This window comes from Rutidosis leptorrhynchoides, chromosome 11 (genome assembly GCF_046630445.1).
Source record: "Rutidosis leptorrhynchoides isolate AG116_Rl617_1_P2 chromosome 11, CSIRO_AGI_Rlap_v1, whole genome shotgun sequence".
Taxonomy (NCBI): domain Eukaryota; kingdom Viridiplantae; phylum Streptophyta; class Magnoliopsida; order Asterales; family Asteraceae; genus Rutidosis; species Rutidosis leptorrhynchoides.
Window position 1 is genome coordinate 334,655,723 of NC_092343.1, and position 72,089 is coordinate 334,727,811.

Genomic DNA, 72,089 nt, shown 5'->3' on the forward strand with positions numbered 1-72,089 from the left:
AGTTCGACCCCGTTTGCAACATATTAACCGACAATTTCATCTCTGTCATGAAGTTCAATCCATGACACATTTCTCACATCGCGTTGGGGGTGTAAAGGGAATGAGGGGTTTTACCGTCTATGCCCAATATGAGATTTGTTTGGGTTTCCTCCTGGACATGCAGTTGAGGGCGAGTATAACTGTGTAGGAAATGAACGCGTAGGTAGTTAAGTGATCGATGTCGAAGGGTCGACCAAAAATAGCCTAATTACTCTAACTTAGCTAGGGTGAGCACTTGGTAACCATACTTAACATTTAATCACGTCGCATATTCCCTTTATTATGAAATCTTACTACACCGTACCAAGTGTAGTTACGAAACGAAGTACTGTGCAACCGTTGAATACTGGTCGTCCAGTCCGGTTGGGGTTGTCAGGCCCGATAGATCTATCAACATAATAAGCAGATGATTTCCGACTAAATATGATAAGCAAATCTTTTGACATATAGACACGGTCAAAGTCCAGACTCATTAATGTATTCTAACAACTACTAGTCAGACACACTAATGCAAGACCTGGTTCACTAAGACCAACGCTCTGATACCACCTGTAAAGACCTCGACCTTATCCTCCCGGACGAAGTCTTCAACATTTGGTTCCATTGCGATGATCGACTCCAAGTAATGTCCTTAACATGAGCTAATGCACAGCGGAAGACTTAATTCGTACCTGAGAATAAACATGCTTTAAAACGTCAACATAAAGTTGGTGAGATATATAGGTTTGATGATAGCAGCGTTATAACTATGGACCACAAGATTTCATATATAAACATTTTAATAAAAATATTCTAAGTGGTTGAGCACTTGGTAACTATACTTAACATTTAATCACGTCGCATATTCCCTTTATTATGAAATCTTACTACACCGTACCAAGTGTAGTCACAAAACGAAGTACTGTGCAACCGTTGAATACTGGTCGTCCAGTCCGGTTGGGGTTGTCAGGCCCGATAGATCTATCAACAGGATTCGCGTTTACAATACCGCTGTAAATAATAGTTACCAAGCTACAGGGAAGTATGCCAGTGGTACAACTCAACGTAGAATATATTTTTCAGTTACTTGTGTCCATAACGTAAAACATAAAATTCATGTATTCTCATCCCGAAATACTTAGAGTTTAAAAGTGGGACTATATACTCACCTAATGTATTTTGTAGTAAAAATACATATAACACCATTGGTAATTTATAAGGTTGGCCTTCGATTCACGAACCTATATTAAGTTATACCTATTAAAACATATCATCGAAATCGAATAAGTTTATATATTTATATAATTAACATACTTCTTATCTTGATAATCTATTATCTATATTCATTTGTATATTTTTAATACTTAAAAATTATATATATATATTTTTATGTATTCATATAAAAAAATAGGTTAAATCATTTATTTTAAATATCCTGTTTTGATGTTTAAAAACATTATTTTATGTATTATACTTAATATATATTTATTTTCGATATTCAAAATAATTACTTAATATTATTTCAAAAAAAGTAATTTACCAATGTTAAAACATTTTTGTGTTAGTAATAATATTTATAAAACAATGATAAAAATAATAATAGAAATGATACTTTTAATAATAATACTAATAATCATAATAATAATAATAATAGTAATACCTTATATACATTAAAAAGAAGTAAATTGCCCAGAATGGGAATCGAACCCACAATCTCTTGGATACACTCTAACACCCATAACCACCGATCTGTTTCAACACATCTGTTATAACCTCGTTTTTATTTCTTTTAATCTATTCATATTATATCTTCTTCTTCATCATAATTCCAGGGATTAAACTTCAAACTCGAATCCATTTTTGGGTATTTTATTTAATCAGGAGTTAATAACAACAATTAATATCATCATGATCATCGAGATGGCATAAACATACACATCATACAATCATCATTAACCGTTATCATTTGTGGATATTTGAACTCGTTACTAGCATTACTATCGGCTCACTAGAGGAAATGTATATTGGATCTTGGCCCAACAGGAAATGTAAGTTGGCCTTTGGCCCAACAGTGGCCCATTACATAAGGAATACGTAAGCCTTTCAATCTGGTCCCAGGAATTCGAATGGTAGACAAAAAAATAAAGGCCAGCACATTATTCTTCTCCTTTATACGTGGGTCTTACATGTTCCCACTTCTTGATCTATTTCATTAATTTTAACGGAAGAAAACAAAGCTGTCGATTTCTTCTTTTATGTTAAACAACTTGTAATATGAATACCATATCATTGTTAAGTCTTTATTAACAGTCCGTTTAACAACCATCTCAACATGGTGACCACAAATGGATTTAAATGTTCAAGTTGTTCTCGATTAACAGCAATACTTGGTACAAAAATGATCTGTAGTAGTATCGATTAATATGGGTATCGAGTAGGGAGTTATAGGTGGTGGTTTTCGATTATACTATCCAACAGAAAATGAGCTCGAAGTTAGTAGTAGTTTATATGGGTTTTAGATGTTTCACAACAGAAACAGAAAGTTTAAATCAAATGAGAGAGAAAAGAAGATAGTCGACAGTTGTTGGTGATGAAAGTGTTGATGGTGGTTGACGTGGTCTAGTGGTGGAGTATGGTGGTTGTAAGGTAGGAACAACTATGGTTTCAAGGTGATGAGATTGGTGTTGTGGAGGTGATGATTGTTGGCGAACAAGTAGAAGTGATATGATCATAGATTAAAACAAAATAGTGGTGGTGGTGAGTTTACGGTTAGTGGTGATCTAGTGGTGGTGATCGGCGGGCTAGGTGATGGCTAGGGGTTGTCGATAGTTCAAGTGTGGTGATGGTTGATGGTTGAGCATGGTTGCATTGGTAGCCGGTGGTTTTGTTCCTTCATAAAGAGAATATAAAAAAATGAAGATGGTTTTTTCGATAGGATGGGTTTGTAACATACAAGTTTTGATCGAATAATAATCAGGAAAGGGGTGAGGTTTTGTTGATGATTGATTAAGAATTCGATGGCGTGTAACAATGGGGTTGATCGTGGGTGATGATCGAGAGTGGGTTTGTGGTTATGGTGTTTGCAGGGTGTTGGATGTGATGAGCAAGAGAGGTGTTCATGGTGTTTTAACAAGAAGTGAGAGATGAAAGGAGAGATGGTTGTTAATATCTCCTAATATTTCTGTTTTATAATCTAATCATAGCAGTGGGTTTTTATCGAATACAAGTGAATGAAGTGATGTTATATCACGGATTAATTAACGTTTGTTTTGTAGTGATTATAGTCAACAAACAAATCAATCCATAACAGTGTATGAATCACAAAAATATAAAGAGGATAAAGATGGGTAACTAGATTTTGGATATATTTGTATGGAATTTGCTCACGTTCAGATTCTAAGGAAAAAACTCAAGTTCAAACACAGTTTAACAAAGACATAAAAGAGATTACGTATTTATTTATTTTATTTATAATAATCAAGACAGATAACAATAATAATACAGATATTGCAATACGAGAAAAAAAAATTAATGCTAATCCTATAAATGATACTAATAATAATATTAATAAGAATATAACAAATAGTTATTAATGTAATTCATATATATATATATATATATATATATATATATATATATATATATATATATATATATATATATATATATATATATATATATATATATATATATATATATATATATATATATATATATATATATATATATATATATTTACATATTTATTTACACACATATGTTCGTGATCCATCGGCATAGTCAAGGGTAAATGATATAGATTTCAAAACTTTCGAGACTCAACATTACAATTTTGCTTATCGTGTCGGAATCATATAGAGATTAGAGTTTAAATTTGATCGGAAATTTCCGGGTCGTTACAGTACCCACCCGTTAAAAGAATTTCGTCCTCGAAATTTGGTAGATGTTGTCATGGACAACAATAGGAATGTTTTCATGACGGTTATGAGGTGATAATGAAGTTTTATTAATATTGAGTGATGTATATAAAACGACTCGATCATGTGAAGCGCACGAGTGAAGTTATCACAAAAGAGTGATATGAGTAAATATGATATCATTTTAACTGATGACGTGGTTATGATTGATTTCCGGAATTCACGAGATTTAAAGAAAATCTTTCGTAATAAGATTTGGTTCTTCGGCGATTTAGGAAACAGGATCTCCTTTGATTTAATGCGGCAAATCTGTTGTGATTTCTTTGTCGGATACTTATAAAACTACTCCCTACGTTTCCTCTTCCCGTCCTTGAGTCAAGCGAGCAATGATCCGGAATTCGTAGGTATGAAATTTGAAATGAACATAGCTAATGCTCTTAGAAAGAAATGGTAATGGCACGATTTTGATTTGTCAAATTACCAGAATATCCAGAAAGATAGAATTATCAAGATGATATGTTCCTAATATGTTTGGAGAATGTGAGAGCCGTGTAACATGGCACATGATGATGGTACTGTGAATCATCACATTCCATTAGAAACTTAACATGACTTACCGTAATATAATGAAGTTGATCAAGTTTCATTATATTATACTAATTCATGCATCAGTTCCCAACACTACTTCAGAACATTCCTATTTTAAACTCAAAGGTTTCAGAATTTAGAAGCTACTGCAGTTTCTTTTATATTGTAACACAGATATTACAGAGAGATAAATGATCGCAGATAGGAATAGTTGTGAAAATATCTCCAGAAATATGGAGAATATGTATAACAGAAGATATGAAGATATCTTATAATATCTAAGATAAGGTAATGATGAAAAAAATATCATCCGGAAAGGTTTAGAATATCGGGTAGGGCTCTTACTAATGATTTCAGCAGGTTCTGAATCGTTTGGATTCTTTGAGAGCAGATTCAGTTCTTGTGATCTATCCACACTTTCCTTCATACTTTGCTCAATCCGTTTTCCAGTTCCAAATCTCCTCTTTTTCTAAGCTTTACCAACCTACTGTACTTTATTGTAGATTTTTGACTTGTTAAAGCCGTTTACAGTTTTTGCTGCTTCATTGGCATTTCAAGGACTACTTCATAGTTTAGGGTGTTTTTCAGAAACTTCACATTCGGAGTATGAAACTCTTAGGGATAAATGTTATAGGTAGTACTGGGGAAGTGCTACGAGATTTTCAAAATACTAACTGCGGATTCCGCCGAAGAGATAACGAGCTGCTGGTATATCTGCTGATGATGTCATGGGATATAAAAGGTTCTCCAGTAACGATGGCGAAGGACAACGTATTTATATCGAGATTATAATAGGAGTAGTCTTACTGAGAAATCGAAGTGGAGCTGTAACAAAATTGACTACTTTGAAAAGGAATCGTATGATTGTTTTTGCTAATGAATGATAAGGAATTCGACGCAAATACGCTTTAACTATAACTTCGGTTTCAAAAGTTTTCCAGGTACATAACTGTATGTATAAATCTTTCTTCCATAGATGAAGTGCGGTTGGTTCAACTTTTCGATCGAGGTGTTTTCAAGAATCATGAAAAATTTGAACACGCATTGTAATTGTCGAGATACAAATGAGGTTTAAGATGAAATCAAGTGGCAAGCTTGAAGAATTATTTAATTTCATATGTTATAATCAATATTTTAATTCATCTTAATTGTCCAAAGTTAGCAGTCCAATAGTCCGATGGTTCAATGATTCATATATAATTTAGTATATAATATTCGAATTAAATAATACGTATCGTGACCCGTGTACCGGTCTCGGTGTCGATCACAACTCAAAGTATATATATATTTTGGAATCAACTCCGACCCTGTATAGCCAACTCCCACCTTCACATATAGAGTGTCTACGGTTGTTCCGAAATATATATATAGATGGGTCGATATGATAAATCGAAACCTTGCATACGTGTCCCGTTTATTTAAAGTGCGTAAAAGTAAATAACAGAAATTAAATGACGATAAATAAAATTGCGAAGATGTAAATTGCGATAAATTAAATGTTAATCAGTTAGCTGGGAACAGTTAGCCGGAACAGTTAGCGTGAAATCCTATCACAATTCCAATTAATTAATTCGTTTGTTTCTAACACTTTTTATTTTTGTCCAATGTTTTCTTCGTTATGCCACTTGTTGGATTCTGATAGGTCAAAATCCAAATATGAAATTTGAATAGAAATGGTTATTCTGTGGTGAACGGATACGTATATCGGTAGTTGTAAGTAGGATAGAAAATGATCGTTGAATCAGATTCGAAGAATGTACAGTGTAACTTATTAATGTGAAATCTGAATATTTCTCGGGTACTACCCACCCGTTAAAATATTTTCATCATTCACAGTTTGTACGAAAGAATTTTTAATTACAATCTTTATGAAAATATACTTGCATATATATTTTCATCGAATATAATCATGGATTTAATGAGTCGATAAGATATTAAACTCATTTGATTTATAGTTAATACTGGATTACATGATCTCTAAAATATTAGAGATTTCATAATCACCATGTCGAATGAAAATATATGAGGTAGAACGTTACATAAAGCGAAGGTAATCGATGTAAAATGATATATAGAACGAGGATTATATTTGAAGTACAGATGATGATATTGAGGCGCGTGATGTTGATATCCAAGATACAGATCGTGATGTTGAGATTTACAACGTGATTGTGGTTGGGTGTTAAGAGTATTGTCGGCATTGATGATGATGATACAGATTATGCTGCTGGTGCTGCTGCTGATGTTTGTAACCTTCGCACCGTGTTCTCCAAAGTCGTCACACGAGCGCGAAGTTCGTTAATTTCTGCTAGTACACCAGGATGATTGGCGGTTGGGGTGAGCGAATGAACAAGATCCGAAATATGGGATAGGATATAATCGTGACGAGATACTCGAGAAATGAGAGAGAAAATGGTTTCTCGAACAGGTTCGCCGGTAAGTGCTTCAGGTTCGTCGTCAATAGGGCAATTCGGTGGGTGAAAGGGATCACCTTCTTCTTGTCTCCAATAATTTAGCACACTACGAACCCATCCCCAATTCATCCAGAATAGATGATGGGAAATTGGTTGATCCATTCCAGTGACGCTACCTTCGGAGCCCGAATGAAAATCCATATCAGCGTAGCTGTCGGAGTCGGAGGAATTTGAACTGGACGCGGAGTTCATCTTGTATAGTCGGGAAATGAATTTTTGTTTTGGGATAAATTATAGGAGTTGGGTTTGATATTCTTCAATACATAACTTACATATGTATTTAAAATACTCAAAATCCCGTGATTTGCGGAGAATCTTTGAAATTCATCAGGCAATGTCTATAGCAACAGATACGCTAGAATACAAATTTTGTCTATACACTATCGATGCACTAAAGCAGTAAGACGTGTCTAGACTTAAGAATACTAAGCAGACAATTCCTAAGGATAATAAGCAGATGATTTCCGACTAAATATGATAAGCAAATCTTTTGACATATAGACACGGTCAAAGTCCAGACTCATTAATGTATTCTAACAACTACTAGTCAGACACACTAATGCAAGACCTGGTTCACTAAGACCAACGCTCTGATACCACCTGTAAAGACCTCGACCTTATCCTCCCGGACGAAGTCTTCAACATTTGGTTCCATTGCGATGATCGACTCCAAGTAATGTCCTTAACATGAGCTAATGCACAGCGGAAGACTTAATTCGTACCTGAGAATAAACATGCTTTAAAACGTCAACATAAAGTTGGTGAGATATATAGGTTTGATGATAGCAGCGTTATAACTATGGACCACAAGATTTCATATATAAACATTTTAATAAAAATATTCTAAGTGGTTGAGCACTTGGTAACTATACTTAACATTTAATCACGTCGCATATTCCCTTTATTATGAAATCTTACTACACCGTACCAAGTGTAGTCACAAAACGAAGTACTGTGCAACCGTTGAATACTGGTCGTCCAGTCCGGTTGGGGTTGTCAGGCCCGATAGATCTATCAACAGGATTCGCATTTACAATACCGCTGTAAATAATAGTTACCAAGCTACAGGGAAGTATGCCAGTGGTACAACTCAACGTAGAATATATTTTTCAGTTACTTGTGTCCATAACGTAAAACATAAAATTCATGTATTCTCATCCCGAAATACTTAGAGTTTAAAAGTGGGACTATATACTCACCTAATGTATTTTGTAGTAAAAATACATATAACACCATTGGTAATTTATAAGGTTGGCCTTCGATTCACGAACCTATATTAAGTTATACCTATTAAAACATATCATCGAAATCGAATAAGTTTATATATTTATATAATTAACATACTTCTTATCTTGATAATCTATTATCTATATTCATTTGTATATTTTTAATACTTCAAAATTATATATATATATTTTTATGTATTCATATAAAAAAATAGGTTAAATCATTTATTTTAAATATCCTGTTTTGATGTTTAAAAACATTATTTTATGTATTATACTTAATATATATTTATTTTCGATATTCAAAATAATTACTTAATATTATTTCAAAAAAAGTAATTTACCAATGTTAAAACATTTTTGTGTTAGTAATAATATTTATAAAACAATGATAAAAATAATAATAGAAATGATACTTTTAATAATAATACTAATAATCATAATAATAATAATAATAGTAATACCTTATATACATTAAAAAGAAGTAAATTGCCCAGAATGGGAATCGAACCCACAATCTCTTGGATACACTCTAACACCCATAACCACCGATCTGTTTCAACACATCTGTTATAACCTCGTTTTTATTTCTTTTAATCTATTCATATTATATCTTCTTCTTCATCATAATTCCAGGGATTAAACTTCAAACTCGAATCCATTTTTGGGTATTTTATTTAATCAGGAGTTAATAACAACAATTAATATCATCATGATCATCGAGATGGCATAAACATACACATCATACAATCATCATTAACCGTTATCATTTGTGGATATTTGAACTCGTTACTAGCATTACTATCGGCTCACTAGAGGAAATGTATATTGGATCTTGGCCCAACAGGAAATGTAAGTTGGCCTTTGGCCCAACAGTGGCCCATTACATAAGGAATACGTAAGCCTTTCAATCTGGTCCCAGGAATTCGAATGGTAGACAAAAAAATAAAGGCCAGCACATTATTCTTCTCCTTTATACGTGGGTCTTACATGTTCCCACTTCTTGATCTATTTCATTAATTTTAACGGAAGAAAACAAAGCTGTCGATTTCTTCTTTTATGTTAAACAACTTGTAATATGAATACCATATCATTGTTAAGTCTTTATTAACAGTCCGTTTAACAACCATCTCAACATGGTGACCACAAATGGATTTAAATGTTCAAGTTGTTCTCGATTAACAGCAATACTTGGTACAAAAATGATCTGTAGTAGTATCGATTAATATGGGTATCGAGTAGGGAGTTATAGGTGGTGGTTTTCGATTATACTATCCAACAGAAAATGAGCTCGAAGTTAGTAGTAGTTTATATGGGTTTTAGATGTTTCACAACAGAAACAGAAAGTTTAAATCAAATGAGAGAGAAAAGAAGATAGTCGACAGTTGTTGGTGATGAAAGTGTTGATGGTGGTTGACGTGGTCTAGTGGTGGAGTATGGTGGTTGTAAGGTTGGAACAACTATGGTTTCAAGGTGATGAGATTGGTGTTGTGGAGGTGATGATTGTTGGCGAACAAGTAGAAGTGATATGATCATAGATTAAAACAAAATAGTGGTGGTGGTGAGTTTACGGTTAGTGGTGATCTAGTGGTGGTGATCGGCGGGCTAGGTGATGGCTAGGGGTTGTCGATAGTTCAAGTGTGGTGATGGTTGATGGTTGAGCATGGTTGCATTGGTAGCCGGTGGTTTTGTTCCTTCATAAAGAGAATATAAAAAAATGAAGATGGTTTTTTCGATAGGATGGGTTTGTAACATACAAGTTTTGATCGAATAATAATCAGGAAAGGGGTGAGGTTTTGTTGATGATTGATTAAGAATTCGATGGCGTGTAACAATGGGGTTGATCGTGGGTGATGATCGAGAGTGGGTTTGTGGTTATGGTGTTTGCAGGGTGTTGGATGTGATGAGCAAGAGAGGTGTTCATGGTGTTTTAACAAGAAGTGAGAGATGAAAGGAGAGATGGTTGTTAATATCTCCTAATATTTCTGTTTTATAATCTAATCATAGCAGTGGGTTTTTATCGAATACAAGTGAATGAAGTGATGTTATATCACGGATTAATTAACGTTTGTTTTGTAGTGATTATAGTCAACAAACAAATCAATCCATAACAGTGTATGAATCACAAAAATATAAAGAGGATAAAGATGGGTAACTAGATTTTGGATATATCTGTATGGAATTTGCTCACGTTCAGATTCTAAGGAAAAAAACTCAAGTTCAAACACAGTTTAACAAAGACATAAAAGAGATTACGTATTTATTTATTTTATTTATAATAATCAAGACAGATAACAATAATAATACAGATATTGCAATACGAGAAAAAAAAATTAATGCTAATCCTATAAATGATACTAATAATAATATTAATAAGAATATAACAAATAGTTATTAATGTAATTCATATATATATATATATATATATATATATATATATATATATATATATATATATATATATATATATATATATATATATATATATATATTTACATATTTATTTACACACATATGTTCGTGATCCATCGGCATAGTCAAGGGTAAATGATATAGATTTCAAAACTTTCGAGACTCAACATTACAATTTTGCTTATCGTGTCGGAATCATATAGAGATTAGAGTTTAAATTTGATCGGAAATTTCCGGGTCGTTACAGTAAGCAGGATTCGTTCCACGGGAAGTTATGGTTAACTAGCAAGCAATTTCAAGATTGATTTGTTTGTTTAACTAAGACTACTGAGATTAATCAACTGCTTAAAACTTAAAACTTACAACTTAAACTAAAGTGCAATTGAAAATGTTGAAATGTAAACAATGAAAGTAAAACCTTTATCCTTTCACAATCCCAATCTAACATGTATTCATTCAAACAAGTATTATGTTTACCAAATGTTGATCAAATCTCATAGACAAGACTTCTTGAGTTCATTAATTCTATTATCTTGGGATTAAACTATGCAATCTAGACAAGGCGTCTTTATCCCTAATCTAATTAACACTAAGTTGATCAAGAACACACTGTTAAATCACCATAATTTAACTTGCAATAACAAAACATAGAACTTGCATTAATCAACAATTAACTTGATTCACAATATCATAATCCAAAAGTATTAGACATCACAAATCACATAATCTTGAATGAAATCATACATATTTTAATTGTTCATGGAAAGGATAAAGTTAAGAAAACTAGCCAAGCATGTTGGTGATGACGATCATGGAGATTCTTGAAGATTGCATGATGAACAACACCTTAATCCTAGCTTGAATCCTTGAACAATGATGATTGGAGAGTGTTTTGATGTGTTTGGGAGTGATCTCTGGTGCAAAAACTGATAGAAAAAGTTTTTCTTTCGTAACCCTAATGCTCCCTTTATATAGGGGTTGGATAACTTGATCACAAAACTAAAATTCGTATTTTCCGGCACCAAAATATTTGTATTGGCATATTTTACACCAATCCTGGCGTATTTTACGCCAGTGTATTTTCAGTTTTGGCGTATTTTTACGCCAGAAAATGACTTTTGCACTGAAAGGACCTGAGAGATGGCGTATTTTATGCCAAGGGTGTCGTATTTTATGCCAAGCCATAAAAACCAAAGTTGTAGCCCTCTATAATACGGACGTCTGGGCTTTTGAATCACCTCGATCGGAGGTCGTATGCTCAAGTTATGGCCAAAACCGTAACAGCGCGCATGAGACAACTTTTTCAGCATTTTCAGCATCTTTTATCTTCTTTTCTCCACAAACCTGAAATATACGAAACTATATCAAAGTACCTTGTTTTCCACTTAAATGTAATCACTTTTATCATGTTTAAGTACAAACGATCGTGTCAAACAATGACCGATCAAACCCCCCCACACTTGGCTTTTGCTTGTCCTCAAGCAAATCTGTTTTTGACTATAAAACAACTATACCTAAGTGGCCTTGATTCAAATAACTTTTCGCAAAACAATTTTAACTATGAATTGAGATGTAAAGGCAACTTAGGTCAATCATTCAATACCTCAAACAATTTTTCACCTTAACTACGTCAAACCACAAAATGCTTCTCATAACACACTTCCTTAATTTACTAGTTCCAACACTATGCATAACATTATGAGCCTCAATCATTTTTTCAATTAACAAATGGATCAACACTTAGGACTAAGTGAAACAAATATCCTTCACAAAATTTTCATGATCCATACTTAATCTTTTAACAACAAATACAAATGTATCTAGGTAGCATGTCAAAAGAAACACAAAGTGGGTTAAATTACATCCGGAGTGATTGCATTGGGTTAGTCATGACTCAAATAAAAATGGGTGTAAAGCAGTTACGAATGTCGAACCAATCAAACTTTATAAGGTTTATAAATTTTAACGTGACCCTCATTCGTACAAAGATAAATTAATTTAAATCGGAATGTCAACTATATCTAGAATCGTGCATATGTTTGTGTTTTTGTCCTCCTTAACTTTTCAACTAGCCAAGCTCATGCCCTTGTCTACACTAGTACTAAGTGCGTAGCTTCTAAGTCCCGACACCAATGAACCCCCTAAGTCTAATTGGAAATACCGCATACCACAAGCTCAATGAAGTGGATTTTGGTTACATTGCCTATTTGTACGAGGCATCACATGAAAGGTGCAGGTACTTTTGTGAAGTTAGAAGGAGTCTTGCATTTTTGACTTGACATTTCAACGAGAACGAATTTTATGCCTTAGTGGTCCATGCTTTATAAGGCACTCGTTTCACAATTTTTGGCATACTCTTCTTCTACTATCTTTTTTTCATCATTTTTTTTCTATGCCTCAGTGGTCCATGCTTTTTAGGGCAATCGTTTCACAATTTTTGGCATATATATTTTTAAATTCGTCTCTTTCACTTCCTCCTCTTTTTCTTTCTTTCTTTTTTTTCTTCTTTTTTTTTCCTTTTCATGATAGCACACAGCATTTAACCTATTAAGAACATTTAGGATGTAACTGTAGATGCGTGGTGATGGTGACAATGATATATAGATATATGTATGTAATATAGATAATGGGTGTTGGGTGTGGTGAATATCATTGTCATAGCTTGTGATATAAAGTACTCCCTTTTGACCTTTGCCTAGGGAAGAGTAAACTCTACAAGTGTCGCATTGGTGACCATCATCATTATTATGCACTTTCATACTAGTGAGTAAATCGTGGAATCCATTGTGGAACCTAGGAAACCACTCTGAGTCAAACAAATTAAAAAGCCACAAACACTATAACATAATAGCTAGTTATAATTGACATGCTAATTTAAACTAATTATGTCTTAGTAAAAATGAGTTGCGTTGCCACTTAATGTTACTAAATCTAAACAAGATAAAGTTTGATTAAATTCGACATTAATAACCAAAAATAAGGTTAGGAATGGGAAATTGGTTTTTCTTTGGTTTAATTCTAAAAGCTCAGGCTGCTAATGGTAACTAATTGATTCTAGTACACAATTGTGTACTAACTACCTGGGTAGACTGGCTGCAAAATAAAAAAAGAATGGTTTAAAAAGAAAATCCTAAAGTGTTTCTTTATCATTCATGTTACCTAGAATACAGCAATGGGATCTCATATTCATCCTTTCTTTTCTCATGAGAATACAATTTCTTAAAGTTAACTAGCCGAGGTAAACAAGGTCAAATGCATTCAATAAATTACCTAACACTATTGTAACATCCCAACCCGTAATACAAACGATCACGCGGAAATATCAATAAATTTTTTTTTTAATGGAACAGCATATGGAGCGGCGCGCCATATGGCCGCGCGGCGCGCCAAACTGGCCTGTCCAAAAAGTCACGAAATGCGAAAATATTTGACCACTTCCCGATGTATTTAGACAAAACGCTTTTAACCATACATTAATATATGTAGAACTAACACGTCCCATTAATAAAATTAGTTTTACGAAGACCGGGCCCACATCGGCCGTTTTACGACTTTCGTACGAAAATACAAGTTTTCAACCACATGATTTGTAATACAAAATAAAGGCCGAGCATGGCGATTGGGGATACGCTACCCAATCCTAATCAATCCAAAAGCAAGCCTTCTAAAGCAACTACGCAAGTCCACTAGTCCCCGCTTACCCGAGCCTCCGCATCCATGCAATCTATAAAAAAGTCAACAACGAGAGGGTAAGCTAACGCTTAGTGAATGCAATACTTATACATATACATATGTAATTTACCTACACGCATCCACTTACAATACCATGCAAACAAAATGCATAAACGAGCTAGCAACACCAAACATACGACTAGCAACAACGTTAGTATATAAATCGCCACAATAATATACTAAATCACAATAATGCATAAATATAACAAACCGTTCCCCGCTATGGCACTACCGACTTGTAGACGACCATTAACGTCGAGTCTCACTCGTATGATGTCACTGACTTGTGACTCATCGTAAGGTGTCACCGACTTGTGAATCACCAAGTGGCATTACCGACTTGTGAAGCCCCACCTAGTGTCACCGACTTGTGAACACTAAGAAATGTCACCACTTGTGACTCATCATAAGGTGTCACCGACTTGTGAATCACCATCTAGTGTCACCGACTCGTGAACACTACGAAGTGTCACCGACTTGTGACTCATCATAAGGTGTCACCGACTTGTGAATCACCATCTAGTGTCACCGACTCGTGAACACTACGAAGTGTCACCGACTTGTGAATCACTTCCCCAACTTATGGTATCACCGACTTGTGAACCATCAACCAATTACCAAAGGGGTCACCGCCTCGTGAACCACCATGAGGTGTCACCGACTTGTGAGGCACCTAACGAGACACTACCAACCCGTAGTTCTCTTCACCCTTAACCTCAATAAGTCACCATCTTGCCCAATACTCACGATGTGGCACCAAAGGCCTACATAGCGTACGAGTAAATAAACCACATACATACATGTATAAATATTCCACTCACCTTGTCTCCTTGAAGAAATGCCACCGAATAATCCGCAACACACCGATGGAATTTACCTATTCCATTATCACAAACACAACAACACAATTAGGGTGGATTTACAAATCAACCCAAATTGACAACTAGTGCAATTTTCACCCAAATGCACTTCCAAGCACAAACCGTGCCCAAACTAACCAATAATCACTAACACAAGTGATAATGGTCCTAATACGCCAATTAGACCCAATCATAGGTGTTAAACACCTATCTTGCCCAAAATGGCACTTAAACCCTAATTTGACCCATAAGAAGTCAATATCGCGCCATTATCAAGTTTTAACAACAAAACATATTTAACTCGGTTTTATACTTCAACTTAATCCATTTTAAGTTTATAAACCTTATTAAATCGACAATTGGGTCATAATCATCACCAAACTCTAATTTTGACTCTAGTCAAAGTTAGTCAACTATAAGAACCCTAATGGTTTTCAAAACCCCAATAATCACTAACACTAGTGATTATACACCATTTACGAGTCTTAAACATGGTTAAATCATTAACTAACCCAAAACCCGCCAAATATCAAAATAGCAAGTTTCCATAAACCCTCTTCATCAACCAAATGAGTTTTATAACTAACAATCTCAAACCCTAACTTGAACATCAAATCTAACAAATGAAATTCGGAGTTAGAACTTACCAATACTACCAAAACGTAGCTAGGAGCGAGATGAACAACTTTAAAACCCGAGCTTTGGCGAGAATTCGACTCCTTCTTCTCCAAATCAAGCTCTCTCACTCTCTCACTCTTCCTCTCTCTCTAGATGTGGATGAGAGTGTTTGTGTGGCTGAGAAATGAGCTCCAATGGAGTTCTAGATCAGTCTTGATGACCCTAAACCGACCCTAAATGAAAAGACCAAAGTACCCCTCATTTAGACCTTTTAAAAAGGCTGAAAATTGCATCAGACGGGTTTGGCGCGTCGCGTCGAAAGGTGGAGCGCCGCTCCAACCTACAGGTTAGTTTTCAGAAACTTGTTTTGGCCATAACTTTTTGACTGTAGCTCCGTTTTCGATGAATCAAATATCGTTGGAAACGTAATAAGATTTCCTTTCCAATGGTAAGGCTTTGAAACATCAACACAAACTTTATTTGGGGTTGAAAAGATACGTACACACCTTGCCACTTCAGACAACGTCCAGTTTCCTTCGGCGTTCGAGCAAGCAACACGTACACTTCATACACGCATCGTACACCATAAATACATTATGTATAATAAATATTTGGGCCTTACAACTATCATTCCTCACCGGCCAAGTCCAAAAACTTCCAAGTTAATTATTAGTAACTATGGGTACTCTCATGGGTCAACATCTCAATTATAGCCTTGAAATTAAAAATTTGACCATCTAGGCACTTTAGAACCATTTATTTCATAAAACCTCAACACAACCATCCTTTTCAAGCTAAGCCAAATGTGAAAATTTCCTTCCTCCCCCCACACTTAAGTCATGCTACGTCCTCGTATGCATGTTCAAAAATTATTTTAGACAAAAGTGAGGAAATTAAACAAAGAGAAAGAAGAAAAAGAATAATATTACCCGGGATTAAAAGCAACTTCCCAATATAATTGTGATAAGTACACCAACTCCCATTTCATCACACAACATGTTTCCTTCCATCCAACTTTATTCTTACAAAACAAAAACAACAAGAAAACATAAAATCTAACTAGCCCACTTTCGTGGGGAATACGATTGCACTTAGCATGTGCAACAAGCCTTTAAACCACCCGATTCCCTTGGGTGGACGAGTTTTGTCTCGTGAGGGCTTGCAGTGAACATGCCCACAAAGTTCATTTATCTAATAAATAAAGAAAAATAATATATAAATAAATTAAAGAAGACTTACAAACTCTACACATAGTTCGTGCAGTTTTTATTTCTGAGTCGTGCACACGACTCGTTCTCTACTTCAGCTAATTCCGGGACTGTAGAAGATTCCTCCTTCTCTAGCTTTGTGAGAATCTTCATTAACTCTAACTTTTCTCAACTTAGACTCCAACCATGCATCATCTTCCTTGGCGACTTGCATTAACTCAAATAATTTATCTTTTTCTTTAGGAGACAAGTTACACACAAGACGGTTACTTAAACTTTCATCTTCTCTACTCCTAGCATCATGAACCCGTCTATGTAATTTCCTCATGGAATGATCAATCACTGGGTCATCCTTATCTTCCTCTACCTTATCATGCGATCTCACAAAAATACGTGGTGGATTTTTGTCATGACCCGGAAATTTTTGACCAAATTTAAACTTAATCTTAATATGAATTCGACAAGATAAGCAAAGTATGTTAGGTTGAGTCTCAAAAATCTTGAACTGTTTCATATATTCAATTGACCTTCGACTGTTCTCGACGATTCACGAACAACTATTTGTAAATAGATACATATACATATATACATATATATATATATATATATATATATATATATATATATATATATATATATATATATATATATATATATATATATATATATAATTTGAAATATTATTTGAAATAATATATGAGTTAATTGTTGGAAATAAATATGTAAAATAATATGCGATGTAATGAAAACTATTATTATAATCATATATTTATATATATATACATATATATTTGTGTGTATATAAATATGTATATAAATACTACTTGGAAATATATAAAATAATATTAAATCTATTTTTTTTAAAATATATAATATATATTTATGTGATAAAACTTGTTATTTAAAACTAATTATATATAGAGAGAGAGTAAATGGAAAATGAATGATTTCGAGCTTAATTGGTAAATGTCGGTAACACTCGGTTAATGTTTTGTTAGTTTTAATATAGATATTGTACATGTTCATGAAGGATTGAAATAAAAGTTGGACTGTAAATTGATTACGAAGATTTTAGATTTGTCAAAAATATATATATTTTTTTAAGTTTAAATATTAGTACTCCGTACATATAAATTGGAACAAAAAAGTAAATAATTATCGAATATTTTTGATCAGGTTTCAAACAGTTAATGAGTAAAATAATTAAATATATTCAAACTAAAAATTTGGGATTTTTAGGAACACTTTCATACGTTAACTGTTTAGTAATGGACACGTTATAGCCATCCGGAATAAACTGTCGGTATAAGATTACAATTTATCTGGCTGCTATACTATTTAATTACTATTTACACAGTTTAAAAACGTGAATTGAATTATTATATGGGTTTACTATGTTTGTTTGATATAAGCCATGTATCACTCTAATTTATTTCTATTATATATACATATGCATACTTACACATTCATGAATCATAACCCTCACAACACTCATCCACGGGGAACCAAACCAAGGACTGCCACCTCCACCCTAGACAACCACCGGCTGCCTCCACCTTCACCGTCGTCCGTCACCATAATCACCACCACAACCACAATCACCAAACTACCATCGAAACGTTTTGATTAGTTGGATGGTTTCCTGTTTCTTTTGCCAAACCCAAGTAAACTCGACTACTACTGCTATGTTTACAAACCCAAGGCTCCACCACCATCGAGCCACAACCGTCACCTATCCCTTCTCCCTCTCCTCTCTCTTTCTCTTCTTCTTGACCGTAACCAAAATACCACCACCCAAGAGCACTCACTGTCTTCTTTTTCTTCTGTTTCGTTTGAGATTCAAAACAGGCATCACCTCTTAACTTAAACCACCATCAAGATGTTAAACTACATGATCATGGTTCACTGTTGCCACCTGATTGTAACATCCCGCCTTTTTCCGTTAAATCTCCATTTAACTATTTAAAAGTCCGTTATATATTTATAACATCTCCCGTTGACACGCGTTTTAAAAATTATCTCGTTTAGGTAATTCACGCACCCGTTTCCAAAGTTGAGGGACTAAGATTGTCAAAAGAGCAAAGAGGTGACTAGGTCAAAGAGTCAACACTCTTCCTCATCCATTCATTTATCCATTTTCATTTCCCTTTTCTTTTCATACTTTCACCATTTTCTCTAAATCTCCAATACAAAGATTCATCATCTAAATCAAATCGAGCAAGCATCAATCCAAACAAAATACATATTCGGAATCCTTGTATCTTCCTCTTCGAATCCATACCGATTACATCTCATTTGGGTAACTTTATAAAATCACTAGATTTTGTGTTCTTGATGTTTTTAACTTATAAAGTTGTTAATTAGTGTCTATGGCTCAAGTCTAACATGAATATATGATTTATATGCTCAATCTCGTTGTTTTAGTGTAACTAGCATGAACATGAAAAGTGTGTGTTTGATTTTGAGTTTGGATGATTTAATGTTGTTGTTATGATAAAGTGCAAGTATTAAATGTGTTCCTAGCATCATTAGCTATAATTTGATGTGTAGGTTGCTTTAGAAAACTTCATAAACTTGATTATTGATTTTGGGTGATATTGGTTAGGGTTTAATAGAACTAAATGTGAACTTTGATGCATTGAATGCCATGAATTGTTGTTGGTAAGTATTTAGTTGGATTGTATGCTTGATTACCTACAAAACGGCGTATCATATGGGTGCATTTAATTCCTGAATCATAATTGTGCACTTATAAACTTGAACATTAATGATGAGCATTAAATTGAGCATTTAATTTAGAAAGTCGGTTATTGCAAATGATGTTTTCGGTTGGTGAAATGTGTTTAGTTGTGTTCCTTGTCAAATTACATTTCCAACGATATAAGATACATGTTTTAGATGTTTACGGTTCATAAGTTACGATCGTTTGAAGTTTGGTTCGAGACTTGTTATTTTCAGCAAAATCCACCTGAATCAGGTAGCGATGCGGCGCATCACTATAGTGATGCGGCTCATCACCTTCATGCTGTCCAAAATTTTCCGTTTTGCTTCGTTTAATCCTAACTATGCTACGCACCTCCGATTGACATGAAATTTGGCCAACATGCTCATATATGATTATATAACTTAGAAAAATAGTCGATACCCGACCCGACCCGACCCCGTTGACTTTGACTTTGACCAAGTTTGACTTTTAGTCAAACTTAACCAAACACTTTTGCAATCGTTCTAACGTGCTTTATTACTTGATTCTTACATGAAACTTGACAACTTGATTCAGATGCTATATAATCGAGTCGTAATGAGCCATAGGACTAATTGAACAACTTTGACCGACTTCATGCTTTACCGATATTGATACAACCTATTGTTTAGGTCGAGACTAGCATTCTTTCTTGCACCCGTTTACCTTGTGAAGTATATTTATTCTCGTGCACTCAAGGTGATATCATAGTCCCACTTTTACTCTTTTATACTTATATTTGGGATGAGAAAACATAAACGTTTCGTTTTATAAAGTAAACACAAGTACGAAAATAAATATTCTACGTACGAGTTAGAACAAAAATGCCTCAATTCGATTATCATTAGTTACACTTGCCGGGTGTAAGCGAGAACTTATGTTGTATGGCCATATGGGTTTGACAAACCCTCATTCGAACGGTTCGCTACCGTTACATCAGATGAAATGTATTTTTGGGAAACAGTGTATGTTCTAGCACTATTGTGATGGGGTTCTATGGAAGGAAAGTTAAGCCTTGATAATTGGGTGCTCGTGAATATTAACTTTTAGAATGTATTACTATTTATCAATGTTACAAATCTTGTGGTTCGACTTACTTTTACTCACTTACTTACTTAAACCTATGATTTCACCAACGTTTTCGTTGACAGATTTCTATGTTTTTCTCAGGTCCTTGAACATTAGGTGTTACATGCTTCCGCTCATTATTTTGATACTTGCATTGGACGTCGAGTATATGTGCATACATGGAGCCTCTTTTGACTTTAATTAAAACTGTGTAGCATCGGTTTCAATTGTACTTATAACTTGTAATGAAAATTTTGGTTGAACAATTTTTGTAAACTTGGAAACAATCTTTACTTTTGAAATGAATGCGACATATTTTGGTCAAACGTTATCTTTAAAGACTTATGACCACGTAACGGGACCTAAGTAGTCGGCGCCGTCAATGACGATTTTGTCGGGTCGCTACAGATGGTATCAGAGCGTTGGTTGTAGGGATTTAGAGTTCATTGGTGTCAACCCTGGGTCATAGGGTACATTAGTAAATCTAGACTACAACCGGCATATAGACTTGAAGTAGGAATTACTTGACTACTTGTGTATTTATACTCGAACGTTTCTACTCATATCTAACTCTTGCTTCATTTTAATCTCACATTGTTTAATTGGATTGACGTGCCACCTTGACTATATGAAATAATGTCGAATGCACATATGAATCAGGGTAACATAATTTCCGGGATTATATTACGGTGACTCATATGAACGTTCCGACATTATGACATAAAGAATTTAAGGCGAGTCAAGGAAAATTTTCTCTCTATCCTTATTCCATATCACGGTTGGTATTATTAAGAATACTAATCAATGATATTCTTGTGTTTTGAAGGAACAATGCCTCCTCGCCGTGTACCACGCCGTGAGACTCCTGCACAAGCACTACAACGAATGGTGGCCACCGCTGTTGAGGCGGCCATGGCCGGTCACTCCACCAACAACAATAACAACAATAATAACAACAATAATAACAACAACAACAATCAAGGGGCTGGTAACTCAAGCGAAGGGTGCTCCTACAAAGCCTTCATGGGATGCAAACCTCACACTTTTGATGGAACCGTGGGACCGGTTGTGCTCACCCGATGGTTTGAGCAAACAGAAGCCGTCTTTAGCATAAGCGGTTGTCGGAACCAAGACAAGGTCAAATACTCCTCTCACACTTTCGCCGGTGTCGCTCTCACATGGTGGAACACTTATGTACAATCGGTGGGTACCGATGAAGCTCATGCCCTCTCTTGGGCTGACCTAAGGGAAAAGATGATCACCGAATATTTCCCTCGTGAAGAAACCCGAAGGCTCGAACAAGAGCTAAGAACTTTGAAAGCGGTCGGAAACGATCTCAAGGCCTATAATCAACGATTCTCCGAACTTGCCTTGATGTGCCCAAACCTTGTGAACCCCGAGGCCCTAAGGGTCGAACTTTACATGGATGGTCTTCCAAAGAGCATCAAACACGGGGTAATGTCATCCAAACCCGCTAATCATCAAGAAGCTTTGAAGATGGCCCGACAATTGATAGAAACGGTGGACGAAATCGTAGTACCGGCACCTAAGGCCGAGGATAAGTAGGGTGGAAACAAAATAAAATGGGAAGCCCCCCAATCAAGCAACAACAACTTCACCAAAAAGCCTTTCACCAACGACGGCAAGAAGGGTTATGCCGGAAACTTACCTCTTTGCAACAAATGCCACAAACATCATTTTGGCAAATGTGGTGAGCTAATTTGCCACCGGTGTCAAGGAATTGGTCATAAGGCCAACGATTGTAAAAGTTCCGCCCCCGTCACTCGAAAGGGGCCCAACGCACCAAAGTCGATCACTTGTTACGAATGTGGCCAAACGGGTCATTATAAGAATGAATGCCCCACAAAGAAAGCCAACCCCAATACACGCGACCGAGCTTTCAACATTAACGCCCAAGAGGCCCGGGATGACAATGAACTAGTCACGGGTACATTTCTTCTCAACAACTCTTATGTTACTTGCTTATTCGATTCGGGTGCCGATAAATGTTTTGTATCCAAGGCTTTAGCTCCTACTCTTTGCACTACACCACTACCCCTAGACACTACTTATGCCATTGAGGTTGCCAACGGAAACCTATTGAGTGCCGACACATATTACCGGGGGTGTACGTTAAATATTTTGGGTAATGAGTTTGAAATTGACTTGATACCCATGGAACAAGGAAGTTTTGATGTAATAATCGGTATGAATTGGATGGTCAAAACGAAATCTCACATCCTTTGCGATCTTCAAGCAATCCGAATTCCTATCGAGAATGGTGAACCTTTGATCGTTTATGGTGATAAGAATTGCGCCGGACTCAACCTCGTTTCGTGCCTTAAAGTTAGAAAACTACTCCGTAAGGGTTGTTTTGCGATCCTTGCTCATGTTAAGAAAGTCGAGTCTGATGAGAGGCACATCGATGATGTGCTAATTGTTAGTGACTTTTCCGATGTATTTCCCGACAAATTGTCGGGTCTCCCACCTCATCGACCGGTTGAATTTCAAATCGATCTTATTCCGGGAGCTGCACCCGTAGCACGTACACCGTATAGACTTGCTCCATCCGAAATGCAAGAATTGCAAAGTCAAATCCAAGAACTACTTGACCGTGGTTTTATCCAACCTAGCCATTCACCATGGGGCGCTCCGATTTTGTTCGTTAAGAAGAAAGATGGAATGTGAATTTATTATCGTCAACTAAACAAATTGACGGTTAAGAACCGATATCCTCTTCCTCGCATCGATGACCTCTTTGATCAACTACAAGGATCATGTGTATATTCAAAAATCGATCTCCATTCAGGTTATCATCAACTAAGGGTTAAGGATGAAGATGTCTCCAAAACCGCTTTCCGGACTCGTTATGGTAGTTATGAATTCCTTGTCATGCCATTTGGTCTCACTAACGCACCGGCGGTGTTCATGGATCTTATGAACCGCGTGTGCAAACCGTACCTCGACAAATTCGTTATCGTGTTCATCGATGATATTTTGGTCTATTCTAAGAGCGAAGAAGAACACGAGGAACATCTCCGACTTGTGCTTGAACTTTTAAGACAAGAACGACTCTATGCCAAATTCTCCAAGTGCGAATTTTGGTTGAAGGAAGTTCAATTTCTTGGTCATGTTGTAAGTGATCAAGGTATTAAAGTCGATCCATCTAAAATCGAAGCCATTAGTAAATGGGAGACTCCTACTACTCCTACCCACATTCGTCAATTCTTGGGTCTCGCCGGATACTATCATAGATTCATCAAAGATTTCTCCTTGGTTGCTCGCCCTCTAACTGCGTTAACTCATAAGGGAAGAAAATTCATTTGGGCAATCGAACAAGAATCCGCATTTCAAATCTCGAAGATAAAGCTAACCACCGCTCCTATTTTTTCTCTTCCCGAAGGCAATGATGACTTTGTTGAATATTGCGATGCCTCGAAACATGGTTTTGGGTGTATGTTGATGCAACGGACAAAAGTCATTGCTTATGCTTCTCGACAACTAAAAATTCATGAACGAAACTATACGACACATGATCTCGAACTCGGAGCCGTTGTCTTTGCACTTAAAATGTGGAGACACTATCTTTATGGAACCAAGAGTACTATCTTTACCGATCACAAAAGCCTCCAACACATCTTCGACCAAAAATAACTAAACATGAGACAACGAAGGTGGATTGAAACCTTAAACGATTACGATTGCGAGCTTCGTTACCATCCCGAGAAGGCAAATGTGGTATCCGATGCCCTAAGTCGAAAAGAAAGAGCGGTGCCTCTTCGTGTCCGAGCTTTAAACATCACCATTCACACAAACCTCAATAACCAAATTCGTGTAGCCCAAGATGAGGCTCTCAAGGATGAAAACATTTCACACGAGCTCTTGAACATCCTAGTCTCTCGATTCGAAGTTAAGGAGATCAGACTCCGATATTTCGCCGGAAGGATTTGGGTGCCTAGTTATGGGGACCTACGAAGCCTTATTTTAGATGAAGCTCATAAGTCACGATACTCGATTCACCCCAGTTCCAATAAGATGTACCACAACCTTAAAGAACAATATTGGTGGCCGAACATTAAAAGGGATGTAGCTACTTATGTTGCCTAGTGTTTGACATGTTTCAAAGTCAAATCCGAACACTAAAGACCGTCCGGGTTACTTCAACAACCCGAAATCCCGCAATGGAAGTGGGAAAGAATAATGATGGACTTCATCACTAAGCTACAGAAAACGACGGGCGGTTATGATACCATTTGGGGTATTGTTGACCGTCTCACAAAATCCGCCCATTTCCTAGCTGAAATGTCCTGTTCTTATTGATTAAAAACGTCCCATGTTAATTGATTTCGTCGCGAGGTTTTGACCTCTAAATGAGACGTTTTTCAAAGACTGCATTCGTTTTTAAAACAAACCATAACCTTTATTTTATTGACATAGGTTCAAAAACCATAACATAGATTATCAAGTAATGATAATCTAAAAGATAACGTTTTTACACACGATCATTCGTATTTGGTTACAATAATATTATACAACAAAGTAAGTCTTCGAATGCAGTTTTTAAACATTATTATACAAGCATGCTGACTCCAAATCTTGTCCTTAAATTAGCATGCAATAGCGGAAGCTCTTAATAATCACGTGAGAATAAACATGCTTTAAACGTCAACAAAAATGTTGGTGAGTTATAGGTTTAATCTACATATATCAAATTGCAATTAATAGACCACAAGATTTCATATTTCCATTTCTCATAAATATACGTCCCATACATAGAGACGAAAATCATTCATATGGTGAACACCTGGTAACCGAACTAACAAGGATGCATATAGAATATCCCCATCATTCCGGGACTCCATCAGACATGATAAAAATCGAAGTACTAAAGCATCCAGTACTTTGGATGAGGTTTGTTAGGCCCATAGATCTATCTTTAGGATTCGCGTCAATTAGGGGGTCTGTTCCCTAATTCTTAGGCTACCAAGTTTAAAAGGGGCATATCCAAATTCGATCATTCCACCATAGAAAGTAGTTTCGATTACTTGTGTCTATTTTGTAAAGCATTTATAAAACTGCATGTATTCTCATCCCAAAAATATTAGATTTTTAAAAGTGGGACTATAACTCACTTTCACTGATTATCAATTCGTCGAGAATTAGACTTGGCCACGGGTTGATTCACGAACCTATATCAAATATATACATATATATCAAAATGTGATCGAAATATATTCATAACATTTTCTTTATTACGTGTTGATGATTTAAGTTGTCCAGTTAGCAGTCCAATGTTAGTAGTCCATAATTTGTCGTACATGAATAATTTAATATATATATATATATCTTGAATCAATCCACGACCCAGTGTATACATATATCAGTATTGATCACAACTCAAACTATATATATATTTTGGAATCAACCTCAACCCTGTATAGCTAACTCCAACATTTGCATATAGAGTGCCTATGGTTGTTCCGCAATATATATATAGAAGGGTCGACATGATAGGTCGAAACATTGTATACGTGTCTATGGTATCTCAAGATTACATAATATACAATATAAATTGATTAAGCTATGGTTGGAATAGATTTGTTACAATTTTTCACGTAGCTAAAATGAGTAATTTTTACCAATTTTGTTTTACCCGTCATTTCTTCGTTTAAAATCCGTTTTTAGTGATTCAAGTGGCTACAGTTTCATATTGAACTTAACTTTATGAAACTAAACAGAAAAAGTATAAGTTTATAGTCGGAAATACAAGTTACAAGTCCTTATGTAAGAGGTAGTCATTTCCGTCGAAAGAACGAAATCTTGATGACTATTTTGAAAAACATACTTCTACTTTGAGTTTAACCATGATTTTTGGATATAGTTTCATGTTCATAATAAAAATCAATTTCCCAGAAGTATAGCTTTTAAATCAAAGTTTATCATAGTTTTTAATTATTCAAACCAAAACAGCCCCCGGTGTTACTACGACGGCGTATGTCCGGTTTTATAGTGTTTATCGTGTTTCCAAGTTTTAAATCATTAAGTTAGCATATCATATATATAGAACATGTGTTTAGTTGATTTTAAAAGTTGAGTTAGAAGGATTAACTTTGTTTGCGAACAAGTTTAGAATTAACTAAACTATGTTCTAGTGATTACAAGTTTACAACTTCGAATAAGATAGTTTTATATGTATGAATCGAATGATGTTATGAACAACATTACTACCTCAAGTTTTGTGGATAACCCTACTGGAAATGAGAAAAATGGATCTAGCTTCAAAGGATCCTTGGATGGCTTGAAAGTTCTTGAAGCAGAATCATGACACGAAAACAAGTTCAAGTAAGATTTCTACTCGAAATAAGATTGTTATAGTTATAGAAATTGAATCAAAGTTTGAATATGAATATTACCTTGATTTAGAAAGATAACCTACTGTAAATAACAAAGGTTTCTTGATCTTAGATGATTACTTGGAATGGATTTGAAAGCTTGGAAGTAAACTTGCAATCTTGAAAGTATTCTTGATTTTATGAAACTAGAACTTATGGAATTTATGAAGAACACTTAGAACTTGAAGATAAAACTTGAGAGAGATCAATTAGATGAAGAAAGTTGAAGAATGAAAGTGTTTGTAGGTGTTTTTGGTCGTTGGTATATGGATTAGATATAAAGGATATGTAATTTTGTTTACTTGTAAATAAGTCATGAATGATTACTAATATTTTTGTAATTTTGTGTAATCATTCATGCTAGTTGCCAAATGATGGTTCCCACGTGGTTAGGTAACTCACATGGGCTGCTAAGGAGCAGATTTTTATATGTATATACCAAGAGTAAATACATCTAGAAGCTGTGTATTGTACGAGTACGTATACGGGTACATACGAGTAGAATTGTTGATGAAACTGAATGAGAATGTAATTGTAATCATTTTTGTTAACTGGAAGTACTTTGATATATGTCTTGAAGTCTTTCAAAAGTGTTCAAATACATTTAAATACATTACATGTATATACATTTTAATGGAGTCGTTTAGTCATCGATAGTCGTTACATGTAAGTGTTGTTTTGAAACCTTTAAGTTAACGATCTCATTTAACGTTGTTAATCCATTGTTTATTATATCTAATGAGATGTTAAATTATTATATTATCATGTTAACATAGTATATGAATATATCTTTATATGATATATATATATATATATATATATATATATATATATATATATATATATATATATATATATATATATATAGATTTTTATATGTATATACCAATAGTAAATATATCTAGAAGCTGTGTATTGTACGAGTACGTATACGGGTACATACGAGTAGAATTGTTGATGAAACTGAATGAGAATGTAATTGTAAGCATTTTTGTTAACTAAAAGTACTTTGATATATGTCTTGAAGTCTTTCAAAAGTGTTCAAATACATTTAAATACATTACATGTATATACATTTTAATGGAGTCGTTTAGTCATCGATAGTCGTTACATGTAAGTGTTGTTTTGAAACCTTTAAGTTAACGATCTCATTTAACGTTGTTAATCCATTGTTTATTATATCTAATGAGATGTTAAATTATTATATTATCATGTTAACATAGTATATGAATATATCTTTATATGATATATATATATATATATATATATATATATATATATATATATATATATATATATATATATATATATATATTAATGTCGTTACAACGATAATCGTTACGTATATGCCTAGTTTCGAAATCCTTAAGTTAGTAGTCTTGGTTTTTCATATGTAGTTCATTGTTAACACACTTAATGATATATTTAATTATCATTTTATCATGTTAAATATAGTGTAACAATACCTTAATATGATTCATATATAATTAGTAAGGCGTTGTTATAACGATAATCGTTATATATATCCTTTCGAGTTTTTTACGTCAATAGTCTCATTTTTATGTATATAACTCATTGTTACTATATTTAATGAGATACTTGATTATCATTATATCATGTTAAACATATATATTTATCCATATATGTATCATCATGTCATATACAACTTATAGCGTTCGTGAATCATCGGTCAAACTGGGTGGTCAAACGTTTACATAATTTCTGTTTCAATTAACCAAGTCTTAACCAGTTTGATTGCTTAACATGTTGGAAATATTTAATCATGCAAATATAGTTTTCCATTAAATATATAATCATAGAAAAGTTCGGAAAAGTTCGGGTCACTACAGTACCTACCCGTTAAATAAATTTCGTCCCAAAATTTTAAGCGGTTGAAGGTGTTGGCTCATTTTCTGGAAATAAGTGCGGGTATTTCTTTTTCATCTGATCTTCACGTTCCCAGGTGAACTCGGGCTTTCTACGAGCATTCCATCGAACTTTAATGATTTTTATTTTATTTTGCTTGAGTCTTTTAACCTCACTATCCATTATTTCGACGGGTTCTTCAATGAATTGAAGTTTTTCGTTGATTTTGATTTCGTCTAACGGAATAGTGAAATCTTCTTTAGCAAAACATTTCTTCAAATTCGAGACGTGGAAAGTGTTATGTACACCTGCGAGTTGTTGAGGTAACTCAAGTCGGTAAGCTACTGGTCCGACACGATCAATAATCTTGAATGGCCCAATATACCTTGGATTTAGTTTCCCCCATTTACCAAATCGAGCAACGCCTTTCTAAGGTGCAACTTTAAGCATGACCATCTCTCCAATTTCAAATTCTATATCTTTTCTTTTAAGGTCCGCGTAACTCTTTTGTCGACTTTGGGCGGTTTTCAATCGTTGTTGAATTTGAATGATTTTCTCGGTAGTTTCTTGAATAATTTCTGAACCGTAATTTGTCTATCCCCCACTTTATTCTAACAAATCGGAGACCTGCACTTTCTACCATAAAGTGCTTCAAACGGCGCCATCTCAATACTCGAATGGTAACTGTTGTTGTAAGAAAACTCTGCTAATGGTAGATGTCGATCCCAACTGTTTCCAAAATCAATAACACATGGTCGTAGCATGTCTTTAAGCGTTTGTATCGTTCTTTCGCTCTGTCCGTCAGTTTGTGGATGATAGGCAGTACTCATGTCTAGACGAGTCCCTAATGCTTGTTGCAATGTTTGCCAGAACCTTGAAACAAATCTGTCATCCCTATCCGAGATAATAGAGACGGGTATTCCATGTCTAGAGACGACTTCTTTCAAGTATAATCGCGCTAACTTCTCCATTTTGTCATCTTCCCTCATTGGTAGAAAATGTGCTGATTTGGTGAGACGATCGACTATTACCCAAATAGTATCATAACCACTTGCAGTCCTTGGCAATTTAGTAATGAAATCCATGGTAATGTTTTCCCATTTCCATTCCAGGATTTTGGGTTGTTGAAGTAGACCTGATGGTTTCTGATGTTCAGCTTTGACCTTATGTAACACCCCGTCAAAAATCCCTTTAACGGAATGTTAACTCTGGTCCCAGTACTTGGCTTGACTTCTACGTAACAGCAATATTCTACAGCGGAAGCAATTAATACCTGAGAATAAAACACGCAAAATGGAACAACAACAATGTTGAGTGAATCTACAGGTTTTAGGTAAACAATACAGTAGGTTTAAGAAATACATTTCGAAAACGGTTATTAGTGGAAGACCACCAAGGTTCAATGTTAAAAGTTTGTAGACAACTCCGTGTCCCGTTTTAAAAGTTTGTTGACACTACTGTGTCAAGTTTCAATCATTTGTAGACAATACCATGTCAAGTTTCAAATATTCGTAGACAATACCATGTCAAGTTTTATCTCATTTGTTCGTAAACCATAGTTTTAAATAACGTTGTACAGTATCTGAAAAATAGTTATCAGAAAATAGTTTAAGTTCCTTGACCACGAGATTTTACAAGTACAACTCCAAGTTGCGAAACGTTTGCATAATCTATGAGCACCTGAATACTAGCAATGACCCGAGTATAGAATCCACTATACCCGCCTTTACCTCATAAAAATTGTTATACACTTGTACGAATGTATTATGTTCAAAATAAATGCACCACAGTTTTTATAGCGGGTGAGGTTGTCAACCTAACGGATCCTTCCATCTAAATTGTGCCTACACTGATGGTATTTAAAGTATTCAAGCTAGAGGCTTTGTGTACAAACTCAATATGCAGATATAGTACTCGTGTTAATAAAAAAAAAACATTTGATAATGTAAGTATAACAACAGCGTGTATTCTCATCCCTGAAAACATGTAAAAAGCGGGACTGTAGACTCATCTTTGAATAAAGCTCGGATTGAAAAGTGGACAATTTACTTGTACGGTTTATAGCCGAGTAATGCAACCTAAGTATATGTATTTAGGTTGGTCAATAAATATGTCCTAAATAAATGTGGTTTCATAGTATAAGTTGTCTTATTGCTTGACTCGACGCGTTTCAAAGTAAAAGTCAACATATAGTCAACTAGATCATGCAAGTCAAACAAAGTCAAACTTGGTCAAAGTAGTCAACTAAGGTCAACATCAGTAGGTTCATGTAAAATGTTGGTCAACATGTCAAACCTAAGTCAAACAACACATTTTAGATCATAATTGGTCAATTTCACAATTTCAGTTTATCGTTGTGCACAAAGTTCATGTACATGTAGCAAACTTAGCATATTATCTCTTATTACAAAATTCAAGTAAACATGGCAAACTCCAGATCATAAGTATACTCAAAATTAATTCCAAAAAGTCCAGCCAGGGTCTCATAAGATAATTAAAAGTCAGGAATCAGAAGGGATACATTTATGGTTTGCCAAGTCAGTTTCTGACCGCGTACTGATTTTGTTTCGGCTATAACCGGAGCTAGGGACATGAAATTGATACAATACCAGTGGCCATGGTTCAAGGACAAATAAAACTAACACATATCAAAAGTTGATCAATTTTTGTTTAGCCAATTTGTACAGTTTATTCGTGAAATTTGAATGTTCAGTTTTCAGCTCAATTCAGAATTTACATAATGTGTGGCCCTATTGTGCCCAATGTATAAGGTTTTAGAGATTGACATTAACTAACCATATGTCACATATCATGTTAAGATTCATTTTTCAGAAGCATACATGCTAATTCAATAAACACAAACCACAGAGTATAAAATAGAGAGCAAGTTGCTGTTTCGATTCTAGTTTAGTTAGTCACATTCGCACGCAATTATCCGAAGATCCATATACAATTAGACTATGATATCTACATTAAAGGTGAAGTAATTTTGTGTACATTTCAAATATGCAAAGATTTAAATCCAGAAGTTAATACATTTTATCATACAAGGCTGTTTTCAAGCAAGTGCTGTATAAATCCACTTTTTTACTAAATCAAGCATATCTCAAGTTATACATAAGCAAACAACATGATATCCTAGTGTAACCTGAGTGTTTTTAAATTACCTATCCAATGGTATTAATTTCACAATCCAATTCGTTGTCTATCAAACCCAGAATTTCCGATCAATCACAAAAACACAACGTTAATTTCAATTGGTCATAACTTGATCATCCGGAAACGAAATCAAGTGATTCCAAAGCCTAAAATTAATAGTTTTTCGAAAGCTAATCATCTAAACATGTTATAAGATCAGATCAAAAGTCAACTCTTATCAAATCCTAGAGAATAAAATTCGTTTTTCATGTAAACAACATCAATTGATCAAATTAAAGACACCAATCAACAATAACGCGTATAGACTTGAGCAATTGACAACATAAACTATGAAACATCAATAAAATCAGATTTTTAATAATTTGGATTTGAGAGATTTTACCACCAATCAAGCAATTACTTGTATCTACGCGTAGAGGAGAACGAGAGGAACACGAATCCGCAAGTAATTTAACGATCAAGCAATTGTGTGATGTTTAATTTGGGATTGAAGATGGTGATAATATGATGAAGATGGGGCTGAATATATTGTGAATGAGAGGAAAAAGAATTGAACATGTTCTCTTGTTATTTAGAATTTAAGAGAATATAGTTAGTGTCCTAAACAACCAAAAGTCAACAAACATGGGCCTAAACTAATAGTCAACATGCATTGGCTACTCATGGGACCAAGGATGATGAGGTATGAGGTCATGGCCATGTGGCCTCGGGCTCGGGTCTCGGGCTCGTTTTGTGTAAAAGCTCGTTCGCGCGTGGTTCGTTTCGAGTGCCGTTAACCGTACCGAATCTCCGGAACATTAACTAGTCGTTGAAACAAAATCACCGTGTTTAATTCATTAAGTAAATAATAAATTAAATTTCTTTCGTAAATTCAATAATTATTCTATCATTTTTCTGAGTTCCGTTAACTTAAAAAGTTTTCTAGGCGATTAACTTTAATCGTGTCGTTTCTAGTTTAATTTGTCAACCGAATTAAGTTCACTAATTAATATAACATATTAATTCAAGTAATCCACTAAGGATCAAGTACGCATTTAATTACTTTAAATACGAAAAAGTTTCACGTACCCACTGTTAACTATTCTAAAAAAAATTGGCGTATGAAAATTGTATGATTTAACTAACGATCGTCAAGTATTTAACGGAAGTTTTAACGGAAAAACTCGGGTTGTTACACCTTAGAACACGTCAAACATTCTCCTACATATCTTGCAATATCAGCTTTCATACCCGGCCACCAGAAATGTTTCTTAAGGTCCTTGTACATCTTCCCCGCTCCGGGATGTATTGAATATCTGGTTTTATCTGCTTCCTTAAGTACCATTTCTCTCACATTTCCAAACTTTGGTACCCAAATTCTTTTAGCCCTATATCGGGTTCCATCTTCCCGAATATTAAGGTGTTTCTCCGATCCTTTGAGTATTTCATTCTTCAAATTCCCTTCTTTTACAACTCCCTGTTGCGCCTCTTTTATTTGAGTAGTAAGGTTAGTACGAATAATTATATTCATAGCTTTTACCCGTATAGGTTCTCTGTCCTTTCTACTCAGAGCGTCGGCTACCACATTCGCCTTCCCCGGGTGATATCGAATCTCAAAATCGTAATCATTCAACAATTCAATCCACCTGCGCTGTCTCATATTCAGCTGCTTCTGATTAAATATATGTTGGAGACTCTTGTGATCGGTATATATAATACTTTTGACCCCATATAAGTAATGCCTCCAGGTCTTTAATGCAAAAACAACAGCGCCCAATTCCAAATCGTGAGTCGTATAATTTTGCTCGTGAATCTTCAATTGTCTAGACGCATAAGTAATTACCTTTGTTCGTTGCATTAATACACAACCAAGGCCTTGCTTTGAGGCGTCACAATATATCACAAAATCATCATTCCCTTTTGGTAATGACAATATAGGTGCCGTAGTTAGCTTTTTCTTCAACAATTGAAACGCTTTCTCTTGCTCATCCTTCCATTCAAATTTCTTCCCTTTATGCGTTAATGCAGTTAAGGTTTTTGCTATTTTGAAAAAATCTTAGATGAATCTTCTGTAGTAACCGGCCAATCCTAAAAATTGGCGTATATGCTTTGGTGTTTTCGGGGTTTCCCACTTTTCAACGGTTTCAATCTTTGTCGGATCTACCTTAATACCTTCTTTGTTTACTATGTGACCAAGGAATTGAACTTCTTCCAACCAAAATGCACACTTTGAAAATTTAGCGTACAGTTTTTCTTTCCTCAACAACTCTAGCACTTTTCTCAAATATTCTTCATACTCTTGATCATTCTTTGAGTAAATAAGTATGTCATCGATGAAAACAATGACAAACTTGTCAAGGTATGGTCCACACACTCAGTTCATGAGGTCCATGAACACAGCTGGTGCGTTAGTCAACCCAAACGGCATAACCATAAACTCGTAATGACCGTAACGTGTTCTGAAAGCAGTCTTCGGAATATCATCTTCCTTCACTCGCATTTGATGATACCCAGAACGTAAATCAATCTTTGAATAAACCGACGAGCCTTGTAGTTGATCAAATAAGTCGTCGATTCTCGGTAATGAATAATGGTTCTTGATGGTAAGCTTGTTCAATTCTCTGTAATCGATACATAATCTGAACGAACCATCCTTCTTCTTGACAAACAACACCGGGCTCCCCATGGTGATGTGCTTGGTCGAATGAAACCACGCTCCAAAAGTTCTTGTAGTTGGCTTTGGAGTTCCTTCATTTCACTGGGTGCGAGTCTGTATGGAGCACGAGCTATTGGTGCAGCTCCTGGTACAAGATCTATTTGAAATTCAATGGATCGATGTGGAGGTAGTCCCGATAATTCTTTCGAAAATACATCGAGAAATTCTTTTGCGATGGGAACATCATTGATGTTCTTTTCTTCAGTTTGCACTTTCTCGACATGTGCAAGAATGGCATAGCAACCTTTTCTTATTAATTTTTGAGCCTTCAAATTACTAATAAGATTTAGCTTCGCGTTGCTCTTTTCCCCTTACATCATTAAGGGTTTTCCTTCTTTTCGCACAATGCGAATCGCATTTTCGTAACATACGACCTCTGCTCTCTCCTTTTTCATCCAGTCCATGCCGATAATCACATCAAAACTCCCTAACTCTACTGGTATCAAATTAACTTTAAATATTTCGCCAACCAGTTTAATTTCACGATCCCGACATATTTTATCTGCTGTAATTAAATTACCATTTGCTAATTCGAGTAAAAGTTTATTATCCAAAGGTGTTAATGGACCACCTAATTTGGCACAAAAATCTCTACCCATATAGCTTTTATCCGCACCCGAATCAAATAAAACATAAGCAGGTTTATCGGTAATAAGAAACGTACCTGTAACAAGCTCCGGGTCTTCCTGCGCTTCCACCGCGTTGATGTTGAAGACTCTTCCACGGCTTTGCCCATTAGTATTTCCTTGAGTTGGGCAATTTTTAATGATGTGACTTGGTTTTCCACATCCATAACAGGCATTATCTGTTCCAACATTATTTGCTCCGTTAATTTTGTTATTCTTCGGTCCGTAGACCCCACACTTCTTCCAACCATGACCAGTTTTTTTACATTTGGTGCAAAATGTCATGCAAAATCCCGGGTGATTTTCTTCACACCTTTGGCATGTCTGTTTTTGGTTTTCGTTATTATTGTTGGGGTGGTTGTTGTTGTTGAAACGTTTGTTGTAGTTGTTGTTGAGATTATGATTGTTGTTGTAGCGATTGATGTTGCGGTTGTTGGGATAGTTGTTGCGATTTTGGTTGTGATTGTTGTTGTTGTTATATTGATGACCCTTATCACTGGTTTCTTCCCACTTTCTCTTGACTTGTTTCATGTCGGCCTCTTCGGCCGTTTGCTTTTTAATTCTTCCTTCAATTTGGTCTATGAGCTTGTGAGCCATTCGACTTGCCTTTTGTATGGAGGCGGGCTCGTTTGAACTCACATCTTCCTGGATTCTTTCTGGTAACCCTTTCAAAAATGCGTCGATCTTCTCTTCTTCATCCTCGAACGCTCTTGGACACAATAAGCACAACTCTGTGAATCTTCGTTCGTACGTGGTAATGTCGAAACCTTGCGTTTGTAACCCTCTAAGCTCCGCCTTGAGCTTATTGACCTCATTTCTGGGACGGTATTTCTCGTTTATCAAGTGCTTGAATGCTGACCACGGTAGTGCGTAAGCAGCATCTTGTCCCATCTGCTCGAGGTAGGTGTTCCACCATGTTAACGCAACACCTGTGAAAGTATGCGTAGCATATTTTACTTTGTCTTCTTCAGCACACTTACTTATGGCAAACACCGATTCGACCTTCTCAGTCCACCGTTTTAATCCAATTGGACCCTCGGTTCCATCGAATTCCAGCGGTTTGCAGGCAGTGAATTCTTTGTAGGAGCATCCACCACGAGTTCTTTTGGCGTTTGTTCCGTTGCTAGTTTTAGAGTTATTGTTGTTATTATGCATCGCAGCCTGCACTGCGGCTATGTTTGCAGCAAGAAAGGTACAGAATTCTTCTTCGCTCATACTCATGATGTGTCGAGTAGTTGGTGCCATTTCCTTCAAAAATAGCCAAAAGAAACGAGTTAATCATATAGAATATCAAGAGTAGTCAATAGTATTTCATAGCATAATATGAATTTATTTATAAAAGCTCTTTCTTCATATTAGCGTTTTATAATTTTTAACTCGGGTAGTACCTACCCGTTAAGTTCATACTTAGTAGCTAATATACCATTTCAACTACTACAATTCTATATGAAAAACTAATCACAAAAATTGTAACACCCCGCCAAAATCGCCATTGACGCGGATGTTAACTTTGGCCCCAGTGCTCGGCTTGACTTCTAAGTAACAGCAGAGTTCTACAGCGGAAGCAATATATCTAAGTACCTGAGACAAAACATGCTTAAAGTGTCAACCAAAATGGTTGAGTGAACAACAAAGGTTTAATAATTATAACAAGTTTTTAGACCACAAGATTTAAATAAGCGGTTTAATCAGTTCGGTAGTAGTGCTGGTGTATATGATATCGATACTAACCATTAGTTACCCTAAACACATCACGTTCGTGTCGTTCATCATTATTATGTATCCATTGACCAGCGGTCATCCGGATAGAGACGTCACCCTCAATAGCGCTATCACAATAACTAAGCTTGCCTTTATACGTAGCAATTAACGATATCATGGTAGGGATTAAGCATGAATCAAAGCATGTTAGCAACAGTTTGAACTAATCAAAATAAAGTTTGAGTACTTGTGTCTAAGCGTAAAACAGTTTAAAAGCAAGCATGTGTCTCACCCCAAAGTTATAAAACAGTTAAGAAATAGTAAAAGAAGGGCTATGAAGTTCACCTTAATAGCAGATAGATATTCCACGCAAGTTATATGATCGGAGTGTTAAACACGGAGATCTCAACCTAGAGATATTATGCTCGCTTAGTTAATGTATAATAGACATAAAGTTTGTTTATTAATATAGCAAACTATATTAACAGTGACCGTTTTTCGAGAAAAAGTTATATTTATATAAGTGATAATATACTTAGTGTACTTAAGTGTTACTATATAGATAAGTGTATAAGTTATAATAATAGTATTATTAATTACTTTAATAATCAACTATTATGTTATACCTATATGATACATACATATATATTCTTTATTATTATTATACAGGTTCATCATTATATATATATATATATATATATATATATATATATATATATATATATATATATATATATATACGTAACATCTTACATTTATTTATATAAGTTAGTAAACATAATAATAAAAGTAATATATATATATATATATATATATATATATATATATATATATATATATATATATATATATACTCATACATATACAACTATGTATATATATTTGCATATACACAAGCATATACCTACTTATATATATATACATGCATACGTATACATGCATGCATGCATGTATATCATTATTATTATACTTTACTAATCAACCCTCAAATTTACTAATCATTATTCTTAGTAATACTTCTCATAATCTTATCATAACTTAAGATCATATTTAATAATATTAATCATCATAATACTTACAAAGATTGCTCTTTTATTATCTATAGTTATATTTATCATCATATCATTACAAATTCATAATCTTTCTTATATCTAATTCTTAATATTACTTTATATTTATAACAACATCATAATCTACCTCACATATGCTTTTCATATTTATCATCTTTTATTTGTTTCTCATAATCTTTGTTTATATATATTATCAAAACCAATTTAAATACGTTTTAACCAATCGTCGATTTATTGGCGACTTGACTGACTCTTAGAGCCTAAATTAAATTCCAGGCAGGAGTTAAAACCCATAAAAATTTGATTCTACCATTTTCATGGCGTCTAATTATTTTTATTTTATTATTTTTATTTCTTTTTAAACATTTTCCTACTTAAAGGCCGGAGGTCCTCTCGGAAGCAATCTCTTTATCCGTCAAATAGAGACAGGGATGACTTTCTCTACTTTTAAGAGTGTTTCACTCTAGGTGAAGAAATGACTTGTCTTTATTCTCGGATAGGGGAAGGATTGTCTACATCTCACCTCCTCCATACACCACTCATGTGGTATTGGGTTTTGTTGTTGTTGTTGTTGTTGTATATATATTATAAGTAATTGAAATCAAAAAGCTTAGGTTTTAATATATCATACCTTTAACGAGAGGATGAGTAAAAAAAAAAAACGAGTAAATGAATGAATGTGTGTTGGGTTTGGGTCACGTCCGAAACAGTAGGCGAACAACAGCAGCGATCGAGCAGTTGCAACCAAATAGCAGCTCAACAAATAAGAATTAGCAGTAGCAATGATCTTGGCAACAAGTAGCAGCAATATTTGAGTGTTAGGTGATCTTGGGGCTTCTCGAACAGCAGCTAACAATGGCTAAACTGCAGCAGCAGATCGAGCAGACGATAGCTGCAGACGCAGCTGCAAATTCGATGGTGTTTGGGTGTGTTTAGAAATCGAACAGCAGCAACAAAAGGCGGCAGCAGTAGCAGTCCAAAACCTGTGGTTTTGTTGCTGGATTTTGGTCAGAAACAGTAGCAAAAAGGCTGCAAAAAGTGGCTATGGAGTGGTGGTTTACGGCTGTTCACAGCAGACCGAAAAGTGGAGGTTTCGGGTGGTGGTTTGCTGCGGCCGAACAAGGGACGGGAGCAGTAGTAGGAGCCGCATAGTGAGGCTGTTTTTGGATGTTTTCCAGCTGCTAAACTGCAGCTAAAAGGTGGCAGAGGTGGTGGTTTAGTGGTGGTCGATGGTGGTTAATTGGTGGTAACCGGCTGCGAATAGAAAGCAGCCTCGAGAAGCAGCCAAGTGTGGCTTTTGGCTGCGGTTTTCGAACAAAAAAAAACACCTCGCAGAGGAGCAGCGAGCAACAAGCCAACAACACCAGCCTTGCTTGCTTCGGTGGTGGTGCGTACGGTGGTTTCTGGGGCTGACAAACAGCTGCAACAAAGCAGCGAAATAGCAGCAATTCACGATGGTTTTGCAGCAGAAACTGGTGGCGGTTGAGGGTGGTCTTCGAAGAAATAGTAGCAAGCAAAGTGGCGAGAAAATGGTGATGATAATTTCTTGTTTCTGTTAGCAGTAATCAAAGAAAAGGAAATATATTGTGATGGTGGTATTCGGCTACAAGAAGGGGGGTAATTTTGTGGGTTAGTTCGTATAACTTTTAAGAGAGCAGAGCTCAAATTTAGTGTGGTGAATGAATTGATTATTTTGAGGCTTTATTTATAAGCTAGGTGTTAGAGTTAGTAGTGGACTCCAACTCTTCTAATCTTGGTAAAAAAGAGATAGATACAAGGAATTTGAATGAGATTAGGATTTATCCTTTAGAAGCCTATGGAAATTCATAGAACTTTAGGACTCTTTTTATGATAAGATTTAGCAATTAGGAAGTGTTTAGGAGTTTAGTTTTTCTTATCCATTTGTTTTAATTTATTTATTTAATTTCTTTTTTTTTTTTGGCATTTTTATATATGTATGTTTATTTTTATTTTTATTTTATCAAAGTTACATTTATTTTAGATACATTTTATTTTGATCATACTAGTAACATTAATAGTAATAATAGTTATTAGGGTTTGGGTTTAATATTTAATATTAAATGGTATTAGGGTTTAGTATTTAATCACTTCATGTACTATATCCGGATAACAACCCTAGTGCTGATACACAAAACATGACAATGAAACCCTAAGGCAGTTTAGTAGATTCAGGATGGAAAAATGAGGGTTGTTATAGTACCTCTCCGTTAATTTAAACTTCGTCCCGAAGTTTCAGTTGAGAAAAGATGGGAATGTTTCCGCTTCATTTGGTCTTCACGTTCCCAGGTATACTCGGTGCCTCTACGTGAATTCCAACGGATTTTTGCCAATAGGAATTGTTGTCTTGTTTCTAGCGTTTGATCTCACGATTCATAACTTCTACAGGTTCTTCTATGAAGTGCATTTTATTATCAATGCGGAGGTAATTTTAAAGGAATAATATGAGTGTCACCTGACTAGGTTTTCTCAAAAGAGACTCTGATGTTACAAGCATTTCAGTAAATCAGATACCTGAAATGTGCCATGAACATTACTAAGCTTATTGAAAACCATTGTACACTTATGTCGCCATACTAGGGCAGACAATTAGAGAGAAGTACTTGGAGATCACAGCCATGTAGTTTGATGCATGACTTGTGTTTGTTTGAGATGGTACGAACTTCAAATTCCGGAAGATAACCATAGACTTGATACCTTTGGTTTTCAAGAAATGCACAATGTGAACAGATGAAACGCGGTTCCAGCTGAGGAGTCACTAATCAGGCTGATATGCAAGCAAGCCATAATTATTAAAATGCCCTCATAATGGTATGAGTGATTAATGAAAGATATAGTTCAGTATAATATATGCGAACTTATCTTTGGAAAGAGTTTTTGGTAGCACGTTGTAGAATGTAACTTTATGATCATGATTTAAGTTACATGTCAAATTAGGGATCGAAACTTGACTAGGATAATGTCCAGTTGCAACCCACGAAGGAAGAAATATTTAGAGTAACCACATAAATGCCACATAATATTGAATTATAGAATTGATATTTACGAGGGTGTTGCGGTTTAGCCATGAAATATCGGAAGTAGAAACTCCTCAACGGTCAACCTTAAAAGAAATAGTTGATGAGAACAGAGGGTTTTGAATGATGAACTTAATGATACGTTTCAGAGGACGAGAGGAATTGTGATTAATACGTGGTGTATAATAACACGAAAATTTTATATGAACAAGCAATGAAAACTTTATAGAAATTCAAGTCGTTTAAGGTGACAATTTAAAAAGGAAACGAAGTTCTTAGTAAAACTAGAGTTATATACAACATGTACTATTTTAAGAAAAATATCTTTTGAATAAAAGAATTGATTTATAAAAGTCAAAGTATAATTTTATATGTACTAGTCAAAAATAAGTAAAGATAAATTTTATTTACTTTATTATATATACGATTTATAAAATTTGCACGAATGGCGGTAAATAAATTTATTTTATAGAATTTCGAGAGGATCGCACAGTAAAATAGTGTATGTAAAATTTTGGTAACAAAATTTTCATATTTCGGAGGTTACGAGTTGGAAAAAGATTGATGAAGATCGAGTGAATGATTTTTGAAAATATTGGGGGATATTTAAGCAAAAATGTTGCGAGGTAATGAAATCTATTGTATTTAAATATGGTTGTTGACTATTATTAGGGCATATGTTCTTGGAATTCAAAATGTTCATGTGTGAAGCTGTTGCTGACAAGTGAGATATGAATGGTAGAGTATGAGAATGTGATAGTGAATGTGGTGTTTATAATATCTTCGTTTGAATATTCAAATGAAAATCTTGCGAGTGGTTGTCACTTATCTTCGACGAGTTTCCTAATGGGTTTATGAAAATCTACACTAGGAGCGTAATTGCAGATAACAGGAGGCATGCTTCGAAGAAGTTTCGAACTTAAGAACATGCATCCTCCCTTCCAGCGGGGATGTGATAATTAAGCATCAAAGATAAAGAGATGGGTTGTTTAAGAAAGATAGAATGCAAAGCTTTACAACGTTTATGGCATAGGAGAGTTTGTTAATCTACTCATGGGTACGAGATAGATAGTTTGGTTGAAACGAGCTACTCGTATATCTACAAATCAGATGTTAATTAACCTTCATGTAATAACATGAATGGCTTGGAAATTTCTCTTTGATTCACTTTCTATTCCATATGTCATGATATTGGAATTTCTTTATGAATTACCGTAATATAATCACGTTGGCCTGACGTCATTATATTTCACTAATTCATATTTCCATTTCAAGGTCACTTCATAGGGTCAGGACATGTGATCAAACTTAGATAGTTGATGTTGGAATGTTGAGTCATGAGTGACATCCCTTCGCGTGAGTCAAGAATACTTTGAATCACATTGGTGAAGTCAGGTCATAAGATATGTAAGGATATGATAACAATCACATACTAACCGATCCTTTAGGGTCAGGATCTGGCAAGATGATAGGGTTTTTGGCTTGATATCCTTAGGAAAGGATACAGAATATCAAAAGAGGTAAAAGCAGGTACTAAGATGAATTGGCATTATAAAGATTAAAGGAAAGCGCTTAAAACTAAGGCAGGAAAGGTTATAGATCTAAAGATTGCTAAGGCACCCACATAAGGCACACATAGAATGCAATCCTGGTTCTCTATAACAAGCCTTGGCTCTCCTAAATTACATAATGATATAGGTATGGTGGCATTCTATTGTTGGAATACAAGTAAGTCATGGCTCTTATTTTAAGAGTCAGACGTGTAAGTATAGTTCCTATAGCAAAGTGTTTCTAAAGATTTGAATGGTATAGGAGTTCCCGGCATAACAAATATAAGTGAACTTAATGCACATAATCTAGAATATAATGCAAATAATCAATGCAAATGAACAACTCGGTTATAGACTAGACTCACTAATGCATCCGAACTATTCATGTTAGTCACACTAATGTAACCTAGTTTCCTATAACCAGAGCTCTGATACCAACTGTAACACCCCGCCAAAATCGCCATTGACGCGGATGTTAACTTTGGTCCCAGTGCTCGGCTTGACTTCTAAGTAACAGCAGAGTTCTACAGCGGAAGCAATATATCTAAGTACCTGAGACAAAACATGCTTAAAGTGTCAACTAAAATGGTTGAGTAAACAACATAGGTTTAATAATTATAACAAGTTTTTTGACCACAAGATTTAAATAAGCGGTTTAATCAGTTCGGTAGTAGTACTGGTGTATATGATATCGATACTAACCATTAGTTACCCTAAACACATCACGTTCGTGTCGTTCATCATTATTATGTATCCATTGACCAGCGGTCATCCGGATAGAGACGTCACCCTCAATAGCGCTATCACAATAACTAAGCTTGCCTTTATACGTAGCAATTAACGATATCATGGTAGGGATTAAGCATGAATCAAAGCATGTTAGCAACAGTTTGAACTAATCAAAAGAAAGTTTGAGTACTTGTGTCTAAGCGTAAAACAGTTTAAAAGCAAGCATGTGTCTCACCCCAAAGTTATAAAACAGTTAAGAAATAGTAAAAGAGGGGCTATGAAGTTCACCTTAATAGCAGATAGATATTCCACGCAAGTTATATAATCGGAGTGTTGAACACGGAGATCTCAACCTAGAGATATTATGTTCGCTTAGTTAATGTATAATAGACATAAAGTTTGTTTATTAATATAGCAAACTATATTAACAGTGACCGTTTTTCGAGAAAAAGTTATATTTATATAAGTGATAATATACTTAGTGTACTTAAATGTTTCTATATAGATAAGTGTATAAGTTATAATAATAGTATTATTAATTACTTTAACAATCAACTATTATGTTATACCTATATGATACATACATATATATTCTTTATTATTATTATACATGTTCATCATTATATATATATATATATATATATATATATATATATATATATATATATATATAGTAGGTATATATGTCACATATAAATAAATGTAAGATGTTACGTATATATATATATATATATATATATATATATATATATATATATATATATATATATATATATATACCTACTATATATATATATATATATATACTTATTACTTTTATTATTATGTTTACTAACTTATATAACTTACATAATACACATTCATACATACATACACACGTATATATACATACATATATACTCATACATATACAACTATGTATATATATTTGCATATACACAAGCATATACCTACTTATATATATATACATGCATACGTATGCATGCATGCATGCATGTATATGATTATTATTATACTTTACTAATCAACCCTCAAATTTACTAATCATTATTCTTAGTAATACTTCTCATAATCTTATCATAACTTAAGATCATATTTAATAATATTAATCATCATAATACTTACAAAGATTGCTCTTTTATTATCTATAGTTATATTTATCATCATATCATTACAAATTCATAATCTTTCTTATATCTAATTCTTAATATTACTTTATATTTATAACAACATCATAATCTACCTCACATATGCTTTTCATATTTATCATCTTTTATTTGTTTCTCATAATCTTTGTTTATATATATTACAAAAACCAATTTAAATACGTTTTAACCAATTTGTGATACTTAACATGCTTATACATATAATTATATATATTATAAGTAATTGAAATCAAAAAGCTTAGGTTTTAATATATCATACCTTTAACGAGAGGATGAGTAAAAAAAAAAAACGAGTAAATGAATGAATGTGTGTTGGGTTTGGGTCACGTCCGAACTGTAGGCGAACAACAGCAGCGATCGAGCAGTTGCAACCAAATAGCAGCTCAACAAATAAGAATTAGCAGTAGCAATGATCTTGGCAACAAGTAGCAGCAATATTTGAGTGTTAGGTGATCTTGGGGCTTCTCGAACAGCAGCTAACTATGGCTAAACTGCAGCAGCAGATCGAGCAGACGATAGCTGCAGACGCAGCTGCAAATTCGATGGTGTTTGGGTGTGTTTAGAAACCGAACAGCAGCAACAAAAGGCGGCAGCAGTAGCAGTCCAAAACCTGTGGTTTTGTTGCTGGATTTTGGTCAAAAACAGTAGCAAAAAGGCTGCAAAAAGTGGCTATGGAGTGGTGGTTTACGGCTGTTCACAGCAGACCGAAAAGTAGAGGTTTCGGGTGGTGGTTTGCTGCGGCCGAACAAGGGACGGGAGCAGTAGTAGGAGCCGCATAGTGAGGCTGTTTTTGGATGTTTTCCAGCTGCTAAACTGCAGCTAAAAGGTGGCAGAGGTGGTGGTTTAGTGGTGGTCGATGGTGGTTAATTGGTGGTAACCGGCTGCGAATAGAAAGCAGCCTCGAGAAGCAGCCAAGTGTGGCTTTTGGCTGCGGTTTTCGAACAAAAAAAAACACCTCGCAGAGGAGCAGCGAGCAACAAGCCAACAACACCAGCCTTGCTTGCTTCGGTGGTGGTGCGTACGGTGGTTTCTGGGGCTGACAAACAGCTGCAACACAGCAGTGAAATAGCAGCAATTCACGATGGTTTTGCAGCAGAAACTGGTGGCGGTTGAGGGTGGTCTTCGATGAAATAGTAGCAAGCAAAGTGGCGAGAAAATGGTGATGATAATTTCTTGTTTCTGTTAGCAGCAATCAAAGAAAAGGAAATATATTGTGATGGTGGTATTCGGCTACAAGAAGGGTGGTAATTTTGTGGGTTACTTCGTATAACTTTTAAGAGAGCAGAGCTCAAATTTAGTGTGGTGAATGAATTGATTATTTTGAGGCTTTATTTATAAGCTAGGTGTTCTAGTTAGGAGTGGACTCCAACTCTTCTAATCTTGGTAAAAAAAGAGATAGATACAAGGAATTTGAATGAGATTAGGATTTATCCTTTAGAAGCCTATGGAAATTCATAGAACTTTAGGACTCTTTTTATGATAAGATTTAGCAATTAGGAAGTGTTTAGGAGTTTAGTTTTTCTTATCCATTTGATTTAATTTATTTATTTAATTTCTTTTCTTTTTTTTTTGGCATTTTTATATATGTATGTTTATTTTTTATTTTTTTATCAAAGTTACATTTATTTTAGATACATTTTATTTTGATCATACTAGTAACATTAATAGTAATAATAGTTATTAGGGTTTGGGTTTAATATTTAATATTAAATGGTATTAGGGTTTAGTATTTAATCACTTCATGTACTATATCCGGATAACAACCCTAGTGCTGATACATAAAACATGACAATGAAACCCTAAGGCAGTTTAGTAGATTCAGGATGGAAAAATGAGGGTTGTTATAAAAATATTTCATATTCAAACTTTTATACAATATTTTGCAAACTTACAATACCGCTATTTTACATATAGCATGAAATATAGCACATAAAAACTTTGATACAAAGCAGTTGCGAAAACAATTCTAGTTAATGCACAAGGCGTTCAGCAAAGGCAATAAAGACGCGTAATTCATACGTCCAGAAATAAGTCAAGCATTCTGGTTTTACTAAGACTACTTCCCATCCTTAGTCTTGTGGAACATAACCATTGTGGCCGTTAGCAAGGCAACGTGTTGTGACGTCGTCAAAAGGACGAAGGTTACGTAATGTCCAACAGTCTCGTAACAACCTAAAAATCTTGTTTCTTACCCCAATTACCGAATCCGTCACTTGTGGGAATGTTATATTTAATAATTGTAATCCTATGTTCTTTTTCTCATTTTGGTCAGAAGCGAACATTACTAACCCGTAAGCATAACATGCTTCTTTATGTTGCATGTTAGAAGCTCTTTTTAAGGCATGAAGTCCTATGTTCGGATACGTTAAGTCAAAATAGGTTCTTAACCCGTAGCGTAAAATAGCATTTGGGTTCCCCGCATTATATGCTTTAAAGTAAACACGTCGTAACCTATGATTTCCCCAATGTGATATACCCCATCTTTCAAACGAAAGTCTTTTATAAACTAAGGCATGCTCGGAACGTTCTTCAAATGTTCTACAAACTAATTTCGTCGTAAATAATTGTGCTGACGAATTCTGACCGACTTTAGACAAGATTTCATCAATCATGTCTTCGGGTAGGTCTTCTAAAATATTTGGTCGCCTATCCTTAACATCCATTTTGTGTTTTTATACTGTAAAATAGACGAAGGTTAGATTCATAAACGATACTTAACAAACAATACAAGCAATTTTTACATATATCATAAAAGCACAAGCACACTATTTTACATATATTACATCGCATGATTATAACTCTTTATTCCGACTCGCTCGTTTCTTCTTCTTCGAACTTGGTTCGTTTTGCTAATTTTCTAGGGATATATGATGTTCCCCTAATATGAGCCGTCGTTTTCCACAATGGTTTAGAAAAACCTGGTGGTTTAGAGGTTCCCGGGTCATTGTTACAACTTAAGAAATACGGGGGTTGACGATACATATAAAGTTCATCGGGGTTGGAATCAGATTTCTCTATTTTGATGCCCTTTCCCTTATTATTCTCTTTTGCCTTATTAAATTGAGTTGGGGTAATTTCTATAACATCATCGGAATCTTCATCGGGATCCGATTCATCGGAAAATTGGTAATCTTCCCAATATTTTGCTTCCTTGGCGGAAACATCATTGACCATTATTAATCTTGGTCCGTTGGTTGATAATTTTCTTTTATTTATCCGTTTTATTATTTCCCCCATCGGTTCCTCTTCTTCCGGTTCCTCTTCTTCCGGTTTCTCTTCTTCCGTTTCTTCTTCTTCTTCCGGTTCTTCTTCTTCTTCCGGAATTTGTGAATCATCCCAAATTACATTTGACTCTTCATTATTACTAGGTGAGTCGATGAGATTTGTATTAGAGGTAGACATCTATCACATAATATCAAACACGTTAAGAGATTAATATATCACATAATATTTACATGTTAAAAATATATAGTTTCCAACAAAATTTGTTAGGCAATCATTTTTAAAGAAAACACGGTCGAAGTCCAGACTCACTAATGCATCCTAACAAACTCGATAAGACACACTAATGCAAAATTCTGGTTCTCTAAGACCAACGCTCAGATACTAACTGAAATGTCCCGTTCTTATTGATTAAAAACGTTCCATTAAAATTGATTTCGTCGCAAGGTTTTGACCTCTAAATGAGACGTTTTTCAAAGATTGCATTCGTTTTTAAAACAAACCATAACCTTTATTTTATTGACATAGGTTCAAAAACCATAACATAGATTATCAAGTAATGATAATCTAAAAGATAACGTTTTTACACACGATCATTCGTATTTGGTTACAATAATATTATACAACAAAGTAAGTCTTCGAATGCAGTTTTTAAACATTATTATACAAGCATGCTGACTCCAAATCTTGTCCTTAAATTAGCATGAAACAGCGGAAGCTCTTAATAATCACCTGAGAATAAACATGCTTTAAACGTCAACAAAAATGTTGGTGAGTTATAGGTTTAATCTACATATATCAAATTGTAATTAATAGACCACAAGATTTCATATTTCCATTTCTCATAAATATACGTCCCATACATAGAGACAAAAATCATTCATATGGTGAACACCTGGTAACCGAACTAACAAGGATGCATATAGAATATCCCCATCATTCCGGGACTCCATCAGACATGATAAAAATCGAAGTACTAAAGCATCCAGTACTTTGGATGAGGTTTGTTAGGCCCATAGATCTATCTTTAGGATTCGCGTCAATTAGGGGGTCTGTTCTCTAATTCTTAGGCTACCAAGTTTAAAAGGGGCATATCCAAATTCGATCATTCCACCATAGAAAGTAGTTTCGATTACTTGTGTCTATTTTGTAAAGCATTTATAAAACTGCATGTATTCTCATCCCAAAAATATTAGATTTTTAAAAGTGGGACTATAACTCACTTTCACCGATTATCAATTCGTCGAGAATTAGACTTGGCCACGGGTTGATTCACGAACCTATATCAAATATATACATATATATCAAAATGTGATCGAAATATATTCATAACATTTTCTTTATTACGTGTTGATGATTTAAGTTGTCCAGTTAGCAGTCCAATGTTAGTAGTCCATAATTTGTCGTACATGAATAATTTAATATATATATATATATATATATATATATATATATATATATATATATATATATATATATATATATATATATATATATATATATATATATATATATATATATATATATATATATATATATATATATCTTGAGTCAATCCACGACCCAGTGTATACATATCTCAGTATTGATCACAACTCAAACTATATATATATTTTGGAATCAACCTCAACCCTGTATAGCTAACTCCAACATTTGCATATAGAGTGCCTATGGTTGTTCCGCAATATATATATATAGATGGGTCGACATGATAGGTCAAAACATTGTATACGTGTCTATGGTATCTCAAGATTACATAATATACAATATAAGTTGATTAATCTATGGTTGGAATAGATTTGTTACAATTTTTCACGTAGCTAAAATGAGTAATTTTTACCAATTTTGTTTTACCCGTCATTTCTTCGTTTCAAATCCGTTTTTAGTGATTCAAGTGGCTACGGTTTCATATTGAACTTAACTTTATGAAACTAAACAGAAAAAGTATAAGTTTATAGTCGAAAATACAAGTTACAAGTCGTTTTGTATGAGGTATTCATTTCCATCGAAAGAACGACATCTTGATGACTATTTTGAAAAACATACTTCTACTTTGAGTTTAACCATAATTTTTGGATATAGTTTCATGTTCATAATAAAAATCATTTTCAAAGAAGTATAGCTTTTAAATCAAAGTTTATCATAGTTTTTGATTATCTAAACCAAAACAGCCCCCGGTGTTACTACGACAGCGTATGTCCGGTTTTATAGTGTTTATCGTGTTTCCAAGTTTTAAATTATTAAGTTAGCATATCATATAGATATAGAACATGTGTTTAGTTGATTTTAAAAGTTGAGTTAAAAGGATTAACTTTGTTTGCGAACAAGTTTAGAATTAACTAAACTATGTTCTAGTGATTACAAGTTTACAACTTCGAATAAGATAGCTTTATATGTATGAATCGAATGATGTTATGAACATCATTACTACCTCAAGTTTTGTGGATAAACCTACTGAAAATGAGAAAAATGGATCTAGCTTCATAGGATCCTTGGATGGCTTGAAAGTTCTTGAAGCAGACTCATGACACGAAAACAAGTTCAAGTAAGATTTCTACTCGAAATAAGATTGTTATAGTTATAGAAATTGAATCAAAGTTTGAATATGAATATTACCTTGATTTAGAAAGATAACCTACTGTAAATAACAAAGGTTTCTTGATCTTAGATGATTACTTGGAATGGATTTGAAAGCTTGGAAGTAAACTTGCAATCTTGAAAGTATTCTTGATTTTATGAAACTAGAACTTATGGAATTTATGAAGAACACTTAGAACTTGAAGATAGAACTTGAGAGAGATCAATTAGATGAAGAAAGTTGAAGAATGAAAGTGTTTGTAGGTGTTTTTGGTCGTTGGTGTATGGATTAGATATAAAGGATATGTAATTTTGTTTACTTGTAAATAAGTCATGAATGATTACTAATATTTTTGTAATTTTGTGTAATCATTCATGCTAGTTGCCAAATGACCCACATGGTTAGGTAATTCACATGGGCTGCTAAGGAGCAGATTTTTATGTGTATATACCAATAGTAAATACATCTAGAAGCTGTGTATTGTACGAGTACGTATACGGGTACATACTAGTAGAATTGTTGATGAAACTGAATAAGAATGTAATTGTAAGCATTTTGTTAACTGGAAGTACTTTGATATATGTCTTGAAGTCTTTCAAAAGTGTTCAAATACATTTAAATACATTACATGTATATACATTTTAATGGAGTCGTTTAGTCATCGATAGTCGTTACATGTAAGTGTTGTTTTGAAATCTTTAAGTTAACGATCTCATTTAACGTTGTTAATCCATTGTTTATTATATCTAATGAGATGTTAAATTATTATATTATCATGTTAACATAGTATATGAATATATCTTAATATGATATATATATATATATATATATATATATATATATATATATATATATATATATATATATATATATATATATATATATATATATATATTAATGTCGTTACAACGATAATCGTTATGTATATGCCTCGTTTCGAAATCCTTAAGTTAGTAGTCTTGGTTTTTCATATGTAGTTCATTGTTAACACACTTAATGATATATTTAATTATCATTTTATCATGTTAAATATAGTGTAACAATACCTTAATATGATTCATATATAATTAGTAAGGCGTTGTTATAACGATAATCGTTATATATATCGTTTCGAGTTTCTTTCGTCAATAGTCTCATTTTTATGTATATAACTCATTGTTACTATATTTAATGAGATACTTGATTATCATTATATCATGTTAAACATATATATTTATCCATATATGTATCATCATGTCATATACAACCTATAGCGTTCGTGAATCATCGGTCAAACTGGGTGGTCAAACGTTTACATAATTTCTGTTTCAATTAACCAAGTCTTAACCAGTTTGATTGCTTAACATGTTGGAAACATTTAATCATGAAAATATAGTTTTCCATTAAATATATAATCATATAAAAGTTCGAAAAAGTTCGGGCCACTACACTAGCCATGAAAGAAACAGACAAAATGGAAAAACTTGCACAACTTTACATTAAAGATATCGTAGCCCATCACGGTGTACCTTTATCGATTATTTCCAACCGAGATGGCCGTTTTGTTTCTAGATTTTGGTGTACTTTACAAGAAGCGTTGGGAACGCGTTTAGACATGAGCACCGCATATCATCCCCAAACTGATGGGCAAAGCGAACGCACAATACAAACCTTGAAAGATATGTTACGAGCTTGCGTTGTCGATTTTGGAAAAGCTTGGGACAAGCATTTGCCATTAGCTGGGTTCTCTTACAACAATAGTTATCGTGCGAGTATTAAAGCCGCACCTTTTGAAGCGTTATATGGCCGCAAATGTCGTTCTCTAATTTGTTGGGCCGAAGTAGGCGACACACAAATCAACGGACCCGAACTCATTCATGAAACAACTGAGAAGATCGTACAAATCCGAGATAGGCTCCGGACAGCCCGTAGTCGTCAAAAGAGCTATACCGACAAAAGACGCAACGACCTCGAATTTCAAGTCGGTGACCACGTAATGTTAAAAGTCGCGCCTTGGAAAGGTGTAATCCGTTTCGGGAAATGCGGGAAGCTAAATCCGCGGTATATTGGTCCTTTCGAAATCTTGGAGCGCGTTGGAACCGTTGCTTATCGTTTAGATCTTCCACCTCAATTGAGCTCCGTTCATCCTACTTTCCATGTATCCAACTTGAAAAAGTGCCTTGCCGAACCCGATGTCGTCATCCCCCTCGAGGAGCTTACTATTGATGATAAACTTCATTTTGTGGAGGAACCGGTTGAAATTGTGGACACCTCCATCAAGACGTTAAAACAAAGCCGAATCCCGATTGTCAAGGTCTGTTGGAACGCCAAAAGGGGACCCGAGTTTACTTGGGAAAGGCAAGATCAAATGCAAAAGAAATACCCCCACTTATTCGCGAATCCGGAAACGCAAGATCTCGAGGAAGAAACAACGACTACTACGCCTACTAAAATTTCGGGACGAAATTTCTTTTAAGGAGTAGGTAATGTAACATCCCGCCTTTTTCCGTTAAATCTACGTTAACTATTTAAAAGTCCGTTATATATTTATAACATCTCCCGTTGACACGCGTTTTAAAAATTATCTCGTTTAGGTAATTCACGCACCCGTTTCCAAAGTTGAGGGACTAAGATTGTCAAAAGAGCAAAGAGGTGACTAGGTCAAAGAGTCAACACTCTTCCTCATCCATTCATTTATCCCTTTTCTTTTCATACTTTCACCATTTTCTCTAAATCTCCAATACAAAGATTCATCATCTAAATCAAATTGAGCAAGCATCAATCCAAACAAATTACATATTTGGAATCCTTGCATCTTCCTCTTCGAATCCATACCGATTACATCTCATTTGGGTAACTTTCTAAAATCACTAGATTTTGTGTTCTTGATGTTTTTAACTTATAAAGTTGTTAATTAGTGTCAATGGCTCAAGTCTAACATGAATATATGATTTATATGCTCGATCTCGTTGTTTTAGTGTAACTAGCTTGAACATGAAAAGTGTGTGTTTGATTTTGAGTTTTGGATGATTTAATGTTGTTGTTATGATAAAGTGCAAGTATTAAATGTGTTCCTAGCATCATTAGCTACAATTTGATGTGTAGGTTGCTTTAGAAAACTTCATAAACTTGATTATTGATTTTGGGTGATATTGGTTAGAGTTTGATAGAACTAAATGTGAACTTTGATGCATTGAATGCCATGAATTGTTGTTGGTAAGTGTTTAGTTGGATTGTATGCTTGATTACCTACAAAACGGCGTATCATATGGGTGCATTTAATTCCCGAATCATAATTGTGCACTTATGAACTTGAACATTAATGATGAGCATTAAATTGAGCATTTAATTTGGAAAGTCGGTTATTGCAAATGATGTTCTCGGTGGATGAAATGTGTTTAGTTGTGTTCCTTATCAAATTACCTTTCCAACGATATAAGATACATGTTTTAGATGTTTACGGTTCATAAGTTACGATCGTTTGAAGTTTGGTTCGAGACTTGTTATTTTCAGCAAAATCCACCTGAATCAGGTAGCGATGCGGCGCATCACTATAGTGATGCGGCTCATCACCTGCATGTTGTCCAAAATTTTCCGTTTTGCTTCGTTTAATCCTAACTATGCTACGCACCTCTGATTGACATGAAATTTGGCCAACATGCTCATATATGATTATATAACTTAGAAAAATAGTCGGATACCCGACCCGACCCCGTTGACTTTGACTTTTACTTTGACCAATTTTGACTTTTAGTCAAACTTAACCAAACACTTTTGCAATCGTTCTAACGTGCTTTATTACTTGATTCTTACATGAAACTTGACAACTTGATTCACATGCTATATAATCGAGTTGTAATGAGCCATAGGACTAATTGAACAACTTTGACCGACTTCAATCTTTACCGATATTGATACAACCTATTGTTTAGGTTGAGACTAGCATTCTTTCTTGCACCCGTTTACCTTGTGAAGTATATTTATTCTCGTGCACTCAAGGTGAGATCATAGTCCCACATTTACTCTTTTATACTTACATTTGGGATGACAAAACATAAACGTTACGTTTTACAAAGTGAACACAAGTACGAAAACAAACATTCTACGTACGAGTTAGAACAAAAATGCCTCAATTCGATTATCATTAGTTACACTTACCGGGTGTAAGCGAGAACTTATGTTGTATGGCCATATAGGTTTGATATGTAGTGACCCGAACTTTTCCATGTTTATATATATATATATATATATATATATATATATATATATATATATATATATATATATATATATATATATATATATATATATATATATATATATATATATATATATATATATATATTAAATGAAATTGTTATTTACATGATTAAGTGTTTCCAACATGTTAAGCAATCAAACTTGTTAAGACTTGATTAATTGAAATAGGTTTCATATAGACAATTGACCACCCAAGTTGACCGGTGATTCACGAACGTTAAAACTTGTAAAAACTATACGATGACATATATATGGTTATATATATAGTTAACATGATTTTATTATAAGTATGTATCTCATTAGGTATTTTAACAATGAGTTATATACATAAAAATGGGACTATTAATTTAAGAAACTCGAAAACGATATATATAACGATTATCGTTATAACAACGTCTTACTAGGTACATATTGTAGTGACCCGAACTTTTCCATGTTTATATGTATTAATTGAGATTGATATTTACATGATTAAATGTTTCCAACATGTTAAGCAATCAAACTTGTTAAGACTTGATTAATTGAAATAGGTTTCATATAGACAATTGACCACCCAAGTTGACCGGTGATTCACGAACGTTAAAACTTGTAAAAACTATATGATGACATATATATGGATATATATATATAGTTAACATGATATTATGATAAGTAAACATATCATTAAGTATATTAACAATGAACTACATATGTAAAAACAAGACTATTAACTTAATGATTTTTAAACGAGACATATATGTAACGATTATCGTTGTAAAGACATTTAATGTATATATATCATATTAAGAGATATTCATACATGATAATATCATGATAATATAATAATTTAAAATCTCATTTGATATTATAAACATTGGGTTAACAACATTTAACTAGATCGTTAACCTAAAGGTTTCAAAACAACACTTACATGTAACGACTAACGATGACTTAACGACTCAGTTAAAATGTATATACATGTAGTGTTTTAATATGTATTTATACACTTTTGAAAGACTTCAATACACTTATCAAAATACTTCTACTTAACAAAAATGCTTACAATTACATCCTCGTTCAGTTTCATCAACAATTCTACTCGTATGCACCCGTATTCGTACTCGTACAATACACAGCTTTTAGATGTATGTACTATTGGTATATACACTCCAATGATCAGCTCTTAGCAGCCCATGTGAGTCACCTAACACATGTGGGAACCATCATTTGGCAACTAGCATGAAATATCTCATAAAATTACAAAAATATGAGTAATCATTCATGACTTATTTACATGAAAACAAAATAACATATCCTTTATATCTAATCCATACACCAACGACCAAAAACACCTACAAACACTTTCATTCTTCAATTTTCTTCATCTAATTGATCTCTCTCAAGTTCTATCTTCAAGTTCTAAGTGTTCTTCATAAATTCCAAAAGTTCTAGTTTCATAAAATCAAGAATACTTTCAAGTTTGCTAGCTCACTTCCAATCTTGTAAGGTGATCATCCAACCTCAAGAAATCTTTGTTTCTTACAGTAGGTTATCATTCTAATACAAGGTAATAATCATATTCAAACTTTGGTTCAATTTCTATAACTATAACAATCTTATTTCAAGTGATGATCTTACTTGAACTTGTTTTCGTGTCATGATTCTGCTTCAAGAACTTCGAGCCATCCAAGGATCCATTGAAGCTAGATCCATTTTTCTCTTTTCCAGTAGGTTTATCCAAGGAACTTAAGGTAGTAATGATGTTCATAACATCATTCGATTCATACATATAAAGCTATCTTATTCGAAGGTTTAAACTTGTAATCACTAGAACATAGTTTAGTTAATTCTAAACTTGTTCGCAAACAAAAGTTAATCCTTCTAACTTGACTTTTAAAATAAACTAAACACATATTCTATATCTATATGATATGCTAACTTAATGATTTAAAACCTGGAAACACGAAAAACACCGTAAAACCGGATTTACGCCGTCGTAGTAACACCGCGGGCTGTTTTGGGTTAGTTAATTAAAAACTATGATAAACTTTGATTTAAAAGTTGTTATTCTGTGAAAATGATTTTTATTATGAACATGAAACTATATCCAAAAATTATGGTTAAACTCAAAGTGGAAGTATGTTTTCTAAAATGGTCATCTAGACGTCGTTCTTTCGACTGAAATGACTACCTTTACAAAAACGACTTGTAACTTATTCTTCTGACTATAAACCTATACTTTTTCTGTTTAGATTCATAAAATAGAGTTCAATAGGAAACCATAGCAATTTGATTCACTCAAAACGGATTTAAAATGAAGAAGTTATGGGTAAAACAAGATTGGATAATTTTTCTCATTTTAGCTACGTGAAAATTGGTAACAAATCTATTCCAACCATAACTTAATCAACTTGTATCGTATATTATGTAATCTTGAGATACCATAGACACGTATACAATGTTTCGATCTATCATGTCGACACATCTATATATATTTCGGAACAACCATAGACACTCTATATGTGAATGTTGGAGTTAGCTATACAGGGTTGAGGTTGATTCCAAAATATATATAGTTTGAGTTGTGATCAATACTGAGATACGTATACACTGGGTCGTGGATTGATTCAAGATAATATTTATCGATTTATTTCTGTACATCTAACTGTGGACAACTAGTTGTAGGTTACTAACGAGGACAGCTGACTTAATAAACTTAAAACATCAAAATATATTAAAAGTGTTGTAAATATATTTTGAACATACTTTAATATATATGTATATATTGTTATAGGTTCGTGAATCAACAGTGGCCAAGTCTTACTTCTCGACGAAGTAAAAATCTGTGAAAGTAAGTTATAGTCCCACTTTTAAAATCTAATATTTTTGGGATGAGAATACATGCAGATTTTATAAATGATTTACAAAATAGACACAAGTACGTGAAACTACGTTCTATGGTTGAATTATCGAAATCGAATATGCCCCTTTTTATTAAGTCTGGTAATCTAAGAATTAGGGAACAGACACCCTAATTGACGCGAATCCTAAAGATAGATCTATCGGGCCCAACAAGCCCCATCCAAAGTACCGGATGCTTTAGTACTTCGAAATTTATATCATATCCGAAGGGTGTCCCGGAATGATGGGTATATTCTTATATATGCATCTTGTTAATGTCGATTACCAGGTGTTCACCATATGAATGACTTTTATCTCTATGTATGGGATGTGTATTGAAATATGAAATCTTGTGGTCTATTATTATGATTTGATATATATAGGTTAAACCTATAACTCACCAACATTTTGTTGACTTTTTAAGCATGTTTATTCTCAGGTGATTATTAAGAGCTTCTGCTGTCGCATACTTAAATAAGGACGAGATTTGGAGTCCATGCTTGTATGATATTGTGTAAAAACTGCATTCAAGAAACTTATTTTGTTGTAACATATTTGTATTGTAAACCATTATGTAATGGTCGTGTGTAAACAGGATATTTTAGATTATCATTATTTGATAATCTACGTAAAGCTTTTTAAACCTTTATTGATGAAATAAAGGTTATGTTTTGTTTTAAAATGAATGCAGTCTTTGAAAAACGTCTCATATAGAGGTCAAAACCTCGCAACGAAATCAATTAATATGGAACGTTTTTAATCAATAAGAACGGGACATTTCAGTTGGTATCCGAGCGTTGGTCTTAGAGAACCAGAAAATTTGCATTAGTGTGTCTTATCGAGTTTGTTAGGATGCATTAGTGAGTCTGGACTTCGACCGTGTTTTCTTTAAAAATGATTGCTTAACATTTTTGTTGGAAACTATATATTTTTAACATATGAATATTATGTGATATATTAATCTCTTAACGTGTTTGATATTATGTGATAGATGTCTACCTCTAGAACAAGTCCCATTGACTCACCTAATAATAATGAAGAGTCAAATGTAAATTGGAATGATTCGTGGACTGACTCACAAGTTCCCGAAGAGGAACCGGAAGAAGAGTCGGAACCGGAAGAAGAATCGGAACCGGAAGAAGAATCGGAACCGGAAGAAGAAATAGAACCGATGGGGGAAATAATAAAACGGTTAAATAAAAGAGAATTCTCAACCAACCGACCAAGGTTAATTATGGTCAATGGTGTTTCCGCCAAGGAAGCAAAATATTGGGAGGATTACCAATTCTCCGATGAATCGGATTCCGACGAGAATTCCGATGATGTTATAGAAATTACCCCAACTGAATTTAAAAAGGCAAAAGAAAATAATAAGGGAAAGGGCATAAAAATAGAGAAATCTAATTCCAACCACGATGAACTTTATATGTATCGTCAACCCCCGAAGTCCTTAAGTTGTAACAATGACCCGGGAACCTCTAAACCACCAGGTTTTTCTAAACCAATGTGGAAAAGGACGGCTCGTATTAGGGGAACATCATATATCCCTAGAAACTTGGCAAAACGAACCAAAACCGAAGAAGAAGAAACAAGCGAGTCGGAATATGATAGTTGTATTCGTGTGGTGTAATATATGTAATATAGTGTGCTTATGCTTTATGATATATGTAAAAATTGCTTGTATTAATAAGTATTTTTTTTTATGAATCTAACTCTTGTCTATTTTACAGTATAAAAACACAAAATGGATAGACAACCCAATATTTTAAGAGACCTACCCAGAGACATGATTGATGAAATCTTGTCTAGAGTCGGTCAGAATTCTTCGGCACAACTATTTAAGGCGAGATCAGTTTGTAAGACATTCGAAGAACGTTCCAAGAATGCCTTGGTTTATAAAAGGCTTTCGTTTGAAAGATGGGGGATATCACATTGGGAAATCCATAAGTTACGATGTGTTTACTTTGACGCATATATTGCGGGAAACCCAAATGCTATTTTACGCAATGGGTTAAGAAATTATTTTGACTCAATATATCCGAATATTGGACTTCGTGATTTAGAAAAAGCGGCTAACATGCAACATAAAGAAGCATGTTATGCTTACGGATTAGTAATGTTCGCTTCTCACCAAAGTGAGAACAAGAACATCGGGCTACAACTATTAAACAAAACGTTCCCACAAGTGACGGAGTCGGTAATTGAGGTAAGAAATGAGGTTTTTAGATTGTTACGGGACTGTTGGACATTACGTAACCCTCGTCCCTTTGACGACGTTACAACACGCTGTCTTATCAACGGCCATAATGGTTATGTTCCACAAGACCAAGGATGGGAAGTAATCCTAGTAAAACCAGAATGCATGACTTGTTTCTGGACGTATGAATTACGTGTCTTTATTGCCTTTGCTGAACGACTTGTGTACTAGCTAGAATTATCTTCACAACCATCTTGTATCAAATTTATTGTGTGCTATATTTCATGCTATATGTAAAATAAGCGGTATTGTAAGTTTGTAAAATATTGTGTAAAAGTTTGAACGCGAAATATTATTATAATCAGTTTTTTATATGGAATTGTAGTAGTTGAATTGTATATTAGCTACTAAGTATGAACTTAACGGGTAGGTACTACCCGAATTTAAACTTATAAAACGCTAATATGAAGAAAAAGCTTTTATAAATGAGTTCATATTATGCTACGAAATACTATTAACTACTCTTAATATTCTGTATGATTAACTTGTTCCATTTGACTATTTTGAAGGAAATGGCACCGACTACTCGACACACCGTGAATATGAATGAAGAGGAATTCCGTACTTTTCTAGCTTCAAACATAGCCGCAGTACAAGCTGCGCTACATACCAACAATAACCTTGGATCTAGCAGTACAGGAAATCGTGTAGGATGCACCTACAAAGAATTTACTGCCTGCAAACCTTTAGAATTTGATGGAACCGAAGGACCTATCGGATTGAAACGGTGGACCGAGAAGGTCGAATCGGTGTTTGCCATAAGTAAGTGTACTGAAGAGGACAAAGTGAAGTACGCTACGCATACCTTCACAGGTTCTGCGTTAACATGGTGGAATACCTATCTAGAGCAAGTGGGACAAGATGATGCGTACGCACTACCGTGGTCAGCATTCAAGCACTTGATGAACGAGAAGTACCGTCCCAGAACCGAGGTCAATAAGCTCAAGACAGAACTTAGAGGGTTACGAACCCAAGGATTTGATATTACCACATATGAAAGACGATTCACAGAATTGTGCCTATTGTGTCCGGGAGCATTCGAAGATGAGGAAGAGAAGATCGACGCGTTTGTGAAAGGATTACCGGAAAGAATCCAAGAAGATATAAGTTCACACGAGCCCGCCTCCATACAACAGGCATGTAGAATGGCTCACAAACTAGTGAACCAGATTGAAGAAAGAATTAAAGAACAGACTACTGAAGTGGCCAATGTGAAGCAAGTCAAAAGAAAGTGGGAGGAAAACGGTGATAAGAATCACCAATACAACAACAACAGCAATTACAACAATAATCGCCGCAATTATCCCAACAATCGCAACATCAACTGCAACTACAACACACGGCCCAACAACAACAACAACAACAACAACAGCAACTACAACAATCATCCCAACAACAATAATAACCGCAATAACAACAACAATCAGAAGCAGCTATGCCAAAGGTGTGAAAAGTATCACTCGGGGTTCTGCACCAAATTTTGCAACAAGTGTAAAAGAAATGGTCATAGCGCGGCGAAGTGTGAGGTCTACGGACCAGGGGTTAATAGAACGAAAGGAACAAATGGTGTCGGAACGAGTAATGGCGGAGCAAGTAGTGTCGGAGCAAGTTATGCCAATGTAGTTTGTTATAAATGTGGAAAACCGGGCCACATTATTAGAAATTGCCCGAACCAGGAGAACACGAATGGACAAGGCCGCGGAAGAGTTTCAATATTAATGCGGCAGAGGCACAAGAAGACCCGGATCTTGTTACGGGTACGTTTCTTATTGACAATAAATCTGCTTACGTTTTATTTGATTCGGGTGCGGATAGAAGCTATATGAGTAGAGATTTTTGTGCTAAATTAAGTTGTCCATTGACGCCTTTGGATAGTAAATTTTTACTCGAATTAGCAAATGGTAAATTAATTTCAGCAGATAATATATGTCGGAATCGAGAAATTAAACTGGTTAGCGAAACATTTAAGATTGATTTGATACCAGTAGAGTTAGGGAGTTTTGATGTGATAATCGGTATGGACTGGTTGAAAGAAGTGAAAGCAGAGATCGTTTGTTACAAAAATGCAATTCGCATTATACGAGAAAAAGGAAAACCCTTAATGGTGTACGGAGAAAAGGGCAACACGAAGCTACATCTTATTAGTAATTTGAAGGCACAAAAACTAATAAGAAAAGGTTGGTATGCTGTTCTAGCACACGTCGAGAAAGTACAAACTGAAGAAAAGAGCATCAATGATGTTCCCATTGCAAAAGAATTTCCCGATGTATTTCTGAAAGAATTACCGGGATTACCCCCACATCGATCCGTTGAATTTCAAATAGATCTTGTACCAGGAGCTGCACCAATAGCTCGTGCTCCTTACAGACTCGCACCCAACGAGATGAAAGAACTGCAAAGCCAATTACAAGAAATTTTAGAGCTTGGTTTCATTCGACCAAGCACATCACCGTGGGGAGCTCCTGTTTTGTTTGTCAAGAAGAAAGATGGTACATTCAGGTTGTGTATCGACTACCGAGAGTTGAACAAACTTACCATCAAGAACCGCTACCCACTACCGAGAATCGATGACTTATTTGATCAACTACAAGGCTCGTCTGTTTATTCAAAGATTGACTTACGTTCCGGGTATCATCAAATGCGGGTGAAAGAAGATGATATTCCAAAGACTGCTTTCAGAACACGTTACGGTCATTACGAGTTTATGGTCATGCCGTTTGGTTTAACTAATGCACCAGCTGTGTTCATAGACCTTATGAACCGAATGTGTGGACCATACCTTGACAAGTTTGTCATTGTTTTCATTGATGACATACTTATTTACTCAAAGAATGACCAAGAACACGGTGAACATTTGAGAAAGGTGTTAGAAGTATTGAGGAAGGAAGAATTGTACGCTAAGTTTTCAAAGTGTGCATTTTGGTTGGAAGAAGTTCAATTCCTCGGTCACATAGTGAACAAAGAAGGTATTAAGGTGGATCCGGCAAAGATAGAAACTGTTGAAAAGTGGGAAACCCCAAAAACTCCGAAACACATACGCCAGTTTTTAGGACTAGCTGGTTACTACAGAAGGTTCATCCAAGACTTTTCCAGAATAGCAAAACCCTTGACTGCATTAACGCATAAAGGCAAGAAATTTGAATGGAATGATGAACAAGAGAAAGCGTTTCAGTTATTGAAGAAAAAGCTAACTACGGCACCTATATTGTCATTGCCTGAAGGGAATGATGATTATGTGATTTATTGTGACGCATCAAAGCAAGGTCTTGGTTGTGTATTAATGCAACGAACGAAGGTGATTGCTTATGCGTCTAGACAATTGAAAATTCACGAACAAAATTATACGACGCATGATTTGGAATTAGGCGCGGTTGTTTTTGCATTAAAGACTTGGAGGCACTACTTATATGGGGTCAAAAGTATTATATATACCGACCACAAAAGTCTTCAACACATATTTAATCAGAAACAACTGAATATGAGGCAGCGTAGGTGGATTGAGTTGTTGAATGATTACGACTTTGAGATTCGTTACCACCCGGGGAAGGCAAATGTGGTAGCCGACGCCTTGAGCAGGAAGGACAGAGAACCCATTCGAGTAAAATCTATGAATATAATGATTCACAATAACCTTACTACTCAAATAAAGGAGGCGCAACAAGGAGTTTTAAAAGAGGAAAATTTAAAGGATGAAATACCCAAAGGATCGGAGAAGCATCTTAATATTCGGGAAGACGGAACCCGGTATAGGGCTGAAAGGATTTGGGTACCAAAATTTGGAGATATGAGAGAAATGGTACTTAGAGAAGCTCATAAAACCAGATACTCAATACATCCTGGAACGGGGAAGATGTACAAGGATCTCAAGAAACAATTTTGGTGGCCGGGTATGAAAGCCGATGTTGCTAAATACGTGGGAGAATGTTTGATGTGTTCTAAGGTCAAAGCTGAGCATCAGAAACCATCAGGTCTACTTCAACAACCCGAAATCCCGGAATGGAAATGGGAAAACATTACCATGGATTTCATCACTAAATTGCCAAGGACTGCAAGTGGTTTTGATACTATTTGGGTAATAGTTGATCGTCTCACCAAATCAGCACACTTCCTGCCAATAAGAGAAGATGACAAGATGGAGAAGTTAGCACGACTGTATTTGAAGGAAGTCGTCTCCAGACATGGAATACCAATCTCTATTATCTCTGATAGGGATGGCAGATTTATTTCAAGATTCTGGCAGACATTACAGCAAGCATTAGGAACTCGTCTAGACATGAGTACTGCCTATCATCCACAAACTGATGGGCAGAGTGAAAGGACGATACAAACGCTTGAAGACATGCTACGAGCATGTGTTATTGATTTCGGAAACAGTTGGGATCGACATCTACCGTTAGTAGAATTTTCCTACAACAACAGCTACCATTCAAGCATTGAGATGGCGTCGTTTGAAGCACTTTATGGTAGAAAGTGCAGGTCTCCAATTTGTTGGAGTGAAGTGGGGGATAGACAGATTACGGGTCCGGAGATTATACAAGAAACTACCGAGAAGATCATCCAAATTCAACAACGGTTGAAAACCGCCCAAAGTCGACAAAAGAGCTACGCTGACATTAAAAGAAAAGATATAGAATTTGAAATTGGAGAGATGGTCATGCTTAAAGTTGCACCTTGGAAAGGCGTTGTTCGATTTGGTAAACGAGGGAAATTAAATCCAAGGTATATTGGACCATTCAAGATTATTGATCGTGTCGGACCAGTAGCTTACCGACTGGAGTTACCTCAACAACTCGCGGCTGTACATAACACTTTCCACGTCTCAAATTTGAAGAAATATTTTGCTAAAGAAGATATCACTATTCCGTTAGATGAAATCCAAATCAACGAAAAACTTCAATTCATCGAAGAACCCGTCGAAATAATGGATCGTGAGGTTAAAAGACTTAAGCAAAACAAGATACCAATTGTTAAGGTTCGATGGAATGCTCGTAGAGGACCCGAGTTCACCTGGGAGCGTGAAGATCAGATGAATAAGAAATACCCGCATCTATTTCCAGAAGATTCGTCAACACCTTCAACAGCTTAAAATTTCGGGACGAAATTTATTTAACGGGTAGGTACTGTAGTGACCCGAACTTTTCCATGTTTATATGTATTAATTGAGATTGGTATTTACATGATTAAATGTTTCCAACATGTTAAGCAATCAAACTTGTTAAGACTTGATTAATTGAAATAGGTTTCATATAGACAATTGACCACCCAAGTTGACCGGTGATTCACGAACGTTAAAACTTGTAAAAACTATATGATGACATATATATGGATATATATATATAGTTAACATGATATTATGATAAGTAAACATATCATTAAGTATATTAACAATGAACTACATATGTAAAAACAAGACTATTAACTTAATGATTTTTAAACGAGACATATATGTAACGATTATCGTTGTAAAGACATTTAATGTATATATATCATATTAAGAGATATTCATACATGATAATATCATGATAATATAATAATTTAAAATCTCATTTGATATTATAAACATTGGGTTAACAATATTTAACAAGATCGTTAACCTAAAGGTTTCAAAACAACACTTACATGTAACGACTAACGATGACTTAACGACTCAGTTAAAATGTATATACATGTAGTGTTTTAATATGTATTTATACACTTTTGAAAGACTTCAATACACTTATCAAAATACTTCTACTTGACAAAAATGCTTACAATTACATCCTCGTTCAGTTTCATCAACAATTCTACTCGTATGCACCCGTATTCGTACTCGTACAATACACAGCTTTTAGATGTATGTACTATTGGTATATACACTCCAATGATCAGCTCTTAGCAGCCCATGTGAGTCACCTAACACATGTGGGAACCATCATTTGGCAACTAGCATGAAATATCTCATAAAATTACAAAAATATGAGTAATCATTCATGACTTATTTACATGAAAACAAAATAACATATCCTTTATATCTAATCCATAAACCAACGACCAAAAACACCTACAAACACTTTCATTCTTCAATTTTCTTCATCTAATTGATCTCTCTCAAGTTCTATCTTCAAGTTCTAAGTGTTCTTCATAAATTCCAAAAGTTCTAGTTTCATAAAATCAAGAATACTTTCAAGTTTGCTAGCTCACTTCCAATCTTGTAAGGTGATCATCCAACCTCAAGAAATCTTTGTTTCTTACAGTAGGTTATCATTCTAATACAAGGTAATAATCATATTCAAACTTTGGTTCAATTTCTATAACTATAACAATCTTATTTCAAGTGATGATCTTACTTGAACTTGTTTTCGTGTCATGATTCTGCTTCAAGAACTTCGAGCCATCCAAGGATCCATTGAAGCTAGATCCATTTTTCTCTTTCCAGTAGGTTTATCCAAGGAACTTAAGGTAGTAATGATGTTCATAACATCATTCGATTCATACATATAAAGCTATCTTATTCGAAGGTTTAAACTTGTAATCACCAGAAACATAGTTTAGTTAATTCTAAACTTGTTCGCAAACAAAAGTTAATCCTTCTAACTTGACTTTTAAAATAAACTAAACACATGTTCTATATCTATATGATATGCTAACTTAATGATTTAAAACCTGGAAACACGAAAAACACCGTAAAACCGGATTTACGCCGTCGTAGTAACACCGCGGGCTGTTTTGGGTTAGTTAATTAAAAACTATGATAAACTTTGATTTAAAAGTTGTTATTCTGTGAAAATTATTTTTATTATGAACATGAAACTATATCCAAAAATTATGGTTAAACTCAAAGTGGAAGTATGTTTTCTAAAATGGTCATCTAGACGTCGTTCTTTCGACTGAAATGACTACCTTTACAAAAACGACTTGTAACTTATTCTTCTGACTATAAACCTATACTTTTTCTGTTTAGATTCATAAAATAGAGTTCAATAGGAAACCATAGCAATTTGATTCACTCAAAACGGATTTAAAATGAAGAAGTTATGGGTAAAACAAGATTGGATAATTTTTCTCATTTTAGCTACGTGAAAATTGGTAACAAATCTATTCCAACCATAACTTAATCAAATTGTATCGTATATTATGTAATCTTGAGATACCATAGACACGTATACAATGTTTCGACCTATCATGTCGACACATCTATATATATTTCGGAACAACCATAGACACTCTATATGTGAATGTTGGAGTTAGCTATACAGGGTTGAGGTTGATTCCAAAATATATATAGTTTGAGTTGTGATCAATACTGAGATACGTATACACTGGGTCGTGGATTGATTCAAGATAATATTTATCGATTTATTTCTGTACATCTAACTGTGGACAACTAGTTGTAGGTTACTAACGAGGACAGCTGACTTAATAAACTTAAAACATCAAAATATATTAAAAGTGTTGTAAATATATTTTGAACATACTTTAATATATATGTATATATTGTTATAGGTTCGTGAATCAACAGTGGCCAAGTCTTACTTCTCGACGAAGTAAAAATCTGTGAAAGTAAGTTATAGTCCCACTTTTAAAATCTAATATTTTTGGGATGAGAATACATGCAGGTTTTATAAATGATTTACAAAATAGACACAAGTACGTGAAACTACGTTCTATGGTTGAATTATCGAAATCGAATATGCCCCTTTTTATTAAGTCTGGTAATCTAAGAATTAGGGAACAGACACCCTAATTGACGCGAATCCTAAAGATAGATCTATCGGGCCCAACAAGCCCCATCCAAAGTACCGGATGCTTTAGTACTTCGAAATTTATATCATATCCGAAGGGTGTCCCGGAATGATGGGGATATTCTTATATATGCATCTTGTTAATGTCGATTACCAGGTGTTCACCATATGAATGACTTTTATCTCTATGTATGGGATGTGTATTGAAATATGAAATCTTGTGGTCTATTATTATGATTTGATATATATAGGTTAAACCTATAACTCACCAACATTTTGTTGACTTTTTAAGCATGTTTATTCTCAGGTGATTATTAAGAGCTTCTTCTGTCGCATACTTAAATAAGGACGAGATTTGGAGTCCATGCTTGTATGATATTGTGTAAAAACTGCATTCAAGAAACTTATTTTGTTGTAACATATTTGTATTGTAAACCATTATGTAATGGTCGTGTGTAAACAGGATATTTTAGATTATCATTATTTGATAATCTACGTAAAGCTTTTTAAACCTTTATTGATGAAATAAAGGTTATGGTTTGTTTTAAAATGAATGCAGTCTTTGAAAAACGTCTCATATAGAGGTCAAAACCTCGCAACGAAATCAATTAATATGGAACGTTTTTAATCAATAAGAACGGGACATTTCACATATGAATCATATTAAGATATTGATACACTTGGTTAATTATGTTAAATTATAAGTAAATATATTATTAAGTGTATTAACAATGAAATACATATGTAAAAATAAGACTACTAACTTAATGATTTCGAAACGAGACATATATGTAACGATTATCGTTGTAACGACATTTAACTGTATATATATCATACTAAGATATATTATATATCATAATATCATGATAATATAACAATTTAACATCTCATTTGTTATAATAAACAATGGGTTAACAACATTCAACAAGATCGTTAACCTAAAGGTTTCAAAACAACATTTACATGTAACGACTAACGATGACTTAACGACTCAGTTAAAATGTATATACATGTAGTGTTTTAATATGTATTCATACACTTTTGAAAGACTTCAAGACACTTATCAAAATACTTCTACTTAACAAAAATGCTTACAATTACATCCTCATTCAGTTTCATCAACAATTCTACTCGTATGCACCCGTATTCGTACTCGTACAATACACAGCTTTTAGATGTATGTACTATTGGTATATACACTCCAATGATCAGCTCTTAGCAGACCATGTGAGTTACCTAACACATGTGGGAACCATCATTTGGCAACTAGCATGAAATATCTCATAAAATTACAAAAATATGAGTAATCATTCATGACTTGTTTACATGAAAACAAAATTACATATCCTTTATATCTAATCCATACGCCAACGACCAAAAACACCTACAAACACTTTCATTCTTCAATTTTCTTCATCTAATTGATCTCTCTCAAGTTCTATCTTCAAGTTCTAAGTGTTCTTAATAAATTCCAAAAGTTCTAGTTTCATAAAATCAAGAATACTTCCAAGATTGCAAGTTTACTTCCAAGTTTTCTAAATCCATTCCAAGTAATCATCCAAGATCAAGAAACCTTTGTTACTTACAGTAGGTTATCTTTCTAATACAAGGTAATAATCATATTAAAACTTTAATTCAATTTCTATAACTATAACAATCTTATTTCGAGTGGAAATCAAACTTGAAATTGTTTTCGTGTCAGGATTCTGTTTCAAGAACTTTCAAGCCATCCAAGGATCCTTTGAAGCTAGATCTATTTTTCTCATTTCTAGTAGGTTTATCCAAGGAACTTGAGGTAGTAATGATGTTCATAACATCATTCGATTCATACATATAAAGCTATCTTATTCGAAGGTTTAAACTTGTAATCACTAGAACATAGTTTAGTTAATTCTAAACTTGTTCGCAAATAAAAGTTAATCCTTCTAACTTGACTTTTAAAATCAACTAAACACATGTTCTATATCTATATGATATGCTAACTTAATAATTTAAAACCTGGAAACACGAAAAACACCGTAAAACCGGATTTACGCCGTCGTAGTAACACCGCGGGCTGTTTTGGGTTAGTTAATTAAAAACTATGATAAACTTTGATTTAAAAGTTGTTATTCTGGGAAAATGATTTTTATTATGAACATGAAACTATATCCAAAAATTATGGTTAAACTCAAAGTGTAAGTATGTTTTCTAAAATGGTCATCTAGACGTCGTTCTTTCGACTGAAATGACTACCTTTACAAAAACGACTTGTAACTTATTTTTCCGACTATAAACCTATACTTTTTCAGTTTAGATTCATAAAATAGAGTTCAATATGAAACCATAGCAATTTGATTCACTCAAAACGGATTTAAAATGAAGAAGTTATGGGTAAAACAAGATTGGATAATTTTTCTCATTTTAGCTACGTGAAAATTGGTAACAAATCTATTCCAACCATAACTTAATCAACTTGTATTGTATATTATGTAATCTTGTGATACCATAGACACGTATACAATGTTTTGACCTATCATGTCGACACATCTATATATATTTCGGAACAACCATAGACACTCTATATGTGAATGTTGGAGTTAGCTATACAGGGTTGAGGTTGATTCCAAAATATATATAGTTTGAGTTGTGATCAATACTGAGATATGTATACACTGGGTCATGGATTGATTCAAGATAATATTTATCGATTTATTTCTGTACATCTAACTGTGGACAACTTGTTGTAGGTTACTAACGAGGACAGCTGACTTAATAAACTTAAAACATCAAAATATATTAAAAGTGTTGTAAATATATTTTGAACATACTTTGATATATATGTATATATTGTTATAGGTTCGTGAATCAACCAGTGGCCAAGTCTTACTTCCCGAAGAAGTAAAAATATGTGAAAGTGAGTTATAGTCCCACTTTTAAAATCTAATATTTTTGGGATGAGAATACATGCAGGTGTTATAAATGATTTACAAAATAGACACAAGTACGTGAAACTACATTCTATGGTTGAATTATCAAAATCGAATATGCCCCTTTTTATTAAGTCTGGTAATCTAAGAATTAGGGAACAGACACCCTAATTGACACGAATCCTAAAGATAGATCTATTGGGCCTAACAAACCCCATCCAAAGTACCGGATGCTTTAGTACTTCGAAATTTATATCATATCCGAAGGGTGTCCCGGAATGATGGGGATATTCTTATATATGCATCTTGTTAATGTCGGTTACCAGGTGTTCACCATATGAATGATTTTTATCTCTATGTATGGGATGTGTATTGAAATATGAAATCTTGTGGTCTATTGTTACGATTTGATATATATAGGTTAAACCTATAACTCACCAACATTTTTGTTGACGTTTAAAGCATGTTTATTCTCAGGTGAATACTAAGAGCTTCTGCTGTTGCATACTAAAATAAGGACAAGATTTGGAGTCCATGTTTGTATGATATTGTGTAAAAACTGCATTCAAGAAACTGATTTCGATGTAACATATTTGTATTGTAAACCATTATGTAATGGTCGTGTGTAAACATGATATTTTAGATTATCATTATTTGATAATCTACGTAAAGCTTTTTAAACCTTTATTTATGAAATAAAGGTTATGGTTTGTTTTAAAAATGAATGCAGTCTTTGAAAAACGTCTCATATAGAGGTCAAAACCTCGCAACGAAATCAATTAATATGGAACGTTTTTAATCAATAAGAACGGGACATTTCAGTTGGTATCCGAGCGTTGGTCTTAGAGAACCATAAAATTTACATTAGTGTGTCAAACCGGGCCAAAATAAAATTTTAAGACATTTCTACAAGTATATCTAGGGTATATGTAACCGTATCATACCCAGCTTCTATACGTATTTACTATTGGTATATACCAACAATAAACTTCAATGATCAGCCGCTAGACATGATGTTACATGTGGGAACCAGCCATTTAACCTCATATGTGACTTTTGTGCAAGAAAACAAACTAAATCTCCTATATATCCATCCCATAATCATGCTATTTTGCACACACACACACACACATACAATTTCATTTCCAATTTTCTTTCAAGTTAATTCACTCCCTAATCTCTCTTCATTTACCTACTCAAGAACGTATCAATATAGTCATCCGATTTCAAGGAGATTACTTCCAATCTTTCAATCCCACTCCACCACTCTTTTGATTCCAATATTTTTCTTACCTTTTCCAGTAGCTTTGTCCAAGTAACTTGAGGTAGTAACCTTATTCATAACCTTATTCGATTCATATTTATATAGCTATCTTATTTTGTGTTGTAAAATTTTAACAACAAGAACATAGTTTGAGTGATTTCAAACT